Source organism: Mytilus galloprovincialis, chromosome 2 (assembly GCF_965363235.1).
Source record: "Mytilus galloprovincialis chromosome 2, xbMytGall1.hap1.1, whole genome shotgun sequence".
Lineage (NCBI taxonomy): Eukaryota > Metazoa > Mollusca > Bivalvia > Mytilida > Mytilidae > Mytilus > Mytilus galloprovincialis.
The window spans coordinates 96,362,159-96,425,517 of NC_134839.1; the positions used below are offsets into that span (position 1 = coordinate 96,362,159).

At 32.7% G+C, this 63,359-nt stretch overlaps 1 protein-coding gene across 2 annotated transcripts; it reads left to right on the plus strand.

Moving 5' to 3' along the window:
• The first annotated feature begins 27,851 nt into the window (after nt 1-27,851).
• On the plus strand, nt 27,852-53,044 carry LOC143065002 (MOB-like protein phocein). 2 transcript variants are annotated; one of them, XM_076238252.1, is made up of 8 exons: nt 27,852-27,958; nt 44,400-44,462; nt 46,792-46,892; nt 47,983-48,025; nt 48,670-48,756; nt 51,028-51,107; nt 51,633-51,744; nt 52,476-53,044. In XM_076238252.1, exons 1-8 carry the CDS (start codon nt 27,890-27,892, stop codon nt 52,599-52,601), a joined length of 681 nt encoding a protein of 226 aa, XP_076094367.1. In that variant the 5' UTR covers nt 27,852-27,889; the 3' UTR covers nt 52,602-53,044. The 2 variants fall into 2 exon arrangements, with proteins under 2 accessions (XP_076094367.1, XP_076094368.1); XM_076238253.1 differs by lacking the exon at nt 27,852-27,958 and adding an exon at nt 42,836-42,888.
• The last annotated feature ends 10,315 nt before the right edge of the window (nt 53,045-63,359 follow it).

Sequence of the window (63,359 nt, forward strand, 5' to 3'; positions counted from 1 at the left end):
CATTTTCCATTGAGCGAAATTAGCATCAAAATGAAATAAACAATTATCCCCTATAATTATATGTTGGAGTTAATCAAGTCATTGTTTTATCAGATGCCACACTCTATTAATTTCCAAACATATTCTTTATCCGTAATAACTTCTTTAGATCAAAGATTGTATTGATATAACAACCTGAACAAACTATTCATCATAAGCAATTCATTACAACAGTAAGAATTAGTAACATTAGTAAAACGGTACACAGAATATATGGTTAGAAGGTTATAAAGTTAACCTATTCATTTGGAACAGTAAATGTTTAGCGTAAATCTGACAATGAGACGATCCGGATCGATATGTATAAAATAGTTAAATATAATTCAGTATACCAAAAATAACTCAAAACCATTTGTCATTCAATTTACTTAGGTAGAAATGTAATTATTACCTCTTTAGAACACATTATTTCTTTACTTCATAATTTGGATCAAATTGTTTATACAGTTTAGTTCCACCTTGTTAAAATTTAAAACGAATTGTTAAATGTATTTACAAAAAGTGTTTGGGTAAAAAGACATTTATGTTTGAAGTTTTTAAATGAAACCCCTGATTGCATTGTATTATCCTTTCGATTTCATATTATCAACACAAAACTCCAATCATTTAGAAGAGCTTGAGAATTGTGATGGAAACAATATATATTATGTTAGTCCTTAGAGCAGAAATAAAACGCGACCTCTTAAGAAAACAATATTAAAGCCTGAGTCTTCCTGTTGTGACAAAATGAACATCTTAGTTTGAATTGTCCTTATCTGATTGATAATCATAGAAGTGTTTTTTATTGACAACTGAGACCGGAAATTCCATAGTGGACCTGTTTTCCTTTCTGAATAAACAACGTTGTTAGAGACATATCTTCAGACATTTTAATCCGTCACTTCAACATTTGTCAAACGTCACAAGTTTCTGGTCATAATGTACGCAAAAAATAAAAAAATTAAATTGCATAAAGGGCAAGACGAAAGATTAAAAGATGAACAGAAAAAGAACCAGAGTTTGTATGTACCAAAATTTGCTTACACAAAAGCAGGGATATGAAACCAGGGCTTGGTGGTTTTTAGAAAGATGCTGGAAAGAAGGTGATACAATTAGGAAAGAAACTAAAATGATTCTCTTATGAAAGATGCTGATATGAATTGATACCCAAGAACTCATCGTTTAAAAGACAATTTCAATCATCATCAATGGACAATTATCCGTTGAGATTGAAAAGGAAAGAAACTTGGTACACCTGCTCATGAAAAGAGTGACTCAGATGTGAAGGGAACTTAGTTCAACCTTACATAGTAAGTCAACTGTGCAGCCAGTCAGGTATGGACCAGAGAATTATGAATTACTGGATTTACAGACATGTCAAAGCGACGAATCATACGAATGTTGATAACTTAGTAGTTTCCCTTTTTATCAACTCATGAATTTAATGACGAATACTATTATCTTCTATACAAGGAATGACTGCAATGTGTTTTTTCTGTCTATGAAAAAATAACATGAAAAATGTAGTCCACACTGGTTTAAGCCTCAGTCCCACTAGACCACGATCACACCACGCTCACCACGATCTTGAATTAATTCAGATCGTGGTGAGGTCGCGGTATGAGCGGCATGATTTTTTTCGATGTTTTCACGATGATACTACGCTTCTACAACGACCGCTACGATTATACCACGTTCTCACAACGCTTTTCTACGATTATCATGATCTTACTATGCTCACCACGTTCTCCCTACGACCATACCATGAGTTATCCGATTGCAACACGATCTTACCACGCTTCTACTGCGATTAAAGCGCGTTCTTATCACGATTATACTACTTTCATACCGCGATCTTACTACGTTCTCAGCAATAACGTCAACATCCGTGTTCCATATTAATACTGGTCTATTCCTTCTATTTCTGATCAATACGTAGATTTCTCGGAAACAATACAGTCATGCCACCAAAATCTACCAGAACACGTGGGCGTGGTAATAGGGGTAGATGTAGAGACAGAGGGAGCCCTAATAGTGACAAATCCTAATCCAGCAGAGATGTCGGACAAACCAATCCAATCTGAATCACAATCTTATGTTGGTCCACCAAACCTAAAATAACGATGTTTTAGTGAACGATAGCAGAGATGACACATATGTGTCAAGCATGGTTGAGCCGTTAGAAAAAGGACAAGAGGTCCAAATTGCATACAGACAAACTAAACCTGGAGAGCTTTTATATATGTTATGTGAAAATGCCAATGAGCATGATGGTCGTAGTATGAAAGTAGTCAGGTCGTAAGAAGAGCGTGATCAGGACGGCATGGGCGTGCTAGAATCGTATTATGGTCTTGAACAGCGTGATGTAAACGTGGCATAGTCGTAGTGGAATCGTAGTTGGGTCGCATTGATAACATTAAGTCGTAGTAAGGTCGTAATAACGTCGCTAAGAGATCGTTGCGAAGTCTATCCGAATAGAATCACACTTTCGCTACGCTCTCGCTACGATGGTACAGCGCCCTTTGCGACCTTACCACGTCCTTTTTGCGTTCTCGAAACGCTTCTACTACGACCTGATTTCGCCACAATTATTTTGAACATGTTTAAACTTAGCCACGTCAAGATTTGCATTTTTTCCACAGATTGTAGTGCGATCGTGGCCTAGTGGGACTGTGGTATTTCTCGCGTAGCGGGTTTTTCAAAAGTGTGCATAACATCTTTTATGTTATTTCGAATAGACGGAAAAAATATTACAGTTAATCCTTTAATTCTTAATTCTATATTCAAGGAGTGAATTGATGACGCCACGGTCACATGACACAACTATTGCTATGAGCTGTTGAAAAAAAAAACTTTTAGCCAATTGGAATACGTGATACATCCAAAATTATATATATATATATTTATATAGAATTTTACCATACGTCTCATCGTATAACCCAAGAAATACAGAGGCGTTTACCATAATATATCAAAATGTACCAACTTTGATGAAAGATCAAAGAATGAAAAGAGCCCTTGCTACACAGAAAATTATTAAGAGTAAAAGACAGTCAAAATCCTTGAAGAAATTACACACCAGCGCGAAATTAAGCAAAGATGATATAATTCCTTCTGTAAAAATATGCGGACATTCAAATTGCGGTATTTGTCAAAATATTATGGAAGGACAGTCATATGCATTTAAATCAGGAGAGATTTTTACTATTAAAAACTCTTTTACGTGTGCATCGAGCAATTTAATTTATGTCATCAAATGTAATGGGTGTAAAAAGGATTATATTGGACAAACAGGAAACACTTTACGGAAAAGATTTACTGTTCACCGTCAACAAATCCGACATAAAGAAATTAGGATGATTAACGTAAGTGAACACCTGGATTTATGCGCTAGCACCAAATCACCCAAATACTACGTTTTCCCATTTTACCAATGTGACGACCAATTCACCGAAGAAATGAGAATTAATCAAGAAAATATGTTTATACAAAAGTACAAACCAAGCCTAAACAGATAAGACGTTACTTTTTTAAGGGTTACGTCCCTTTAATGCATTGTTACAGACTTATTATCGTGACGGTACGTTACCTTAGTTACATTCATCCATGATTATCACAAAGATGTGAAACCGGTTGGAGAAAAATGTAGAGAATAAAAGGACTTTAAGAGCATTTTGAAATTTAATTTTATTTATATATATTTATATATACAACTCGTCTAAACATCAACCCAACAATGTTAGATCTGTAAATTTGCTTTCTCAATTTTTTTGTTCTTCCCTCACCGGGATTCGAACCCATGCTACTGAGATATCGTGACACGTAATCGCCTGCACTGTAGCCGTTCAGAATACAGTACATGATTTATAAGGCATGGAGATGTTATTGTTACAGATCACAGTTACAACTCTACAACAGATTTATCTATCGGATCACCAGCAATGATGGTAACATGGCTGTGTACATTATGTATATACAACTCGTCTAAACATCAACCCAACAATGTTAGATCTGTAAATTTGCTTTCGCAAATTTTTTGTTCTTCCCTCGCCGGGATTCGAACCCATGCGACTGAGATATTGTGACACCTAATCGCCTGCACTGTAGCCGTCCCGCTAGACCACACGACCAACTGGGCTTCACAAAAAATAAAGCTTTCAGTGGCCGTGTGTTACCTTTCCTCGTCAGTTTAAATCTAGCGTCGTACTACAGTACATGATATATAAGACCTGGAGATGTTATTGTTACAGATCAGCTCAATTATCTATGGTAAAGGATTCTACAAATTAATGCAAGATACAGTCGCAGAAAATAATTATATTTATAAGTACGTCTGAGTCAGTGACAACTCTACAACAGATTTATCCATCGGATCACCAGCAATGATGGTGATACATGGCTGTGTATATTATGTATATACAACTCGTCTAAACATCAACCCAACAATGTTAGATCTGTAAATTTGCTTTCGCAAATTTTTTGTTCTTCCATCGCCGGGATTCGAACCCATGCGACTGAGATATTGTGACACCTAATCGCCTGCACTGTATCCGTCCCTCTAGACCACACGACCAACAGGGCTTCACAAAAATAAAGCTTTCAGTGGCCGTGTGTTACCTTTCCTCGTCAGTTTAAATCTAGCGGCGTACTACAGTACATGATATATAAGGCATGGAGATGTTATTGTTACAGATCAGCTCAATTATCTATAGTAAAGGATCCTACAAATTAATGCAAGATACAGTCGCAGAAAATAATTATATTTATAAGTACGTCTGAGTCAGTGACAACTCTACAACAGATTTATCCATCGGATCACCAGCAATGATGGTGATACATGGCTGTGTATATTATGTATATACAACTCGTCTAAACATCAACCCAATAATGTTAGATCTGTAAATTTGCTTTCGCAATTTTTTTGTTCTTCCCTCGTTCAAACCTATGATTGCGTTGGATAAAAACCGCAATTTTATACGTGTGCATTTAAAACAAATGTCATTGTAGAAGGGTCGAAAATACAGCACAAACAAAATTTTCCAAAAGACCAAAAAAGTGAAAAAGTATATTTAAACAAAACGCATTTGACTAACAGGTCAGCATTGGTGATTGCCAAATAAAATTGATCACGAGATGTAACAAAATGGATCTTAATATAAATTTAATACTAAACTGAAAACACTAAACTTGTGGCCAAGATGTTATGCCACAAACACAAGGTGTCAATATGTTTTTTGTACACTAGATCTAGATTTCGACAATATATGTCTCTTCAGTGATGTTAGGGATCGAAACGGTATTTGGAAGGCCATATAATTTACCCTCAATTTTAGATAGACTCTTGCATTTTAAGAGTCAGTATAGGATGAACGGATCATATAAACCGAGGGGAAAATATGATACCAGCCCAAACGAAAAAATATAAACAAGTCTAAATTGAAAACTACGTTCAAACCTATGAATGCGTTGGATAAAAACTGCAATTTTTATACGTGTGCATGTAAAACAAATTTCGTTATAGAAGGGTCTAAATACAGCACAAACAACATTTTCCAAAGAACCAAAAAAGTGAAAAAGTATATTTAAACAAAACGCATTTGACTAACAGGTCGAACAACTGATGTTCTTTAACCCTGCTGACTGCCATTGGCGATTTCCAAATAAAATTAATCACGAGATGTAATAAAATGGAATATATATGTAGAAGAACACACTGTGTCATTCAGAAATGTTATGATATAGATTTAACACACTATTATACGATTAATTACCCCCTTTCCCAAATATTACAAAGACTATAATATATAAAATGTATGCAATAATCAGAAAATTATTCAGATATTTTATAGTTTTGTAAGCAAACAAATTATCAATAATGATAGAATTGATATAAATCAAGCAAGGTTTTTCATTCTATCTTTTTAATGGAATTTTCATTTATATTTTTTCTGTTTGCCAAATAGCATGTATACATTGAGTTACTTATGGCTATTGTTGTTACCAAGTGTGCCTTAGTTCCTGAGTTATCATATCGTTCCCAAGATTTCAGAATGGTGACAAGTTGAAATGTTTAAATCATCAGGCAAGTTCCGTCATTACAGACCACTTTTATAGCCTCAATGAGATTACCTGGACGTTAAACCAATTTTACATTTACTTGAACTGGCATTACAAAAAAATGATATATTTTCCGTACGCACAGATACCGTATTGTTTATTTTAAGGAATGCCTTTCGTATACATTATCCTTCAGAACTATGCCATTCAAGCATACTGAACCGTGCCCACATATTATGTTTTTTTTCTTTCTCATTTTTTTTCTTTATCTATCACGGTCTCGTATATTTAGTTATGATCACGTGTGTCATAAAATCGCTGATGGAGAACATCCGAACATGTATCTCTATAGTTCGAACACTTACCGTTGCTTATCAAGTTTCTTAGCATATAAATAATTTAATTTTTATGTTCCTATTACGGTTGATGTTTGGGTGGTTTTATTGCTTTATGTGATAAAACATATTTATATTTCATTGCGTTAAATTTTATACTATCGCGACATAGGAAGTTTGCCCTCGACTAAATGTCTTTAGAATGGTGGACTTGTTCTGTATAATCGTTAAAATGTCCGTAACATTTAGCAGGATAATACTCAAAAAAAGAAGTAGCTTCTATATTAAGCTAAAAAAATATCTGATTTTTATATCTTACATTTTCATTGTTTTATTGGTTATTATACTAGTAAAAAGAATATTGAACACCATGCACTCAATCTAATCTATTTGTACACTTTATATTTTGTGATGACATGTTCACCTGTCTGTATGTAACATAATCACGTGAAAGACCATCTCATGTTGCTTATTTTCTCATTATTTCTGTCTTTGTGTCGTAGATATTTCCACTTCTACGTGTTTACCTGTTGTCACTTTGGTAACACGATGAACATTGTACTGATAAAATAACAATAATAAATTGGTATCCTTAAAGTTCAAGTGTAATTGATTCAACTGGCCATCTAATTTGTGTAGCAATCATTATCGGAGAAGAGCAATTACCGGTAAATGTATGCTTTTATGAAAGATACAATTCCTGTTATAATGTAAACAAATCATCGGTGAATCCTGATACTCCGAAGTAATGATTTAAATTATCTCCAGTAACAAATATAGAACAAGGCAGAGAATGATATCCGAGTTCATAAACATGTAATTCAAAACAAGAGAAATAATTGAGGAAATTGGAAAAGAACACTATTGAATTCAGCATACAGTTAACAAAGGTTATACTATCATTAATTATTTTGACCATTTAAATAACAATAATCTCACAATATATAAAAGTGAATGAACAATAAAGTCGGCATGCACAACTTACTTGACCTAACGAAATTTTAGGGACACATGATTGATAAAATATTAATGTGGTAAAATCACAAATTCATTTGACGTGTTTTTCAACCGTGTCAACGTTGTTTTCTGTAAAGTGATCAAGTTCATCTTATTTGAAAGTCGGATTTATTTTTTAAGGTTGTCTCCAGACATTATTCTGTAATACTTTGTTTTGTCGTAGACGTATTTAATTGACATTTTACTTCCATGGATTAACATTGTTGTCATATATTTTCATGCTGTCATAGCAAAAAATAAAATCACAAAAATACCGAACTCCGAGGAAAATTCAAAAAGGAAAGTCCCTAATCAAACGACAACACCAAAAGCTCATTCACATCAAACGAAAGAATAACAACCGTCATATTCTGGAATTGGTACATGTATTTTCTAATGTAGAAAATGGTGGATTGACAATGATGCGTGAATAAAACAAACAGGCATAATAAGTAAAATGTCAATATTAGGGGTACAGCAGTCAACATTGTTTTATAATCTTAATCACAATAAAAACAATCGAATATTTACTTAACAAAGAAGTATGGAAAGGCATATATCAAATTTAACAATCTTATTCATTGCTTTTTTAGCTCACCTGGCCCGAAGGGCCAAGTGAGCTATTCCCATCACTTTGCGTCCGGCGTCCGTCGTCGTCCGTCGTCGTCCGTCGTCCGTCGTCCGTCGTCGTCCGTCGTCGTTAACTTTTACAAAAATCTTCTCCTCTGAAACTACTGGGCCAAATCAAACCAAACTTGGCCACAATCATCATTGGGGTATCTAGTTTAAAAAATGTGTGGCGTGACCCGGTCAACCAACCAAGATGGCCGCCACGGCTAAAAATAGAACATAGGGGTAAAATGCAGTTTTTGGCTTATAACTCAAAAACCAAAGCATTTAGAGCAAATCTGACAGGAGTAAAAATGTTTATCAGGTCAAGATCTATCTGCCCTGAAATTTTCAGATGAATCGGTCAATCGGTTGTTGGGTTGCTGCCCCTGAATTGGTAATTTTGAGGAAATTTTGCTGTTTTTGGTTATTATCTTGAATATTATTATAGATAGAGATAAATTGTAAACAGCAATAATGTTCAGCAAAGTAAGATCTACAAATAAGTCAAAATGACCAAAATGGTCAGTTGACCCGTTTAGGAGTTATTGCCCTTTATAGTCAATTTTTAACCATTTTTCGTTAATTAAAGTAATCTTTTACAAAAATCTTCTCCTCTGAAACTACTTGGCCAAATTAATCCAAACTTGGCCACAATCATCTTTGGGGTATCTAGTTTAAAAAATGTGTGGCGTGACCTGGTCAACCAACCAAGATGGCCGCGACGGCTAAAAATAGAACAAAGGGGTAAAATGCAGTTTTTGGCTTATAACTCAAAAACCAAAGCATTTTGAGGAAATCTGACATGGATAAAAATGTTTATTAGGTCAAGATCTATCTGCCCTGAAATTTTCAGATGAATCGGTCAATCGGTTGTTGGGTTGCTGCCCCTGAATTGGTAATTTTGAGGAAATTTTGCTGTTTTTGGTTATTATCTTGAATATTATTATAGATAGAGATAAACTGTAAACAGCAATAATGTTCAGCAAAGTAAGATCTACAAATAAGTCAACATGACCAAAATGGTCAGTTGACCCGTTTAGGAGTTATTGCCCTTTATAGTCAATTTTTAACCATTTTTCGTAAATTAAAGTAATCTTTTACAAAAATCTTCTCCTCTGAAACTACTGGGCCAAATTAATCCAAACTTGGCCACAATCATCTTTGGGGTATCTAGTTTAAAAAATGTGTGGCGTGACCTGGTCAACCAACCAAGATGGCCGCCACCGCTAAAAATAGAACATAGGGGTAAAATGCAGTTTTTGGCTTATAACTCAAAAACCAAAGCATTTTGAGGAAATCTGACGGGATAAAAATGTTTATCAGGTCAAGATCTATCTGCCCTGAAATTTTCAGATGAATCGGTCAATCGGTTGTTGGGTTGCTGCCCCTGAATTGGTAATTTTGAGGAAATTTTGCTGTTTTTGGTTATTATCTTGAATATTATTATAGATAGAGATAAATTGTAAACAGCAATAATGTTCAGCAAAGTAAGATCTACAAATAAGTCAACATGACCAAAATGGTCAGTTGACCCCTTTAGGAGTTATTGCCCTTTATAGTCAATCTTTAACCATTTTTCATAAATCTAAGTAATCTTTTACAAAATCTCCACTGAAACTACTAGGCCACAATCATCTTTGGGGTATCTAGTTTGAAAAATGTGTCCGATGACCTGGCCATTCAACCAAGATGGCCGCCACGGCTAAAAATAGAACATAGGGGTAAAATGCAGTTTTTGGCTTATAACTATGAAACCAAAGCATCTAGAGCAAATCTGACAAGAAGTTAAATTGTTAATCAAGTCAATATCTATCTGCCCTGAATTTTTCAGATGAATTGGACAACTGGTTGTTGGGTTGCTGCCCTCCAATTGGTAATTTTTAAAGAAATTTTGCCGTTTTTGGTTATCTTGAATACTATTATAGATAGCGATAAACTGTAAACAGCAATAATGTTCAGCAAAGTAAGATCTACAAATAAGTCAACATGACCTAAATGGTCAATTGACCCCTTAAGGAGTTATTGCCCTTTATAGTCAATTTTTAACAATTTTCATTAATTTGGTAAATTTATGTAAATTTTTACCAAATATAGTTCTCTGTTACTAATGGGCAAAGTTCATGATAGATATAATTGTAAGAAGCAAAATCGTTCAGTAAAGTAAGAACTTCAAACACATCACCATCACCAAAATACAATTTTGTCATGAATCCATTTGTGTCCTTTGTTTAATATGCACATAGACCAAGGTGAGCGACACAGGCTCTTTAGAGCCTCTAGTTTATTTTAGTATTATATTTATGTATGTTAAATCCAACCGTGAAGGATTGAACGATTTTAACTACTATGACTGAATAGATTAACATTAACTCTAACGTAGAATCTCAAGTTTGAAATATTATTATGTGAACAAATTGTAGGGTTACATATTGAAAATCAGATTGAATCAATTTGCAGAAAAAAAACATTTTTTTTCAAATATGCATCTCATTGTCGAAATTTTATTAGATCTTTTGCAGGTATTTGTCAACTCGTTTTATATTACTGTCAATTATCATGGTTATGACTAGAATTCAAACATGTTTGGTTCAAAAATTGATAAATTAAAGGTAATTGTAATTTGTGTTTTAGTATTTCTATAATTATAAAAATAAGTTATTTATAAATCTGAAAGATGAAGAACAAAGCTGATTTCGTGTAAACTTGTATCATAAATCTATAAAGAAGGATATAATAAATGTAGAGTAAATGGAAGAGTGATGTAACACAAAATTAGTTAAACTAAGTCAACCAGTCCTCTTTATAGAAATGAAAATCATCAGATAATGAAAATATTTGCTTTCTTAACTCTGTGGTAAATGAACTGTACAAGTTCCGTTAAAATCTGATATCATGGATGCATCTTTTCCTCCTCTTTGAACACGTTAAACAACCTGTCATGTTGTTGAAACTGAGTTTTTTTTAACGTTTATTTACTTTGTGACTGACAAGATTCCAATTAAGTCCAAGTTATGTATTCTCTGAGATTCTATCTTGGGTAATTAGAATTTCAGCGGTTATTGCTTTTTCTTAAGATAATGACTTTGTTTTATACGATATTGATTAAATCATCACCGATTTGTTTTAATAGTGGACGACATTCTATAACGTTTTCCAAGTCCTGCATTAAACTGTTGTATTTTTGTTTTAGGTAGAATGAAAAGTAGAACCAAGAAGGGCTACCACAGATGTAATTATATTTGATATACTAAAATGTTTTAAAAATATAAATTTTTATTCCCAATTTTTTTTTAACAAAAAACAGGCAACAGATTGAAGGTCCATGTTCAATTGAAATAATTCAAATAAAAATTGTTCTTTTATTCGGTTTCTTGAAATCTTTGTTTTCCACTGCACTCATCAGCTTTATCCTAAATGGAATGAAAGTCAAGTTGGATATGAAGTATTTGTCTATTTAAGCATAGCTCACATCTGGCATTTAGAAACTCTATACATTGTACAGGCATGTTTATGGGAATTGTTACATAAAATAAATTAGATATAATTTAAGAAAACGTATTTTTGAATGAAACCATCTGGTTGGCAATAGTAAAGTATAAGTCAGAATTGAGAACATATGTTATGTAACAAAACATAGTCTTTGATGATTTTTTAGTCAATATGTAGGAAGACAAATCGATTCATCGTAGGAAAGGAAACACATCATTATCTTAAGACTTCTAAATTAATGTTGCAAAACACCTATCCTACCTCCATGACAAATATGTTGTTGCCTCGCAGATAAAGCCCCAAACAACATCGTTTTCGTGTGTAAAACTCATTACATTAACTGCTTGATAAACGAATTAGGTATTGACAATTCACATAGAAACTCAACATATACCCTCACGACACTTACCAAAGAGGAAATCCTGGATAATCATAGGTCTGTTCTGTGTTCCTTTGGAATGTCAACCAAAGATGAAGAACTGGATCTTCCATCACTGTATTGGATACCTAAACTACATAAGTGTCCTTACAAACAACGGTATATTGCTGGGTCTTCCAAGTGCTCCACGAAACCTCTTTCTAAATTATTAACATCTGTTTTATCAGCAATCAAAGACGGGCTTCAAAGTTATTATGAAACTGCCTATTCTAGAGATGGCGTGAATCAGATGTGGATACTTAAAAATTCCAAAGATCTTTTAGAGTACATACAATCTAACTCTCTCTCATCTTGTAACAGTATTAAAACATTTGACTTTTCTACTCTTTACACAAGTATTCCACATTCCGAACTAAGAGACAAATTGGTATTGCTTTGCTTCATAAAAAAGAATGGCCAACGTAGATACAAGTATCTTGTCTTAGGGAGGGATAAATCCTACTTTGTAAAGGATCACTCTGATTCAAACAAAAAATTCTCTGAAACTGATATTATCAAGATGCTTGATTTCTTGATTGACAACATATTTGTTACGTTCGGAGGACGTGTTTTTCAACAGACTGTGCCCCTCTACTTGCCGACTTGCTTCTTTATTATTATGAGGCTGACTTCATGCAGGAACTTCTTAAGAAGAAAGATAAGAAGTTAGCAATATCCTTTAACACTAATTTCCGCTATATAGATGATGTTCTTTCACTAAATAATTCAAAATTTGGTGACTATGTGCAACGCATCTATCCCATCGAGCTAGAGATAAAGGATACTACAGGTACAATTAAGTCGGCCTCATATCTTGACTTACATCTAGAAATTGACAATGAGGGTCGGTTGAAAACAAAACTTTACGACAAAAGAGATGAGTTCAGCTTTCCAATTGTGAACTTTCCATTTCTAAGTAGCAACGTTCCAGCATCACCTGCATACGGGGTATATATCTCCCAATTGAAACGATATTTCTGTGCTTGCATTTCTTATTAGGATTTTCTTGATAGAGGTTTGTTGCTCACAAGGCAGCTATTAAACCAAGAGTTCCAAATGATGAAGTTGAAATCATCTCTTCGTAAATTTTACGGACGCCATCACGAGTTGGTTGACCGTTATGGAATAACCGTTTCACAAATGATATCGGATATGTTCCTTACGTCGTAACTACAATCCCCTTCCCTTTCATGAATGTGACCTACCGAAGTAGACTATTTACCGGCATTGTTATCACATAAGCAACACGACGGGTGCCACATGTGGAGCAGGATCTGCTTACCCTTCCGGAGCACCTGAGATCACCCCTAGTTTTTGGTGGGGTTCGTGTTGTTTATTCAAAAGTTTTCTATGTTGTGTCATGTGTGCTGTTGTTTGTTTGTCTTTTTCATTTTTAGCCATGGCGTTGTCAGTTTGTTTTAGATTTATGAGTTTGACTGTCCCCTTGGTATCTTTCGTCCCTCTTTTAATATGTTTTGCAGTAAATTTCGAACATTCTCGTGGAAGAGCAGATTGCTGACGAAAGGTTATCCTTCATTAAACCACATTACAAACATTGAATACTACTTGAATACTATAATATTGTATATAAAAATAAATTTTAGATTTGTAGAAATCAAAGACGATCTCAACAATAAGATCAACAAGAGAAAAGGTGATCGAATTTGTAAAGACATTTAATGCAACTGCCATGCAAGCTAGCTATAAAACCAGGTTTGATTCACCATTTTCAATCTCAGGAAATGCTTGCAACAAGTCAGAAATATATGACAGTTGTTTTTCATTTGTTTGAGAGCTTTTGATGTCGCCCATTAAAAAGACTATCCGATTTGAATTTTCCTTGGAGTTAGGTTTTTTTGCTAATTTTTTTTCCTTCTTTTGGTTATTGTCATTAAATGGCTTGACTATATTTTACAAATATATTTCGAGTTGATCGGTTAACTTAAATTTACTAGAGTTGTAGTTTATAGTGCGCAGGTTAAATTCTCAATTAGAACCTCATTTTAAAGATAAAACTTTCTTTTTTTTTGGCTACTGTATTTTGTTGAATGGATGACAGTTGCCAAAGTAAAAAGTAAAATCACAAAAACACTGAAAATCCAAAAAGGTAAGTCCCTAGTCAAATAGCAAAATCTAAAGCTCAAACACATCAAACTAATGGACAATTGTCACATTCCTGACTTGGTACAGTCATTTTCTTATTTAGAAAATGGTGGATTGAACCTGGTTGTATGGCTAGCTACACCTTTCACTTGTATGATAGTCGCATAAAATTCCATTATACTGACAAAGATGTGTGAACAAAACAAACAGACAATAGGTAACAAGAATGTGTCCCCAGTACACGGATGCCCCACTCGCACTATCATTTCCTATGATCAGTGGACCGTGAAATTGGGGTAATAACTCTTATTTGGCATCAAAATTATAAAGATCATATCAAACATGTGTACTAAATTTGAAGTAGATTGGACTTCAACTTCATCAAAACTACCTTGACCAAAAACTTTAATCTGAAGCAGGACAGACGGACGGACGAACAGAGGGACGGAAGGACGCTCAGACCAGAAAACATTATGCCCCTCTACTATCGTAGGTAGGACATAAAATGTCAAAAATAGGGTACAGCAGTCAACATTGTGTTATCATTTTTTAAATAACTATATAAACAAAAAAATGTAACAAAGATGCATAAAAAGGCACTTTATTTATTTTAAATCAACCCATAAATGATTGTAAGATTTTAAGTACAAAGATCGAATCCTTACTCTGACAGACACATGGTTATACAGTGCAGACCACTATAACAAACTAGTATATGTTCAAATTCTGATGAGAAAAGAACAGAACATTTCAACTGCTAATTTGCAGATATAACATTGGTGGGCTAAATAAAGGCAACAGCAGTATACCACTGTTCAAAAGTCATAAATCGATTGAGAGAAAAACAAATTCGGGTTACAAACTAAAACCGGGGGGAACACATCAACTATCAAAGGAAAACAAAGAAACAACAGAAACACTGAGGTGTACCAAAAAACCAAACGTCAATGTAACATACATAGAAACGAACTATTAGATAATAACTGCCATATTCATGACTTGGTACAGGATATTTTAAGAAAAAAAATGATGAGCTGAACCTGGCCAAACCTCGCGTTTTATGTTCAATGTTAAATATATCGCTAAAATGACATCATTACATGACAGGAATACAGTACACACAAATGCAAAAACACTCGGTACAGAGAAATACTTTTAAAAATAAATAATATAATTATAATACTTTACGACATACTTAATCACAGAATAACAACAAATACCTAAAGTAAATTAGGAAAGTACACAAAAACAGCATAATAGAATTACGAACTGCACGTCACACGAATTTATCAACATCACAAAAAGTGACGTCACAGTTAAATGTCTAAAAAATGAATATGAATCGAGAAAAACTAAAGTACATGTAATAAATTGCGTCAGTCCTGTATAACCTCTGGTTATGGACGAATGTCTACCAAAAGTTGTAACATATTTTGACGTGCAAAATAAAATGATAATTAATGAACTAATTGCATGGGTAAGTTTTCATACCCTTTACGACTGACAAAGCTGACCCATGTTTTCTATTTTCATCACGCACTGTGTTCCAAACACCGACTAAGCCGACTTCTAAACATTTTACTCGATGATGATGGAAGTTTTTAACTACCTTGGCTGGCTATACTAGAAAAAATGAAAATTTTGTATTTATAGCGTAGTTGGTAGTGGAATGGTATATATCGTTCCGTATAGGAGTAAGAACAGAGACGAGTCTGTCCGGATATAGAATGTCAGGGTAGGATTCATTCATTCAGACTGTTACCTTGTGAACTATATAATATGCATTTATTTAAACATTAAGCAACCACTATGCTCTTCAACTTCGTACTTTATTTTGCCTTTTTAACTTTATTGGATTTTAGCGTCACTGATGAGTCTTTTGTAGACGAAACACGCGTCTGGCGTATATAAAAAAATTAGTCCTGGTATCTATGATGAGTTTATTTGCCATCATCATCATCATATCGACTTGTATTTAGACATTTATAATACAGTGAAACCTGTTTACACCGAACCTCTTCGGGACTTATGATTTTGTTCGGTTTTATCAGGTTCACAACGCACATAATTTGATATGACGGTGCTTATGAACTTGTTTGGTTTATACAGGTTTTCGGTTTATGCAGGATTCGGTTTATTCAGGTTTCACTGTATATATATAAATCGTCCAAATAACAGCCCAACAATGTTAGATCTGTAAATTTGCAGAAGTTGATACTTTTCTTCCCTGAATACCATCTGTTTGTTTAATAACAAAGGTACAAACGTAACATTTTGAAGTTATCGTCTTTGATATGTTTGTTTTCGCAGTCATTGTAGTTCTTCAATAAGTAATATTTGTCAAAACAAGAAATGTCTATTTATGATTACAATTTGTACAGAAAAAAGCACTGTTTAAATGATAATAAGTCGTGTAGGGCAAATAATTTACAACTTAAGGTCTCTTGAAAAGATGTTCAGTCTTTTGCATTGCAGTGTTGGAATGTGCTTTCGAGTAATAGGCCGATCAGCCTTGATCCATTCAGATATAGTGTCCAGTTAAGTTTCATCTCTGTTTCGTCAAGCCCATTTTCTGACAAAGACATGTAGTAAGAAGGCGTTTCTCGCTGCGGAATTTGATCGTTTGGTCATATAGCTAGCGACTCAGAACACTGAGCAAATCGGACGTCGTAAAATGTCTTATTCTATGATGTACACATAAAAACTTTATATATAGCAAATAATAACAACATGATTGTAAAAAGTAAATTCACAAAAATACTGAACTCCGAGGAAAATTCAAAACGGAAAGTCCCCAAAAGCAAACGCTCGAACACATTAAACGAATGGATAACAACTGTCATATTCCTGACTTGGAATGGGTATTTTCTTATGTAGAAAATGGTGGTAATTAGTTATCAAAGGTACCAGGATTATAATTTATTACGCCAGACGCGCGTTTCGTCTACATAAGACTCATCAGTGACGCTCAGGTCAAAATAGTTGTAAAGCCAAACAAGTACAAAGTTGAAGAACATTGAGGACCCAAAATTCAAAAAAGTTGTGCCAAATACGGCTAGGGTAATCTATTCCTGGGATAAGAAAATCCTTAGTTTTTCAAAAAATTCAAGGTTTTGTAACAGAAAATTTATAAAAAGGATCACATAATTGATATACATGTCAACACCGAAGTGCTGACTACTGGGCTGGTGATACCCTCGGGGACGAAACGTCCACTAGCATCCACCAAGTGGTGTAAATAGTTATCAAAGGTACCAGGATTATAATTTATTACGCCAGACGCGCGTTTCGTCTACATAAGACTCATCAGTGACGCTCAGATCAAAATAGTTGTAAAGCTCGTTTTATTGTCCATTCTTTTTACTATGAGTTTAAATATTCTTTTGGTATCTTTCGCCTTTCTTTCTTAACCTTTCGTTTAATCTGTACTTAATTTGTGGAATTCAAAAACATTATAGATTAACTAAACCAGTCCAGTGAAGACAAAGTCGCAAATTATAGACTAACAAAGAGATGATTGTGAAGATGTCAATTGGTCAATTAGAATATATAATTAATTTGTTATTAAAACTGCAGAAAAGTTGATATCTTCAACTTCGTATTGTTCTTAATTGAACTACAATGTAAAATTAGTTTTCAGTACGTTCACTTTTAAATCATAAACTGTACTATGTTACTTCAGAAAATGCGAGTTTTGACAATTAATGTTCACCAAATTCACATTTTCATCCTTTTTAGTGTTCTAGGTTGTGTTATAGTCTGTTTGTTTTTGCCATTGCATTGTCTGTTTGTTTTCCACTTAGGAGTTTGATAATGCCATTTGGTATATTCCTGTGCCCCTTCGTTAATGTTTCATGCACACTATTTAAAATTGTAAAATCTAACACAAACGTTGAAGGGAAAACGAAACTTAAAGAGGCAAAAACATTCGTATGTCTTTTTACGATCGTTTATGTTCTCTCGTTATTGTGAATTTGTATTCTGCCTGAACCTGTATTATCACATACGTTTTATTTGGTTGGATTCCACATGTAATGCAGTCACATCGCTTCCTCTATCTAACCTGCTAATGTTATAGCGTTGGGTGTTGCAAAATATACAATTATAAGATATAGGTAAACGGGAATATAAGAGAGCAATCAACTTATAGTTTATGTTCTGTAGACATACTTTATTGTAGTAGCTTGAAAACTGTAATCACACTGAGAAGAAAAACACATTCTTACGTATTTAAGAGAACAAGCTGTTAACGACGTTCAAGAATAAATACTATTAAGAATACACTCGGGTGCACTAAAGCTATTGCAAAGGGGGTGGGAGAAATAACGGTATACAAATTACACATGTTACTGCTCTGCTTAAAAAAAAATAAGAAAAAAGAACAAAACAATGGGTCTGCACTTTTATCAAGCAATAGAACCCTTTTCATATATTTTAATGTGTACTCGTCTTGCATTTCCGTCCAGGCAAAATAGTTTAAATAACTATCTATCCGTCAGGTGTCTGTTGATGATCTATATGAACAGTAACATGCATGCTCCATTGCAGATGGCTTAGTATGGCTTTTGATGATAAATACGTTTTTAAAAAGCATGTAAATAAGTTCAACGTGTACTGACTATTCAGTAAAATGGGTGGACGTTAATGCAATATTTATCGTTTCACGTTGAGAACCAACAATCTATCATATTTTATACGGCAAGTTAAAACACGAATTTGATCTGAACTTGCGTTTTTATAATAAATTGTATAATAAATTTTATTGATTTTAAGATGTGGAAGACTTAGTCATTGTCTTCAATGATAAATTTAGAGTACGCTTGTTTCGATTCGCAGTATTTGGATCTTTGTGTAAATGTGACAGAGTAACGAACAATATAAATAAACTCATTATAGATACCAGGGTTGAAACTTTATGTTTACGCCAGACGCGCGTTTCATCTACAAAAGACTCATCAGTGTCGCTCGAATAAAAAAATGTTAAAAAGGCCAAATAAAGTACGAAGTTGAAGAGCACTGAGGACCAAAAATTCCCAAAAGTTTTGTCAAATACAGCTAAGGCAATATATGTCAGAACATACTTAACAGTAGGAAAGTCATGTGGTTTTTTGATAAGTTAGTTACAATTATCATAGAAAATGACAGTAAGGTGCGTTAAAAAGGGCAAAAATCAGTCTCATTTTCAGTATATAAGTTGTTAAAAAACAAACAAATAAATAAAAGCACTTCATTCATAAAAGTTATCAATTAAAAAAGGCTTATATTTGTTTACGTAAGACGCGCGTTTTATTTACATATGACTCCTTATTAATATAACTAGAATTAAACAGTTGATAGGCTAAACCAAAGTCCTTTATCTTCGTATGTAAAAGTAAAGATAATTAACCAACCAGTTCATTTGTATGATTTTAGTTTAAAGCATCTATGTGTACATGATTTATTTGTTTTACAAAGGCCGACCACAATTCTATATTGATATTCTTGTAATTGTTATAAAACACATCAAATAACATAATCACATAATAATAAGAAACTTATCTTGATTTGTATCCATTTTTCAGCAATTTACCGGTGACGTTACTTTTTGAGTCGTTAGTGCATTCGTGTGACAGACACGCAATTTGTTATGCTATCAAGCTGTTTTTATGTACTGTCTTTAATTAATTTTAGGTATTTGCTGTTATTCTGTGGTTAACATGTCTAAATGTAGTCTATTATGTTATTTATTTATGTATTTCTATGTCTTGGGTGTTCACTTATTTGTACTGTATTTCCGTCATATAATGTTGTCATTTTAGCAGTATATCTATCATTGTCATAAAGCGTGGAGGTTTGACTAGCCACAAAACCAGGTTTTACCCACTATTTGTTCTTAGAATGTCATGTACCAAGTCAGGAATATTGCAGTTTCTATCTAATACATGTAGTTCGTTTATATGTATGTTGCATTGTCGTTTGTTATATGTTGCACTTCAGTGTTCTGGTGTTTTGTTCTTTTCCTCCGATAGTTGATGTGTTTTCCTCGGTTTTAGTTTGTAACCCGGATTTGTTTTCTCATAATCGATTTATGACTTTTAAAAAGCGATATACTACTGTTGCCTTAGTTACTTTTAGTGATGATTTTGAACAATAGGATATTTCATGTCAACATAAAGGTACTGACTACTAGAGTGCTGAAATCCTAGGGGACGTAACGTTAACCAGCAGTTTAATCGACCCAGTGGTTGTAAAAACACATAAAAGATACTGCACTTCGACCTCATTACTACAACATCTTTAACATACTCTTTTGTATCGGGGAGTGTTCCTATATCTACTTCTCTCTATAAGTAAATGGTGAGTAGAAATGCGAAATCGTGTTAGAGTTCGTCTTTCTTCTGGTTTTATAAGATAAAAGGAGATGTGGTGTGAGTGACAATGAGACAACTCTCCGTCCAAGTCACAATTTGTAAAAAAAAAAAGACAAACATTATGGTCAATTAAAGTACTGCTTTCAACACGAAGCCTTGTCTCACTACGAACAGCAAGCTATAGAGGGCTGCAAAATGACTGGTGTAAAACAATTCAACAATTTAAACAGGAAAACCTATACATAGTCAAAGAGTATAGTATTTTGACAGTTTAGCGCCTCGTGTATTTTAGGCATCAAATACCAAAATGTTTCTAGCATTTTCCTGTTTCTTTTGATATTCTTAATAACAAATAGTTTAAGACTTAAAATCGTGCTGGACTGATAACCAAACAAGAATACAGTATATCCAATCTGGATTTATTTTCTTAGTTTTAGGTTCTATGGAAAGAAAGACAATTCTCAAATAACCGATATGTATTTAATATCACCATTGCGAAATGAGAAAAAACGTACATTATTCTGTAAGTAAATAAATCAAGGACCGTCATACCTAACATAATTCAATATCTTAGACGTCAAATCCTCGTGTTTCATTGCTGTTGATAAATTAATTAACCTTTATGACGTAAAATATAAGATACCAAAGGGTCCTACAAAGCAAGCAGAAATCATAAATGAGTTCAAAAAAGTTTCAAATTTATCTTATGACATAATGATGATGGAAGTGTTTAACGACCTTGACTGGCTTTACAGCCCATCGCACGGTCGGTTATGATATAAGAATAATGAGATACGGTGTGATTGCCAATTAGACAACTATCCATCATAGTTCAAATGAAGTTAATGTAAGCAATTACAGGCCACCGTACGTACGGCCTTTAACAAAGAGAAAAACGCAAACGGTGAACCGGTAAAGTTGACTAATTGGTAAATGTGAAAACAATTCAGAGGAGAAAATGAAATTTAAAAAAATAAACAAAAAACAAATATTACAAACATGAACCAACAACCACTAGCCTATAATAGGCTCTTCCACTTGACACAGCTACATGAAGACTGTGGAGCGGTTAAACTTGCTGGCACCAACACCACATCTTCCTATATATACTGTGGGTGCTCAACTATCCCCCTTACATGGAACAATGGTGGAACTGCACAAAATAATAATTATTTAACTGAACAAATCTTTTATTCAAAGGTCGGTACGAGTCACAAAAAGAAAACAACAACTAGCGAAAAACAATAGACATAAACTAGTATCTCAATTGTTTGTAAAACAATTGAAAGGTCTTTCCTGTAAAAGTGATGTTTTCGTAATGTTCTTTGTACGACCTTTCGTTTGATATACGACAAGCATACCTTTTGAAACTTTTCGCTTTTTACACTTGACCTCATCCTCCTTCATTTTTTAGATCGGAAGTATGATATATGTAACACAGGGTAGATGAGCTTTCATTTGATATACGACAACGCCATGTTCTAAAAAGTTTGATTTTTGCACTTAATAACCCCATCCAACCAATTTTTGGAGGTTGGGAATTTGATATTTCCAATGTACACATCATGACCTTTCATTTGATATACAACAACTCTATCGTAAAAGAAAATTTATTTTTTGCACTCAATGACCCCATCCAACCAAATTTTGCGGGACGTCAATTTGAAATTTGAAATGTACGCTTTATGTTCTTTCATTTGATATGCAACAACCTTACTATCTGAGAATTTTGAATTTTTGCACTAAATGACCCCACCCGTCCTCCTGGGATGAAAAAGGGGTTTAAAATTTTCATTTTTAAGTAGAGTTTATTAAGACCTTCAATTTGATATATCAGATGACCCCATTTGATAAAGTGCAAAAAATGATGCAATATCAACTATATAAATAGAAGTTATGAAACTTACAAAGTCAATGCAAAACTTGAAAATTTCAAATTGAATTTTTGGCGTTTTTTTCCATGGAATGTTTTTAGTATTTGGTCAAACATATAACTATGTTAACCTCTTCAAATTTCTGAAACATTTTAAGTGGTAAGATGTTGTTGATTCAGAAATACATGCCGCCGCTTGCAAAATTTCAAACTGTATTATCTCTAAAACGACAAAAGCTATCTCAAATCTGTTAAGTGGTAAATGATCTTGATCTAAAGGACAACATTATAGAAAAAGAATTGGGACAATTTCAAAGTTCACCAAGGTCAAAATTAATAATCAAATATATGATGCAATACCAAACTTGAGAACCGGAAGTCGTGGAGACATGGGACTACCACCATTCAACTCAGGACCACTTGACCTTTCAAATATCACAAGGTCAAGGTCATAGTATAATGTTAAGGTCAAGGTGAAATTTCATCATGACCTGACATTGACCTCAAATTGAAGGTCTTGAATTACTGATCATCTTTGCAGTTTATAGTAGGTTGATATCTGTAACCTTTAAAAAGATATACACACAATACTATACTTTTAAGAATCATCCCGTCGTAACTTTTGAACAAACAGTCGGACACTTTTGAGCTCTGTGTATAAAATGTAGAGCTCATCGAGAGGAACATTTTATACGCTGTAAGTATGCAGCAAAGTCTTATCGTTTTCCTAATATGTAAGCTTGAAATTGCAGCGTAATTGTTTTTTGCACTCGGTGACCTTTGACCTTGACTGCATATTGAAGGTCACATGAAATAAAGATTATTGGTGAAGGTCCCAAGTCTCTACGACTTCTGGTTCTCGAAATACAATTTTTCTAAAACTATGTACAAGTTTTCAAGGGGAATAACTCCTTATAAGGGTAAATAACAAAATGATTGTATATGTTTATTAACATTGCCATCTGTTCCTGTACATGTTGCCGTTTTCAAATCGATTCTATCTCTTATACTTTTTGAGAAAAATGCAAAGGAAAGAAATTGTTTCAAGGGGATATAACTCTCATAGGGGACGATGAAATCCTAATCAGCCTCACATGATAATACATCATGTTGAGTACTACATTATGTTCAATTAAGGTCATGATATCTTTAAAACCAACGAGGGGGTGCCATGTTGAAAAAAATCAATAAAAGGGAGATAACTCCTAAAGGGGATGATGAAATCCTTAAGAGGGTCATTTGGTTATAGATCTTGGTGAGGTCTAGCGATGGTCCATATTTGGTCTTAATAACTTCAACAGAAACAAGAGACGGGCATGTCAAAAAAATGTTGGAAGAAAAAAAAAAAAAAAAAAAAAAAAAAAGAAAAAGAAAAAAAAACATTAGAAAAACAATAAGGTCTTTCCCATGTAGGGGAAAGACCTTAAATACTGAGAGAAGATTACTCAAATTTATTAAAAGCCTGATCAAAACCAAAACTAACTTTTTAAAACAAATTGAAAAAATGAAGAAAAAAAATAATTTTGTAACAACTTTCACTAATGGCAGCAGAAGCTATGCTGAAATAATAGAAAGTATAACATTCCAAGATTTTAGTCTTGCCGAACAGTACTTATATGCAGCCAAGAGGATATTTATAACATTTGCTAAAAAATAATTTTTGGTATTCCTTTTTAATTGTCATACAACCATGAGGTGGTTGAAGCTAGTATATTTGTTGATGCGAATCAAATTCCGAACATTAAGGCGACAGTATTTGCATCTCGTAAATCTAGTAGAAAGATTAACTGGCCACCCGCTGATTGATACTTCGACATTAACTAGCCACCCGCTGATTGATACTTCGACACAAACGTGTAGATAAGATTGAAACAACAGCAGGGGTCCAGTTTAGTAGAAAGAGACAAATCAATACTCCAAAAATTGTCACGATCAGGAATAGAACACAATCGGTAAACGTTACAGATCAAACGACTATACTGGAATTTACTCATTAAAGAAAAACTACCCGGTTATGTTTAGAGGAAAAGAAGACGAGAATGTGATTACAAATGACACATAGTCGTGGTCGTTTGTCCCACATGACAGCATTCGATTAACCATCGAAAGAATGATACCGGTATATAAATTCAATGTGTAAGATCAAGAAAAATCTTACCTTGTTAAGAACCATAACGATTCTCGCACAAAATTCACCGAGTTTAGTAGGGTTGTTTGACAGCTATGCTATTACCTGAATGCAAATACAAAATCAAAGATGTTTTCAAAGAATTCTGATATAACTATCTTGCTATCACTTTTTCATTTTTTAGGGATGAGAAGATGATGCCAACAGGTCTGTAGCAGTTTTCAGGAAACTTAAAGGATCACTTTTCTTAACTTTGAAACTGGTGAAATCTGTGCCTGAAAAGGGAAAGACAAGTTATCATGTTTCAATAAATAAATGAAATATATAAGTAGGGGGTCTCATTTTGGGGGTTCTGATCCCGGATCCCGCTTACTGTTTTGTCAGATTCCCGTATCCCGCTTACACAATGTACGTAAGCAATTCTCATTTTTTGTCATTTCCCGTGTCCCGCTAGACTTCATTTCCCGTTTTCATGGCACAATAATTGACTTTCACGTGTCACGCTTACATAAAATCGACAATTTCCCGTCACGCTTAGATCCCAATGTGACCCACTAAGTAAAGTTTCTCCACACCAGTTGGTTAAAAATTAAAAAAAAAACCATTTTTCTCAAAAGATTTTCTTCTACTTTTTTTGTATTTTATTTTCTTACACAAGAAGTTTTGTCTTGGAATTTGTAACCTTTTGCTGACAAACCTTTTAAAGACCTATGGTTTGCCAAAAGTCTTAAAATAGGTTTTCTTGAAACCCGGCATCAATCAGTGCATCTTTCTTGACTGAAAATTCTTGCCAGTTTTCTGATTTGCGTTTCAGTTTATTCAATCTATGAAACAACCTTCTTCTAACTCTAGATTGATCCCAAGCAACTGAGAGTTTTTGTTTAAAAAAGATGAATAGATCTAATACATTTTTTTCAGTAAGCGCCATGATCTTGTAAAATGTCACAGGCACTTGTTTCTGTCAATATGGGTTTACAAATGTGCCAGGATTTGAGAATTTCTGATTATGATGAATTGTGATAGTTTGTAAGAGTGAAACCAATGTAACCATTATGTCAATGGGGGTTACAAAACAAGGTAACTGAATTATGGTGCACATTTTGTGCCTTATATAGGCAGTTCAGTACAACAAGAGAAGAAATAATTATGCCAACGTTAAATAAGTTAATAAAGTAATACAAAACCTCGGGAAATACGAAAATCTGGCTTAGTCTTCAATGAACACGTTGACTCGACCACTGTGCTTTATTAGACAATTTAAAGGCATGAAGATATGTAGAAAGTAAATCAGAATGCATGGACATTCCGCACGGTATTGCGTCGCGAGACGTAACATGTATAATTGACAAATTTGACGCCATATACTAACTTTGACATTTTGTTATCAAGAGCGGAGTACCTACTCATCGACTTTTATCAAATAAATACCATAAGCTGAAGAAATGTTTCAAAATTTTATTATGTATAAGGCAATTAATTACGTAAGGATGGTTTTTATTTTCTGATCTGTGATCAGATGAAAACAAATGCAAATTTTTCCAATTCTATTTTGGATAGAATACATAGCAACCTTTAAAAAAAATCTTGCTTCCGGAGGGACACATGAGAAGATAATTTTAGCCTGAACATTTTTTTTGACAAATTGAACATAAAAATTTATGGTATTTATTTCATTAAAATCGGTCATATAATATTTCAGCAATACTTCTTTTTATAATGATTTTAGTTGAGATGATTTTTTTTTAGATTGATCTCAATTTTGTCCAATATCTGTGCGAGTTTTCAGACTATTTCTCGATCTTTTTAGCACTGATGGTTTAATTTTACAAATACGTATTTATAGTTGTTTAAAATTTATAAGACCTTTGTAACTCGGATTCTAATCGGTTTCTAATCTATAAAGGTGTTTTAGATTTGCGTGAAAACTTTTGTCCATAACAAATTATCCCTCGGCCCATCCCCCCTTTTCCCCTGTATCTATAAAGGGTGTATTCCTTATGTGTGTATGTTTTTCTAATCTGAGTGTTATTTTGATTCAGCAGACCATTTTGGAATCAACATTTCCCGTCATCATTTTAACTGTCTAAACAGTTCGTAAATAGTGTGTATTTGTATAAAAGACGCCACTGTGCAGAAACGTCAAAATGACACACTTGGACATAATGGCTAGACATAGGGAATGCTTCCTGAAAAAAAATGTAAGGTCATAATGTTAGTGAAAACACCCGACTCATTTAACCATTTGTATGAACTTATAGTTTATATCTTATAAATATGTTAGTTTTGTATTATAAATGCACACTTAGTATTTATACAACATGGTTCACCTAAGGAATGGACAAAAATAACGTTTGGACATAGTGGCTAGACATTCGATTTTTTAAAAATCTGCTACAAGAAAAAGTTTTTTTACATTTGAAACTTTGAAAATGTTTATCTTTTTCTGAACTTTCTATTGAGTATAATTTTAATATGATTTGATTATTTTATAGGGATAATAATAAAACTGAAATTTTGAAAAACTTTCCTCAAAACTCATTAAGACAGGTTCTTCTGCTGAATATTTCGTTGAAGGCTTGGTTCAAAGTTCAGCAAATACCAAAAAACGGGTATGATGTTATAATATAAATCTAGTAGGAAGCTGATATACTAAATTTCGCAGATTCAGTTATGTGCAAGATTACAACGGAACATAGAGAAATGCATTTAATTTAATCTGAAATGTTACGCCGGACATGCAATTTTTAACGCAAAAGTAAGATTTGTGAGTTCAATAAAATAAATGTATGGTGCTAAAATTTATAGAATTAACTTAGAATAAGAAAAAAATGTCCGGGCCTTTCTGTAGATATATGGATGTTGGTGATTTTATTTTTTTATAGGCAAATGGTTGCTGTTCTAAAATCATATAATAAGTAAACGTAATTTCAATCCGAACGCATTACCGTGCGTAACGTCACGGTATTCCTTTAGATTACATTTGGATTGTTAGCTGGTTCATTTGGAAGTTCTTTAATTGGTATTTTTCTAATGCTGTGTTAATTGCTAATCTTTTGACCAATTTATGACAATTTTATTACAGAAAAATTGTTCGTCCGATCTATTAAAACAAACCGAATGACGTAGAAACAACAAACAGTTACGGATATCCTTTTCTAAAAGTTTAATACAGTTGCGGATACCAGTCTTTACAGTTACCCATATCATCGCGTTTTTTTGGACTACCGATTTCTCCTGTTAGCGGTGAAACTATGAGAAAACCCCATAGTATTTCAGTTTCAAATTAAGGAAATTAGTCCTATAAGACACGAAATTCCGAAGAATAGTACATCATTATTACATAATCGACAAAAGTAATATTGACCAGAAAGTCGTCCACCATCTTTGGATATACGTAACTGCAGTTACCACATTTACCCAAGTGACGTTGCTCCTCCACGGACTGGGAACTCGATAAACCGAATGACACTAGTTATGTCCCTTGCTAATCTATTTTGAGAGGGCGCTGCAATGAAGATGAAAATGGCCGATGGAAGTACAGCAGTCCTCCGACGAAATCGGCCTGGAACAAAAGCTGAGGCAATTATTTAGTCAATTATTTAGCTGTACTATAACTTTGAGTGTATATATTTTAGGTCATGTGTAACACTTATTTATATGATCAGGCACTGATATACTATCAAACATTTGGCCCCGCTTGCTGAATAATGTTTTTTTTTTCACCCCTCCCCACAAAAAAAAAAAAAGAGTTGAAAAAAATGTACCAGTAGTACAGTAGAACTTTACATAGGCGTGCACCATGATTGGTAATCAGTCGATGCCTACATTGGTGATGTAAATTTTTTTCTACTTCGATCTCACTATAGACTCAGTAGGACATTTCGTACCTTGACCACCACTCCAATTTCGTACCCAACTTCTTCTTCTTTATGTAAATCCCTCCAGTGTTGGAGCACACACAGCTAGCTGTGTTTCCTTAACGGATTAGTTTTTAAAAATGTTAACATATCCACAAGTTATTCCAAATTGTAATGAAATCCTCCACCAGAACATTGCACATGCACAAAATTTATTTACAGAAATGTACATATTATATACACGGATTACCCATTCATTATCCAGGTTCTGTTCCTCCGTTATCCAGGATGTAGATACGGTGAAAAAAGTAATGTCTAGTTAAATAAGATCAATTAACTATTTTGGCTGTTGAATTCACTGGATAGAGTTAATGAATTAAAAGGTCTTCATTCATATGGGAGCCAAGAAGTGCAAGCCAAAATACTATGCATTTAGAGGATGCTACAGATGGTTATTTTCTATCTAATGTTGATATATTTGTTAATAAGCAATGATATATTTTTGCGTTATAAGAGTTAGTTCTACATTGTACAGGGTTCGAAATAAGCGCTATCCCGCTTGCCTGAGGCAAGTAAAATCTGCAGCGGGCAAGTGAATCCCATCACATAGTTGTCCGCCGGGCAAGTTGAAATTTTGTGTTTGTGTTTCATTCTATCATGTCAATTAATATAATAATATATGCAATAGGTCTTAACCATTAATTGTTAATGAATTTGTGCCAATAAAATATTTGTATTTGTATAACTATGTCAGACGTAATTTTCTACGATGTACAGTGTGTATTATTGTATTACTATTTTCGTCATCTTTATTTATTTCATATGCGCATGCCAGGAAAATCGTAAACATCGTAGTTTATCCCGAATAATTCTATTGGTCAATTCCTATGCGTAAGCCAATGAGCGCCCGCGTTTTAAAATGTTCAGTCGCACCTGCTCGGGGATTTCCGCTACTAATCGTGAAAGGAAGTCGATACAACGATCCAATCAGAACGCGTTTTGCAAACGACTTTTGAGTTGATTTTAAAAATGAAAGTAGAAAGTAGAACGAAAATGGAACATTTTTATGCAGTTAAGCTGCATTATGCGAGCACCCTAGATTTGTGTTCTACACAATAAATCCTGAAATACTTGCCATTGTTATTATCTAGCTTGCTACTATGTTATATATAACTAATTGAACACTTTTTTAATACTTTTTATTCTGGATTACAAAAAAAATGACCAGAAAAACCTTAAATGATCGTCGATTTATCCAAAAGTTTTAAAGATACACATAGGAAGTAGTGCTTATTAAGAATCCTTGTGTAGTTCATCATGACTTGTGCTTTTAGCTAAGATGTCAAAGAACAATTGTATGAAATATTTAATCGCCGAAAATCTCTTAAGACAAGTAGTTTAGATTTCCCAAATGACAAAAGTCGTAGGAATATTGTTTGTCATCAATACGTAGTACAACTACGTCAGTAGTCTATTATATAATAAGTTCAACTGTTCATGCTGTTGGCGGCAATTTCAAATTAGAAAAAGAAATTTTCGTAGCTTTTCAATTTGGAGGCAGGTGTGCAAATTAGCGGTGGTCCGAGGTCCGCGACCTTTCACTTTTGCAAGCGGAATTTTGACTAGGATAGTTCGTTTCTAGCTACACCCGTAGCCTTACATTTGAAAGAAAATAAGAAATTACTTTGCAAACCTTTTCACCATGTTCACCAAAGTCTCCAATTAAACGAGCTAAAAACTTATTTTTATCATTATTATTCATGACGGCGATGTTCATTTTGTTCAACCGCTAGCTTTATACAGAAAATCGCCGACAAATCTATAATACTAAAATTACGAGGTCCAATTTGTCAGCCATCATCACGTAAAAACGATGAATCAAATAATTCAACTTTATATATAACTAATATAATACAATGGTGTTGATTAAAAATTACACCACTCTAGGCCCGTTTGTTTTCCACGTAATTAATATTGCCAATAATTAAGAAGTTCCGGATCCAGTCCGACACCGATACCAATAGTATATTCACCTGTTACCTATTACCTTATCTGTACGTTCCGCATCTGACAGGCGCACCACCAAACAGTGTATTTAGAATTTTGCTGTATACTGTTGAGTAAAAAATACTCCATTCCAGGCCCTTTTGTTTTCCAAATTATTAATATTACCAATAATTGATAGGTTCCAGGTCGACGGGTTCAAACAGAAAGATTTTGAAAGCAGAGAAAACGGTGCACCTTATACATGTTATAATCGGCATGACTTTATCAGATGACAATATCAATACTAAAATAAGGCATACGCATAGTTATATATCAGTAACGGACCCGCGATATTACGGGTGTGTTCTAGTATTGTATAAATTCGAGTAAAATCGTATCTGATTGACAAAAACAACATTGTAAACACATAACAATGGCGGCCGTGAAGACAAAATTTTACAAATCGGATCCGATTCCGGAAGCGGATAAGGATAATTCCGGGTTTGGCGATCATTTACAAAATAAATCCAAGCAGGTGAAAAAATACATCTATGCATGGTATATGAATATAAACACTGGTATTGTAAACCAAAAGATATATGTAAAAGAAAGAAAAAACAGAAAAATATTTTATTCAGAAACTCAAAATTATTTTTGACAAATTTTAATTTAAAAATCCAATAATTCCGGGTTTGGCGATCATTTACAAAATAAATCCAAGCAGGTGAAAAAATACATCTATGCATGGTATATGAATATAAACACTAGTATTGTAAACCAAAAGATATATGTAAAAGAAAGAAAAAACAGAAAAATATTTTATTCAGAAACTCAAAATTACTTTTTGACAAATTTTAATTTAAAAATCCAAAATATGAAGCATTATAATGTTAAAAAATATTTTCTACTAACACGAAAAAACTAAGACATGTTCAACGCAATGTTCAGTTACAAATATCCTTTTCATATTCTATGGATCTACCTCAGGGTGCACTGGGATACTTCAGGGAGTTAAAATATCCATATCTACTGATATAAACGTAGAAAACTTATATTATAATGCTAAAAAAATATTGGGTACGACTTAGTAGAAGTACGAGTTGGCTGAGTACGAGTTGCCGAAAGTACGAGTTGACATGTATCCTACAATGTGACAGCTGGGAACAGTTATATCTAACAATATACATGTTCATGGTCACAGTCTAAATTTTCTTTATAAATGATAAATGATGATAATGCATGTGAAATGCTTTTAAAAGTGTAAACATATTACTGCAATTTCGAGGGGTTATTTGTTTTTTCTCAATTTTGAAGGGTCAATTAAAGTAGCTGAAAGTTTCATTTTTTTTTTTCACAAATAATGCAACTATATTATATATACCTTAATGTAAGTAAATCATATAATATATAGGTGGCATTCTTTGGGCCACTCTACCCCCTCCTGTTTGATAACTAGGAAACGGTCGAGCTCCCCACCCCTAAACCATATGAGGGACAGATCCAGGATTTTAGGTTAGGAGGGGGGCAAACTTAAATTTTCGCCGAGCAGAGCAAGGCTAAAAAAATTGATGTAAAATTATCGGAATATTTTTTATTAAGCTGAGAACAACCCATGCTTTGCAAATTTAAGGGGGGTACAAGCCCGCAACCCTCCCTCGTCTGAATCCGCCCCTGCATATATTCAAGTATAGGACAATATAATAAATAAAAAATGAAATATAGGGGGAGTCCCTGGAGTTACCCCACCCCCTCCTGTTTGAGAACTTGGAAACGGTCGAGATCCACACCCCTTAACCATATATATTCATGTTTGTGACAATATGAAAAATCAAATGAAAAATAGGAAGAGTTGCTAGGGGTCACCCCACCCCTCCTGTTTTAGAATTTAAAAATGGTCGAGATCCCCATCCCTAAACCATATAATATATTCATGTATGGGACAATATAACAAATCAGATGAAAGATAGGGGGAGTCCCTGAGGTCACTGTTCACCCTCCTGTTTGAGAACTTGGAAATGGTCAAGATCCTTACCCCCAAACCATATATACTCATGTATGGGACAATATAACAAATTAAATGAAATATAGGGGAAGTCCCTGTGGTCATCCCAACCCTCCTGTTTGAGAACTTGGAAACGGTCGAGATCCCCACACCAAAACAATATATATTCAATTTCATGTATGGATCAATATAACTAATTAAATGAAATATAGGGGGAGTCCCTTGGGTCACCCTACCCCTCCTGTTTGAGAACTTGGAAACCAATGAGATCCCCACCCCTAAACCATATATATTCATGTATAGGACAATATAACAAATAAAATGAAATGTAGGGGAAGTCCCTAGGGTCACCCTATCCCCAGTGGCGGATCCAGAAATTTTCATAAGTGGGGCCCACTGACTGACCTAAGAGGGGCCCGCTCCAGTCACGCTTCAGTGATTCCCTATATAAGCAACCAATTTTTTTCCCAAAAAGGGGGGGCCGGGCCCCCTGCCCCCCTAAATCCTCTGCCTACCCCTACCTGTTTGAGAAACTTGAAAACCGTTGAGATCCCCACCCCTAAATTATATATATTCATATGTATGGGACAAAATAACAAATCATTTACATTTACTATGGGCAAGTCAGTCAGACCTCACCTTTGATCCCTGTTGTAGTGAACATTTGTCTGATTCGTGTCTCATAACTTTTGTACTATAGAACACAAACTCAGTTTTCTTTCCAGGGAAACCAGTCCATTTATACTATTACATGTTCATACTAAGTCAAATTGAACTTCTAGCAGTCAAATAAAACCAAGGTTAACTACCAAGTAGAACAACTGCAATCATTGGGAACTTGTACCACTGCAGACTCACCATAAAAAATATACATTGATATATGCATTGCTTTTGAAACCTTGATAACATGTGAATTATTTGCCTTAATAAATAAATCATTAGATAAACATGAATGTACTATATATGAATGTTTAATGTTGAGGCAACATTGCCACAGTTTTCATAATTATGGTTGCCTTGGTTTTTGGTTAACTGCCTTCAGCGCTTACAGCGCTTTGATTTAGTAAATTTTGTCCCCCCTTAAAACTTAAAGAATCCAAAGTCAACAGGGTTGAGCAACAAAAAAAATATGAAGAGGGAAATAGAAAACGCAAATTTTTAACAAAATGGCTGGATGAATTTATTATTTAAATGGCTGAAATTTTTTGTCACTTTTTTTTGTAAAAGTAAAAGTTTTTGTTTAAAAAAGGGTGTATGGAAACTTGAAATCATCTGCCAGGAGAGGTCTAGAATGCAGGATTTGGCACCATTCACTCCAGAGCTTCTGGGGGCCTTAAGCGGCCCCCCAGACCACTCGCCGTAAGCGCGACAAGCTACGCTCGTCGGTGCGGACGGCTTTGCCGTCCGCATTACTCGGGCAAGTTAACAGAAACAAGGGCAAGTTAATCTAGATATTGACTTGCCCTTTGGGCAAGTCAATGGTCTTTTCTTATTTCTACCCCTGTTGTACTCAAATTTTAAAGTCTTGCACGGTACACACGTTCAGGCTTGTATATATGGTGTATATTATAGTTAAGCAAGCAGATATTAACGTTCTAAATATTTATGCATAAACATCACACTAAAGTATTTTAATTACGGCAACTATTTTACTATTTATGATATATATCAGATATAGACACATGGTGGTAAATATTGTCATTAGTGTCTTTATGGGGAGCTGTGATACCCAGGGAAGTGTTATATCTCGGCTGATAGTCTCTTTTTGTGAATTTCATAGCAGTATATTCTGGACATATTTTCAATCTTTCCAAGTATTTCTGGGTTGTTCGGTATAATGTTCAGATTTGCGAAGCTTTGACAGTCTACTATAAGTGTACATATTGCCTCACGGTTACTGAAGTGAGTTGCCCATGTTGATGCAGATATAATACTCACTATAAAGTTCTTAATTGGAGTATATAATGCTATCCTGATGTTCATATACAATGGACAAGTTGTTAACACATGACATAGGTCTTCGTTCCATCATGATTCATTGATAATTTATGTCATAAACTTCAACTGTTATGACTGTTAGCTTAATATATAAAAAAAAAGTGTCTCCTGTAGGAAATTTCAAGTCTTAAGATTACTTTTTGGTCATATTAAACAAGTAACTAAAATACTGAACTTTGAGGAAAATGCAAAATTGAAAGCTCAAACTTGGCACATCAAACAAATGGATAACAACAATGGGTGAACAAAACAAACAGACATAATAGGTAAAATTTAAAATGTATAAAATTGGGGAACACTACAGCAGTCAACATTGTGTTTTAATCTTAATCACTATAAAAACAACCCCCCAAGGGTGACTGGGGAATAGAAATATGGTCACTTGGTCTTCTTCCGACCGGCAGTAAAACGCTTGCCGAAGTGGGGCGTCCGTTTGGCTGTGCGGGATGTATCAAGTTCGCAGTCACGTCCGATCAGATTGGGGACGTTAAATCCGATGCCTCGTGTAGAGAGAGTGCAATGCTCTTTGCACGTTAAGAACCCTTGCAACAACTCTTTGAGGGGTCCGTAGGTGACCTGTTGCAAGGCAAAACTTCTGACCCTATCCAGTATACCCTCATTTTCCAGTGGCAGTCCAAATTTCCCTGACCATCATCCCAGATGGCCTCTATTGTATCAACCTACCTATTGTATTTATTGTGAACTTGTTCTCGTCCTGAATATGCATGAAATATTTGCTACTGGATGTTAAGCAACCAACAATCAATCAATCTATAAAAACAAACAAATATACATGTAACAAATTGAAGGTTTTGTAAAAGTAATGATTAAAATTTGTAATCTTCTTCTTCAGAAGTCCACCCTGTTTGCAGGGTCAATGCATTGAAAAATATTCTAGATTAGATAATTTTAAAAAATGTGCATACTTTATAGATTCTACCACTGCATTGAGTGTGATACGATATTTATCCACTCAAGACAGTTAAATTTTGCAAATTTAAAATTTAACTGTCCAGAGTGGATAAATAGCGTATTACACGAAATTTGGTGGTGGAGTCTGTTTCTCTAATGATTTTCAAACAATATGCAGGCAAACTTATTCCTTCATTTTGAATGATCTGCAAAAAAGATGTGTTCTTTTTATGTGATGTCATCAGGCATGGTCGCCTTTTTTTATGCCGTCACAATAGGAAATTCAGAGGAAAACAAAAAAATTCAACATCATAATCGGATTTTAGCCAATGATGAACTGAAATCAAAGGAACCACATGTTGATTACATTTTTTTAAACAATGGATACAGAAAGGGATAAATTCATGAAGAATTAGAGAAAAAATATTAAAATGCTATTTAAGTTGAAATATGTAACTTTGTTTTAGTAAAACAAAAATAATAAGGATAAAAGGTAAAAACTTGTATTTAAACTGTACAGATCATACTGCCATGAGCATAAAACAAAAGATTTTAAAATTCACAAATGGATAAACTTAAAATTAATAAGTTTAAAAATGTCCACTTGTTAAAAGATAAAAATATGTGATAAGATTTATTTATGTCAGTGATGATAAAAAGTTAGCAATTAAGCAAGGTTCCTCATTAGATGTTTCATTAAAATCTAAAAACTCATTTACCCATGTTGTTAATTTCTTTTAACATGTATTATCAGTCAGGGGACTTACTGAAATAAGTGATTTTTAGTGGAAGAAGACGTCAAGTCTTCTGAAGACTTAAGGGGCTGACCATTGGCATTGAGTCTCCGTATGCCGCATTCATTTCGTGTATTACAATTTCAAAACAACTTAGATTCCTGACACCGATTTTTACACATGAAAATTAGGCATCTGAATCATTTAATTTGTAAATTATGACCCTTTTATTTATGTAAATTATTAGATTTCATCTCATCCACATGAACGTTATTTGTTTACTTGTAACAGGATGTTTTAACTGTAGATATTTGTATTACGCATGCGTGAATTTGGTATCGGGACAACTCGCCCTGTTTACAAGTTCGCCCTTGAAGTTACGAATTTGCAATCCTGCAGACAAGAAGATTTTGTTTTTATATAAATAAAAAGGATATATAAAGTGTTGTCTTTATTCATGGTTTTCCTTTGTCATGTGAATTAGATGCCCTTCGTAACATACATGTGAACCTCCCGTTTAGGAGAAAAAACTCCCGTGTATGAAATTTTTCAGACGCCATATTTGATCATTTCTTACTACTGTACGGGTGTAATTGACACCTGTGTTAAATTTTACCTGAACATCAAAGAAGATGTATAATTATATGGCTTCACTTGACAGCTTGGGTGTCAAACATACTGGTAATCAACGATGTTTACCTCCGGCTAACTGCCGTTGTGTTATCAAAACGATGTGTATTGGGAATATTGAAATACTTTTTTGTTACTTCCCTTTGTTTTATCCTGTTTTCAGTTATTTTGCTTTTAAAAATGTAAATTGTAAAAAGACTATAAATGATTAATATTTTAATCAAATAATCATAAAAGGATGTTGATTAAATGAATTTAAATGATTTTGGACAAATAAAAATTAAAATTTATAAATTATTTTAGCAATCTAGACCTCCTTTCAAGGATTAAATTGAAGTTTATATCATAATTTTGTTTACAACAGAATGTTTTTGTAATTAATTTACGATGTTGCAAATATACATGTGGAGCTTATTTCTTTCTTATTTGTCTATACATTTACAAATGATAAGGAGATGAAGACATGAACAAAAATATATACAGATAAGATATATAAATATAATGATTCATTTGCTAGCAGTGAACAATCATTTGTCAAAAACAAAACAAAACAAAACAAGAAACAGATTCTTCTTATTATTTTATTTTATTCAAATAGAGAGGCAATAATGGAACTATAAACATTACAATTTGATGGAAATTTGAAGAAAAAACACAATTTCTACATCATTTGGTTACATTTATGACAAAATTTATGTCGATAAAAAAACATGATGTTTTGACCATTCAGTACTTAACCCTTTCCTCCATAATGACGCTTTTTGACGCCACCCCCTTTACTCCATAATGACGCCTTTTGACGCCTGTGTAGTACCTCAGTTGAAACACTTTGACTACAAAGTGTCTGCAGTAGACTCAATAAAATTTGTATCCAATATGAAAAGGAATATCATAGGAATATTCTACTTAAATTTATTTAATGAAATATTTGTTTTTTGCAATGCATTTTAATACTTTAAAGCCTATTTTCAGCATTTTATTGAAAAATTCTATTTTGTGTTCATTTTTTACAGTGGGTTGTGATGATCTTCCAGTTAGGTTACCCTCATTTGGAGTGTTGTTCCCAACCTGTTAAAGGTCCATCTTTGTGCATAATTCAAAATTGGAAATTTCAACAAGCATCTAATATTCTTAATCTGGAAAATAAACCCTGGTCTGCTAGCTTCATGTATATTTTTTCTACCGATTTAATATATAACTAGAATCATGCAAACAGACTTAAGGAAAAGGCATGTAAGTTCATCATACAAATATGACACTTTTTCTAGACAATCCAGATCTTGCAAAATACGTCGCTAAAAATTGTAACCTTTAAAATTGTTGTGCAGTAAAAACCATATATGGGAACTTTTTAAAAAGTTGGCAGGTATGTAACAAGTCTTACTATTTTTATGCTCCATTTATGGGCAATATGTTTTCTAGTCTGTCCGTCCGTCCTGCTTCTGGTTATAAAGTTTATGGTCGAGGTAGTTTTTGATGAAGTTGAAATCCAATCAACTTGAAACTTAGTACACATGTGTTCCTCTTGATATGATCTTCTTAATTACTGCCAAATTAAAGATTTTACCTAATTTTCATAGTCAACTGAACATAGAAAATGATTGTACGGATGGGAAATCCATGTACTTATGACCTTTTCTTGTTTGAAGAAAAAAAATACATTTTAACGATAATGGAACAAAGCAGCCTGGGTAAGTGGGGCTGCTTTTATGGTAATTCAAGTTACCTTTTATTCACCTTCTTCCACTTCAGAGCTATCAGCTCTTTGATTAAATCACTTATTTGAGTAGCAAATTCAAGGTTTTGTCACAAATTGGGATTTTGTATTTTTTTCAAAATTTTAAACATATAGGTCTAAATAATATCTTTTAATTAGTAAAATTTAAAAAAAAAATAACTTTTTGCTTCTTTTAAGTAGCAAGGTTTATGCCTTTGATGCTATCATTTAGCTGAAAATTCTACTTTAGTTGAAAAAATGCTATAATAGTGGCTTTACATAATGAACTGATACTTTCTTAAAAGATTTTTCCCAGCAGTGGGAGTATTTTTCCTGTGAAGTTCAAGGTTTCATCTTTCAGATTATGCAATAAAATTCTACTGTTCGCGATAAAAATTTCACTGTTCGGGGTGTTGAAATTAGTGGGGGTTATTAAAAGAATGATACTTAAAGAAGTGATTTTTGGGAAGGAAATTGAGGTCTGATACTTAAACAAGTGATTTTTATGTCATTATCCTAGATTCAGTATACCAAGGCCGTAGCTAGGCATCTTATTTTAGTGAGGCAAAATAATTGAGCAGAGCGAAGCGATGCGAAATTATTTTTTGGAGGGTATGAAATGAATGGTGCAAAATCCTGCATTCTAGGCATTTTTAGAGAGTTTGATAATGTTTTGAATTTGGACACTTTTTATATAATTTTTTTTATATTTTAAGACTTTTACTAACATCAAATTTTTAACAACTTTATTTAAATTTATATGTAAGATTATCATCCAAATATCACTGATTTGAGTCTGCTGCCAGAACATACATATAGAACAAACATCGATTCAGTAGAGTTTGCCAAATTTTTCTATGGCCGGTTCAGTCAATCTCTCGCCATGCATGCTCTTTTCCAAGTTTTCAGTCGTTTTAGGACAGTCTGTGTTTCTAAAGGAAGCACATTATCATCAACACAGTAATTAATGTCTTCTTCCAATTCCTTCTCCATCAGCAATTTGGTAGCAGCATCGGTAGTAACAGTTCTGTTTGCAAAAGGGAATTAAGCTTTCCTGTAAGCACCATCATACAGTTGCAGTTACAAAATATTAAACTCGCTTTTATGCTGACAAAGAGTAGACAAACTAGGGATAGAATGAGATAAGATAAATGTATATGATTCTATCTATAGAGTACATGTATATATGATACTAGAACACACCCGTGATATCGCGGGTCCGTGACTGAATTAAAGTATAGAACTATGCATATTATCTGATAAAGTCATGTCGATTATAAGATGCACAGTTTTCTCTGCTTTAAAAAGCTTTCTGATTTAACCCGTCGACCTTGAACTTATCAATTATTGGTAATATTAATTATTTGGAAAACAAAAGTGCCTGGAATGGAGTATTTTTTAATCAACAGCTTTGTTCTATATTAGTTATTTGATCTTTGATTCGCTGTTTTACGTCATGCCGGCTAACAAATTGAAAACTGTACCTATACGCCTTAATTTAAGTCCAAATTTTTAGTATTTGTATTGTCATCTTAGAAAGTCATACTGATTAAAATACTACAATAGGGAACAATGTGACAATGGTTGAATTTAGTAGTGTCAACCCTGTGGTTATGACCCGTGTATATAGCAAAATCCTAAATACACCGGATGGTGGTGCGCCTGTTAGATGCGGAACGTACAGATAAGGTAATAGGTAACAGGTGAATATACTTTTGGTATCGGTATCGGATTCGACCCGGAACTTGTTAATTATTGGCAATATTAATTATGTGGACTGCAAAAGGGTCTGGAGTGGTGTAATTTTTAATCAACACCAATGTCCTATATTAGCTATATATAAAGTTGAATTCTTTGATTTGCCGTTTTTACCTGATGACGGCTGACAAATTGGACCTCGTCATTTTAGTATTATAGATGGGTACAGGAGAATTGGAATGGAGTTTTTGACGTTTACATGAAGGTCCATAATTTCAAATTATTTCTGAAAATAGTTGGTGGTATTTTAGTTCCAGAATCTTTAAATTTAGGGGTTAGGAGTATGGGGTGTCCCATTCCGAACCCCGAATATAAAGAACCGAAATTCCTTAGTCCCGAATAAGTAAAGACAAAATCCTGTGTTAAAGGTTCTACCATTCCTCAAATGCTCAATAATATCAAATTGGAATATGGGATATTCTTTCAAATTTTAAGGTTAAAGAAACATGGATAGAAACTAATCCATGCATGTTTCATATTATTTATATTTTATTTATCTGTAAAGAGAAAGATTAAAGTTCGTGATATGAAAACGCAGACAGGACTGCCCCCTTGTGATGACTTGATTTGTCAAAAGTTGGTTAAACGGAGAAATGAATACGCAGACAGCACTGCCCCCTTCCGAAGACCAGTACTTGATTGTTCAGTCTACTTATCGTTTTTGGATTGTTCTAATGAAGTTATATGCAATACTCAGACTCTGTTCACAAAAAAACAAGTTTACTAGAATTATTCCTTCTTTACCTTCAGTGTCGCTTTTCCTTTTCTGCAAGAGCCTGTGTTTAACTAGAGATCCATGATGACTATCGTCACTAGGTTAATGTTATCGAGAAACATCACCCGTTGAGATGCTGAGTTATATCCAGGAAGAATAGTTTAAAAGGAATGATGACAAGTTATATAGAAATTAAGGTTGAGATAGAACAACAAATGACTATTATATTGATATATATGTATAAAAATAATAATCAGTGTCAAAATTTTAGTGAGGCAATTGCCTCACTTGCCTCAAGGGTACATTGTAGCTACGGCCTTGTACATACAAGGTCATCACCTGAAATGACCTGGTCATCGTAGACAACACAGATGTTGGTTCTGATCAGTTAAGAAACATAATTAGTCCCTGGATCATTAGTATTCTATATTTAAAGCTACAATAAAATTAAATCACGTCTTCTAGTGATTAATTTGTACTACTTAAATAGGTGATTATTAAAGAAAGACAACTCTAACTTCCAACCTTTATGGAAATAATGTTACTTGAAATAGTGATATAGAAAATCACTTATTTAAGTAAGTCCCCTGACTGATTCTTGTTTATGTAAAAATAGGACATTGAGGGTCACAGTCTAGATATTATTTATCATACAGCAACAGGTTTAATTCTCTATTACAATTAAGTATTTAAGGGTAGAATGACAAACAAAGTATCATTAATGATGTTACAGACCTCTACAGATCTATGTTAAGTAAGAGGAAAACGTACATCTGACACACTTTTTAGTGAGCTTTTCTCGTCACTTGGCGTCCGTCATCGTCGTTAACTGTAAACCTTTACAAAAATTTTCTCCTCTGAAACTACTGGGCCAAATTTAACCAAACTTGGCCACAAGCATCATTGGGGTATCTTGTTTAAAAAATGTGTCCAATGACCCAGCCAACCAACCAAGATGGCCATCATGGCTAAAAATAGAACATAGGGGTTAAATGTAGATTTTGGCTTATAACTCTGAAACCAAAGCATTTATAGCAAATCTGACGTTGAATAAAGTTGTTTATCAAGTGAAGATCTATCAGCTCTGAAACTTTCAGATGAATCGGACAACGGGTTGTTGGGTTGCTGCCCCTGAATTGGTAATTTTAAGAAAATGTATTTGTTTTTTGTTATTATACATTTACTATTATCATGATTATACTATTGAATACTTTTATAGATAGAGATAAACTGTAAACAGCAATAATGTTCAGCAAAGTAAGATCTACAAATAAGTCAAACATGACCAAAATGGTCAGTTGACCCCTTACATCGCCATCATCAAAACACAAATTTGTCATGAATCCATCTGTGTCCTTTGTTTAATACATGTATGCACATAGACCAAGGTGAAGTACATAGGTTCTTAAGAGCCTCTAGTTTGTAAGTTAGTCTGGTTTTTAAAGCAACTGCTTTTATGCTATCGCGTATGGCCATCTTTGTGACCCAGATCAGAGACTCCGCCCATATCAAGCCATAGTATTTTGTTAAACAGGCTCCTGGTCTGTCATTCTTTAACACCTATGTATGTTTTCTAATGCAATACATAGCTTGAAACTTTAAAAAAACGTTAGTGGATTTAAGAAGTTTCAGAATATGTTCTTGTAGATGTATTTTTGTATTTAAAGGGTCAACCGTTTGTCTATCAAATAACATAGAAGTCCGAGTGAAAAAAAGTACATTTTTATAACTGCGATTCCGTTTTCCGCCGTTCGTACGATGTTTCAACAAAATATGGATTCATTTCAGTTGTTGATTTAGTATTGAAAATTTAACTGAATTATCTCCTATTAAATACGGTTTTATATGTTTAATTTGTGTTTCTTTAAGAGGTCAGGTGCTCTTGTTCATTCATAAAATTATCGTTCATTCATACATTTATCGTAAAATCAAAATCACTACACAGGTTAATGCGTAGTGTCAAATGATTACCTGTAATCTAAAAATAGACAAACTTTGTTTGCGCAAATAATTTAGCGGAACGAAACCCTTGTTGAAAACACATAACAATAAGTTCGTTTTCCTTTTCTGTCAAACTCCGTAATATTTATCGATCACTTTACTAATGAAATGGACCCGTCCAAACGTAGTAGATGCCAAGTCGGTCCAGATGAAGAGATATTTCAATTTGGAATTTTCTAGTTACATAGATTGAAAAAAAGTACGTCTTTTTAAATATCATGATCAAAACTGGGAATGCATAACAAATGTCAGATGAAACCATTATCCTCGTCTTTTCAGTGAACAAGTCTACTACGTTTGTTGACACTCAACGGTCCACCGTGTTAGCAATTTTATTTCACATGTTTTCGAAATATTGAAGATCATTTTTCGCAATGTTTCCTGAAAATTGATAAATGTCAAAGCAACGTAGAGCTGTTTGTTCTTGTTCGTATAATAAAATTGAGAATGGAAATGGGGAATGTGTCAAAGAGACAACAACCCGACCATAGAAAAACATACAACAGCAGAAGGTCACCAACACTGGTCTTCAATGCAGCGAAAAATTCCCGCACCCAGAGGCGTCCTTCAACTGGCCCTAAACAATACATCAGTGATAACGATTTAATGTCATGTTTGTCTGTGATGACCCCCCCCCTTTTCGGGATTGCATGAGAATTATAGTTATCTCGTACCCACATGCACTTGTTTCTATCCATAGGAAGGTCGGCTATCCATATAAAACTATTTTGGATAGAAACAAGTGCCTGTGCTCGTACCGCATCAGAAGGACATACATGTATATCAACTGAGCAATAATGTTTGGAACTTAGTTTTAAAAATGATGACAAAGTACCATTATGAAAATATTTTTATTAAGCTGAAATATATATTTATTCTTTACATGTTTATGTCTTGTAAGATATTTTATTTCTTTCCCGTTTTTTAACATTTGCGTCTGGAAAGTTGAAATGTTTTAACTTAATCATTTGTGTTAATGGTTAAATATAAATTAATAATGAAAATTGTTAAAATTAAATCAATAAAGGAAATTATTGCCCAGTTACAAACACTACCAGGGGATAATCCATGATGATTTCTTTTTGAGTTATGTTTCAGCACATGTATATTTGACCCCAACTTTAGCCTGGTATTAACGTGTTGTCTCCTTGTGAAATATAAAACATATTAAAAATGACTTTCTGCTAAAGTCTTTTATTTATATAAAGTTAAAACCTTCTTACTTCTAACTAGACAACACTCATGTCAGGTTTAATTATTATATATATGTGGATGAAAAATAAAAGTCCCCAAACATTAACATGACAGCAATTGCTTTTACAGCCTTTAAGGCTTTGATCTTATTTGCCATTGTACCTGAAGTGACATTGTAAATAGAAACATGACAAACTGAAGAGATAGAAATACATGTACATTGTAACTGCTTTTATCACGTTTTAATATTAAAAAGAATAAAGTTTTGTTGGGAAGGGGGATGCATTTGAACATCATGAACATGTGTGAAAACTGACCATATTGACCAGCTGAAGCATTTACATGTTAATACATTATAACAAAGGTACAAATCTAAATACCGAATGTTGACATGGACCATTTGAAGCAAATTTTTGTTGGACATGACTTCACAATCTAGAAAATTATATTTTTTTAACAGGAAATGAAAAGTTTTGATAGATTTTAAAATTATATCTGTATATGTTTGTTTTACAGATGTGGTCAAAATGGAGTGACATAGCTTATGAAGAAATGGATAATACATTAGCTGTACAACAGGTATACAATTAAGGAATGACTGTCATATTTTTTCAGTCTATGAAGAAATAACATCAAAAATGTGGTGCACACTAACATGACCAAATAACCTGTGTAGCGAGTTATTTTAAAGTGTGCACCACATTTTTATGCCCCACCTACGATAGTAGAGGGGCATTATGTTTTCTGGTCTGTGCGTCCGTTCGTCCGTCTGTCTGTCTGTTCGTCCGTCTGTCCCGCTTCAGGTTAAAGTCTTTAGTCAAGGTAGTTTTTGATGAAGTTGAAGTCCAATCAACTTGAAACTTAGTACACATGTTCCTTATGATATGATCTTTCTAATTTTGAAGCCAAATTAAACTTTAGACCCCAATTTCATGGTCCACTGAACATAGAAAATGACAGTGCATGTTTCAGGTTAAAGTTTTTGGTCAAGGTAGTTTTTGATGAAGTTAAAGTCCAATCTACTTGAAACTTAGTACACATGTTCTCTATGATATTATCTTTCTAATTTTAATGCCTAATTATATTTTTTATCCAATTTCATGGTCCATTGAACATGGAAAATAATAGTGCGAGTGGGGCATCCGTGTACTTTGGACACATTCTTGTTTTTATGCCCCACCTACGATAGTAGAGGGGCATTATGTTTTCTGGTCTGTGCGTCCATTCGTCCTTCTGTCTGTCTGTTCGTCTGTCTGTCCCGCTTCAGGTTAAAGTTTTTGGTCAAGGTAGTTTTTGATGAAGTTGAAGTCCAATCAACTTGAAACTTAGTACACATGTTCCTTATGATATGATCTTTCTAATTTTGAAGCCAAATTAAACTTTAGACCCCAATTTCATGGTCCATTGAACATAGAAAATGACAGTGCATGTTTCAGGTTAAAGTTTTTGGTCAAGGTAGTTTTTGATGAAGTTGAAGTCCAATCAACTTGAAACTTAGTACACATGTTCTCTATGATATTATCTTTCTAATTTTAATGCCTAATTATATTTTTTATCCAATTTCATGGTCCATTGAACATGGAAAATAATAGTGCGAGTGGGGCATCCGTGTACTTTGGACACATTCTTGTTTATGTTATTTCGAATAGACAGATAAAATATTACAGTGATTTCTTATAATTTAATTCTAATTGCCATTTTAAACGGGTGAAAACCATGAAAAAACGTTGATCACGTCACGGTCACATGACTAAATTATGTCTATGGGCTGATAAACTAAAACAAGGTCAGCTAATCAGAAGACGTGTTACAATGTACATTCAACATTAAATTATTATTTAATATTTAAGGTGGAACTATTTAAAAACTTTCGAGTGATAGATATCCTCTTAAGAGATATTTAATGTTAAACAAAAACATAGGTCACAATCATCATGATCATGGCAATTGAATTGAGATATGGAGTGTTTTCCCCTTAAAGCATTGATACATGTACTGTTGATCAGTTGTACATGTACATTGTATGCCACAATTTTCTACATCTGTAATAAAGAAAAAACAAAACTCAAATAAATTAAAGGTTATGAAAAAAATCCATTGGAAATTCAAGCTCATTAGGAGAAATGATATAGGAAATGTGTCACAAGAGATGCAAACCATGTTTACCATATATATCTCTTATCTTTTGCCAAGCTTATCAAAGTGCTATCCTAAATTTATAAACCTGATTCAAAGTATTTGGCACGTAAAAATGTAATACATGTACTTGAAAACAAAAGTTCAACAATCAAATACAAATTTCAATATATATACAAAAGTTCAGGAGTACTTATAAAGTATATAATAATTAATAGCAAATTTCTGTTTCTCTCATTCTGAGTATTTCTAATTTTTGATGAAACTATGGAATATTGATAACATTTAATGTACTTTTCAGCAATTGTGCTTATATTGTACATGTAGACATATATACAGTATAATTATGTAATGATTATAAGAAGATTTTGTATTTACTATTATTGCCAAAGAGAAAACTATAAGTCACAATACATATTTTGTACATTCTTCAACAATGACAAATACCCATACTTTACACATTGTATGTTTGGATTTTGATTGTATAGAACATGTAGAAATAGAAATACATTTATTGTTTTATTGATCCAATTATGTTATGACAAATAAATAATAATAAAAGATAAAATAATTAAATGTATAATGTACCAGCATTTTTGGTACATGTACTGTCTAGGTAAAACTTCAAGACATCCATTTTCTACACCAACATGACCATCACACTGTTTGACAAACCATTTACCATGTTTACATGCGACCTACAAAGAAAACAGAAGTCATGTGATTTCTTTGTAAATCAACAGCCATTAATCTGTATTCTTTCTTTCTACAGTATATACAGCAAGCTATAAACAAAGATGTAAATGATGTTGAAGGTATTTTAAATCAACCTGATGGTGTTGATGAAGGAGTTTGGAAATATGAACATTTACGGTAAGATGTCTAAATGATAAACAGTAAGGGTACCAATACATAAGATAATGGTGTACAAGATGGAGCATGAACTATACAGTGGCAAAACAAATACACAAAATTCTGGCTTTCATAACAGTCTTTAAGCTAGAGATTTTAATTGTTAGGCCAAGTAAAATAAAATCTGGTTCTGAGACAATGATTACTATATATAAAATGGGTGAAGGAGGAATGGTTCTAGTATTAAATTGTTGGTGTTTATTATTTTATTAACCAATGAATAAATTATTTATATATGTATTAATGTTAAAGAATAAGATATGTGATTAAATCTTCACAAAATCAAAGTAAATACAACATGGTTGCAATATGGAGAAAACGAAATTAACTATTCCTCAATAATGTCAATACGATACATTTCACTGAAAACAAATTCCTTAACTCAAAGGAAAATGTTTGTTAATGCTTTAAAATGGTTATAGGAAGATGTGGTGTGAGTGCCAATGAGATAACTCTCCATCCAAAGAACGATTTATAAAAGTAAACCATTATAGGTCAATGTACGGCTTTCAACACGGAGCATTGGCTCACACAGAACAAACAACCAATAACTGAAAAATATAAGGGCATACACTACAAGCATGGGGACACATTCTACTGCATCCACACAGCACAAGTAACAAACCCTGCAGTAAATAGGAAGATGTGGTGTGAGTGCCAATGAGACGACTCTCCATCTAAGACTTGAAATCAGGAACTATTTAACAATATTACAATGAATCATTGCTAAAACTATGACTTAACAGGAAATAATTATGTCTTAAGCTGTTTGTTAAAAAGTAAGGTATTTTAACATGTTCTTTTCATGATGTCACAACTAATGCATGCATCAACAAAAAATATCTTTTAACATATTGTATGTTGACTTGTAACAACTAACATATCAGGTATGACTTGAGTATTGAGTTTGTTGAGTGTCGCATTCTATGTTTCCTACATTTTGTAGGTCTGGTTAAAATAAAGGCGATTTAGTCATCTTTTTATTGAATCTCAAATTTTGGTTCATTTTGGATGTCTGCAGAAGTAACATGAACATTTTTTATTTTTTCAGGCAGTTTTGTATGGAATTGAATGGATTATCAGTCAAGTTACAGGTAAAAAGCTTCATTAGAAATAGCAAAATGCAGGAGAAAGAATGATTAACAGTCGTTCTGGTTTTGTTTTTCTCTTAGGTGACAAAGTTATAAAGGGAAACTTACGCATGCTAAATACAACATGATACAGTTGTGCTTATAATTTTTTCAATGGAAACTCCCGAAAATAAGTCAATAGTATAAAAACACATTTTTATTGGGAGTTGAGATTATCTGATCCTTTTAATATATGAACACTTATAATGACAAAGGTTTATACTCTAATTGAATTGAATGTTGTAATGACACGCACAAAAAAGAGCTATACAGAGAAATTTACAAATTTTGTATTTTGAAGACTTGTGAAAAGTAAAGAAGCTAACAACTTCTTAATGAATAAATGGCAAAAAATCCAAAATAAAAAAAAAATAAAACATCAACAAAAAAACTCACAAAATAAAAAAGTATTATGTTTTTATCTATGAAATGTTTTTTCACAGCACAATGTATGGAATCATAAAAAAGGAAAGATATATTAAACCCTGTATGCATGTACTCATGAGACATTCAGACTGTTTGACACTGTAAGAAATGATCATTATTTTTGTGACTGTTGTCTTTGCTGCTTTGCTATAATAATATAATTAACATGGTAATATTTACAGGCTGAATGTAATCCAGAAACATGTACACAAATGACAGCAACAGAACAATGGATCTTTTTATGTGCTGCACATAAAACTCCTAAAGAGGTAAATGTACAATTATATAAATTCACATAAAACACCTAAAGAGGTAAATGTACAATTATATAAATTCACATAAAACACCTAAAGAGGTAAATGTACAATTATATAAATTCACATAAAACACCTAAAGAGGTAAATGTAAAATTATATAAATTCACATACCAAGACAACACCCAGCTCAGTATTATAAGCAGGAAAGTAGTTTATTGAAGAGCTCTCAGTATCATGCATTAGTATTGAATAAAATTACATGTCTGCAGTATTAGTTTCATTTCAAAACTTTCTTTAATTTTAGTATTACATGCCAAAATAATTAGTAGACTTTGCTGATTAATTGATAAATTTTACAAGTTTTTCATAATCTAGAGTATGCATTAATAAAACTTGGACTACATACATCATGACTAGGATATTTTCTGATTTATTTGATAAATCTACAACTATCCAAATGTATTGGAACAATTTTCTTATTTGGTTATGCTAACTTGCTAAGGTTGTAATGTCCAAGTATGAGGCATTCATTACATTTGTGATGACCTTGAAATACTGCTGTGATCAACTTTTTTTGTGCATAGAATTTCATGACCAGTGACACTTGAATATCCCTTCTTTAGATATGGATGGTTAAAATATAGAAGAATATTTTGAATATGCAATTTGATAAACAGTAATAACAGTTAGTAGTAAACTGTGATATCTTCTATATATTATAACCATCTTAATTAATAAAGTGCACAATTGAGCAAGTATCTTTGTGAAGGATAATAGAGTATTAGCCATAGGATACAGTAAATTATCTCCCTTATTACCAATCAAAATCTCATTTTGACATGAAGTATAATGATAGGAACTGTTGACTGACTTGTTGTTACAATGTTTAAGGATATTAGGTGAGGTTTAGAGATTTGAGTCAGGTGTTCAGACTCCTTTGGTTTTTCCCTACGATACAGAGTAAAATATGTTGCCCCTTTATAACACCTATTTTCCTTTTCATACAAGACTTCAATAGCTCATAAAAGGTCATTTACCAAAATTTAGGCAGATTCTATATCTCTTTTCTTTTGATTTTAGATGCAAATAATACCTAAACAAATATAATGTTAAAGTCCAGGTCAGCCTTTTCAAGCCATTTCTTAAAAATCAAATAGCTTGAAAAGGGGCTCCATAACTTATCAATATTTAGCTTATTTTGTTCCTTAACCATGTGAAAGTGAATTCTGACTTAAAGTATCAATTTTTTAATTTTTTTTTTCTGTCACCTAATTACATCCTTGTCAGTCAAGGGTGTAACTTAAACAAGTTATCAGAGAAAAATAACATGCATGTGTTATTACAGACACTTTCATGAGTTGTCTACTCTTTTTTCCTTAATCTGTAGTAACATATGTTTGTTATCAGTTAAATATATCATAACTTTAATCTTTTGTGGGCACTTGGTAATTCTTGAAACTTTGGCAGTAGCTTAATATATTACCTTGATAACTAATTTACTAATTCCATTAATACAATTTTGATCAACTATAGTAAATCAATTAGACAAGGCTTTTAATGGAAAATTAATCTGTAATAACAAGGCTTAGTTATTACAGGCATGTAACGTATTATATGAGACACTTGGGAATTACTTGGAATCTTGCACAGTGCCTCATTACAAGTTCTAATCATCATTTCTTACAATGAATTGAAATGCATTGTGATATATCTCTGAGTAAAGGCTTTAAAGAGATGTAGAGAAGCTGTAATAACACCCTTTGGTTATTGCAGGAATATATTTTCTGTAATAACATAGGTGTACTATGCATGATTGGTAAACTATGTTCTGCTGTAATTTTGCAAAGTTTAGTATACATAAAGACAATTATAATATCAATAGAACTTGTGAAATATTTAACAAAATAAAGTTTGTATATTGTCCCTTTGAAACATGTAACATACATGTATATGTTATTACAGTATATTGATATTTTATCCCACAATTACGATGTTTGTTATTTTTCTCTAAAAACTTATTTTAGTTAGACCCTTAACTGATCTCATTGATATATTGTGATTATCATGGTAATATGTTGTGCTCAGCGCTGACTTTCATTACTGAATACTCTAAAATTTTTATTATTAAGAATATTTTTAGTTTCTTTTTAAGTTCATGATTAAATGCTAAATGCACTGAATATTATGACCTCTTTATATATGTACATCTTCCTATATCTATTTTGATTACATTGATTTTAATACAGCAAACATCTCTGTTTACCTATTATTGTATAATTTCAGTGTCCAGCAATAGACTACACAAGACACACACTAGATGGCGCTGCATGTTTATTAAATAGTAATAAATATTTCCCAAGCAGGTAAGTTAACAAGGTGTTAAACTTTTACAGACCAGTCATATTCTTTGAAAATAATACAAAACCAACCTGTAATCAAATGGTGGTGTTGTGATACTGATGTTTTTGATTGAGAGCTTTTTAGACCAATTTAGATTTTTTTTCATCAACATTATCATGATTGAAAGTAAAATTACAAAAAAAATTCAAATCCCTTATCAAATGGCGAAATCAAAAGTACACATCAAACAAATAAAAAGACACCTCAAACAAATGAAAAACAACTGTCATATATCTGACTTGTTACAGGCATTTCCTGATGTAGAAAATGGTGGATAAAAGATGGTTTTATAGCTAGCCAAACCTCTCACTTTCTAGTCAAATGACACTGATTTAGTAATGCATGAATTTACAGAAAAATAGTATACTGAAACATATATTGATATACTTTGAAAATCTTGCTTAATCCTTGATTGTTTTTGCTCTGTCAGCATTTAACAACTGCTTTGAATGACAACAACAAAATAACAAACTTTTCTGTCTTTTTAGGGTCAGTATAAAGGAATCATCAGTAGCTAAACTAGGATCAGTATGCAGAAGAGTTTATAGGATATTTTCACATGCTTACTTCCATCACAGAACATTATTTGATGAATATGAAGTAAGTTTATAAGTTTTATTGATATTTTTACTGTTTTAACAGTAGAATACTAATGTTTTTGGAAATAAATCATTACTGATACAGGAATTTTTATTTGAATGTCAGAAAAGCTTGGAAAAAAAGAAGACACTAAATTTCGACAGGAAATGTCTCTTACCCACATTGCCATCAGGTCTGTTTTTTGACCCCTGGTTCTATTAGTTAAATTATGTCAACTTGCTTTGATTTATTGATTCCTGTTCCTTGGGAAAAATTAAACAAAGGTTGTCTGTGAAACTTTAATTGCTAACAAAATATCATTTTCTTCATCTTTTGACCATAGGTTTTCTTAAAATAAATTTTCCAACCTTATGCTGCATAAAATAGGATAAAATAAGCAAGAAGATTCCAAAGATACGCTGAAAAATCATAAGCTTCATAATGACAAACAAAAAAGAAAATACAAATAAAACTTGAGAAAGGTAACAAAAGATTAATCAAAACACAACACAGGAAAAAAGTTAACCTTTATTTTTTTTTCAAATTCAAATCTATGTTGCCAGTATGCTATATATTGATAGCGTGTGACACGACATAACATAATTAAAATAAGGGATATCAACAAGATTTTGCCTATAAAATCAGATTGTTCTTATACATGAACCAACACTTCTACTGTTGCTTTTCGTACAACTGATGTTCTTCATTTTAAAGTAGTTTTATCTTAACTATGCTGTGTTTTTGTATTTTAGAATGAGACCAACCTATGTAAAAGATTTACAATATTTGTGACGAAGTACAATCTAATGTCCAAAGAGAACTTAATTGTACCTATTTTAGATGACCAAGAATTGATAGAAGGAGAAAGTGAGGCATAAACAATTATTCACCACATTTATAGTCTTTTTAAAGTGGATAGTAACTTGAACAGCAGAGGATGTTGACAGTGCTAGGATTCAGTAATAACTAAATGGTTACTCTTTTGTCAATGTCTACTTTGAAGATGTTTATGTTGAAGACAGAGAACTGTGTATTACTTAATTGCCAAGATATTCATTAGAAAAGTCTTATGAAGTTGATGACATTTAAATATTTTCTTCTCATTTAAGTAGCATGAATGCATGATAAGAAAATGTATATCTTGATAACTTTTTTTTTGTTACAATTTCTTAAAAATGGTGTTGAAAACTATGTACTTTATCAGTTATTGCAAAGTTTCAGGTTCAAGGATTTTATTTAAAGGATTACAGAAATATTCAAGGATATTGTTACAAGCATGTACTATCACTCTTTTTTAAGCATTCATTAAAGAATAGTTGAACTCTTTACATGATGTGAAAATAAAGAAATGTGGTATGATTGCAGTTGAGAAAACTATCCATAGACCACTGGAGAAAGATGCTAACAATTTTTAAAATATAAAACTGTTTTTGATGTTTACTGTTTGTTAACTAGAATATAGATTATTATATAATGAGGAAGTACTGGAATGCCAATTTTATGGTGTCTTCTTTATGATCAAAATTCATTATTTTGAATGGTTTCTTGTATAGATAAAGGAACCATCATTTATTGTTTTTATGAAAATTTCATGTTGCTTGATTTCAAAGACAATGAAAATATTAGAAATGTTCTTAGTTGAAGTATAAAACACTTTTTATAGTGAAGGGCAACAGATGCTTATTCCATAAATACAATTGCTGTATAATCATGTTCTGGAATTTGTATAGATTATTTTGCAATGATAATGTTAGTACTTATTCAAAAAAAAAATTATATTAGAGTAGTGTGCACATATTTTTATGTGTAAAAACTTCAAAGGATGGCTGAAATGGAAGAAATATGCCAGTAAATTATATTTTTATAACAATCATGATTATTTTTGAAACTTAGACAAAATTACCGCACTTACTGCAAAGGACCAAAAATATCAGTATACTTCAAAAACATTAAGACCGGAACATAAACTGCAGAAAACATGGAAGTTGTGGTGAAAATGAGCACCCCACTCAAGTATTGAATAAAAAAATTGCTATATTATTTTTAATTAAGCAACAATTAGTATATCAATCTTGTATTATGTTCAAGAAAAAAGATTTTATGATAAGGAATATAAAACTTTTGAGCTTGTTTTCCACGACTGTGAGCACTCTTTCATATAGTATTATTAAGTATTGTTTTTACCTGTATGTCTAATATAGATCTGATATTAAAGAAATAAGGTTTTTTTTTCCCAGAACTAATTTATATTGTATGTTCTTTCTTGTATCTTGTTATTCCTCTAATCATGATAAAAAAGAGGAAGTCAGACCCCTTCATATGTCATAATCTCATCACAAGAATCTTGTTCTTGGTAAAATGATTGAATTTTATTTAGGGATTTTGACGAGCTGGCAGTTAGTCTCTAAAAAATTAATTCACAACTTTGTAGACTTCAGGTGATTTAAAGCTTTAAATATAGAAACTTTTGTATTGTTGAACCCAAGATGTCTTTGGTATTTTTATTCTTTTTTTGTACTTTAAACATCATGTATGGTGTTGTTTAAAGATATTTTCCCTTAGTTTGATCAGCTGTATGTTAAATCTGTATCACTGATCACACCACTTTTATATCAGATTTGGCAGGTATTTTATTGTATTTAAATCAAGCGATCTACAAAATTCTGTGCTTGAGAAATGTTGTCAGTTTAACAAGATGTACAAAACTACATTTAGTGGCAAAATGTTGGGATCAGATTGGTCCATCGTCTACATTAAAAAAGTATATTGGTCATAGTGGTGTTCTATAATATGTCTATTATATTTCAATATTTACTGCAGAAATGGTCTTGATGACTTTATGCCCAACAATTATTTAGTTTACTGTAGTTTTGAAACATAATGAAGGATCTGAATAAAAATCAAAAGGGTTGAGAAAAGCAATATAATCGTGAAATAAGATAAATTATCTTTCTATTCACAAAATATTTCACCATAATCCTAAGTGAACAGAATCATCAAATTTATATGTATTTAGAAATCCATATACACTTATAATTTAAAGAAACATACAAGTATCAACCAAAATATATTGTCATCTGATATGGTATTTATATCCATAACATATATTAATCATGTATTTATTTCTATGTTAATAGTTCCAACATACTTTCAGATGTACGGAACATTGTGTATGTTTTTATATGAAATAAAAAAATGTATAAATTATTTTTTATTATGCCCCACCTACGATCATCCATTTTCAGGTTAAAGTTTTTGGACAAGGTAGTTTTTGATGAAGTTTAAGTCCAATTAATTTGAAACTTAGTACACATGTTCCCTATGATATGATCTTTCTAATTTTAATGCCAAATTAGAGTTTTTCTCCCAATTTCACGGTCTACTGAACATAGAAAATGATAGTGCAAATGGGGCATCCGTATACTTGGGACACATTCTTGTTTAATTTTATATTTTAGCTCTTTTGAACTTTTAGTGTGAGAAATCGTAATAGTAAAAAGTAAAATCACAAAAATTTTCATGAAAATTCAAAACAGAAAGTTTCTAAGCAAATGGCAATTTTAAAGGCTCAAACACATCAAACTAATGGAAAACTACTGTCATATTGCTGACTAGGTAAAGGCATATTCTTATATACAAAATGGTGGATTAAACCTGGTTTTATAGCTAGCTAAACATCTCACTTGTATGACATTGACAACCATGTGTGAAACAAACATCTGGGTGCGGGAATTTTCCGCTGCATTGAAGACATGTTGGTGACCTTCTGCTGTTGTCTGTTCTTCTGTGGTCGGGTTGTTGTCTCTTTGACACATTCCCAATTTCCATTCTCAATTTTATATACATAATAAAGAAGCACAAAAAGCATATTGACAAAGCACATTAGCAGAAATAAGAGACAGGAAAACATCAATTTAGAATTGCACAATAACATATTGATGGGATGTATAAGTACAGTGCCATGTCATATGTATGAAAGAAACACAAAAAGGTATATAGACAAAGCACATTAGAAAACTGAAAGACAAGAGTGCAAAATTTGAATTTGTAATTTGAAGTCTGTGTATAATTCATCAAGTTTTTTGTGGTATTGATAGTAGTCTCGTGGTAATTTTAGAAATGTGAACCCAATTTCCTAACAGAAAGAACAAATTTTCCACTGTGAAGAATGTATCTATCCTTCTTTCAACATTATCTTATTACTTAAACAATATACAGAGTCCAACTTATTTGACATATGTGAAAGCAAAATATATTTTTTAAAAGATTTTGCAATGTTAATTGAAATAGACTCTTACCATCAGTCATTTTTTAACAGTAAAATAAAATCTTATAGAGTAGGTAAAACAACAATGAAGAATGTATAGATATGCTTATTTTTTGTTCATACAGCAGTATGAATGACTAAAAGAGGGGCGAAAGATACCAGAGGGACAGTCAAACTCATAAATCGAAAATAAACTACTATGCCATGGCTAAAAACGAAAAAGACAAACAGATAAATAATAGTACAAATGACTAAGCAACAAGAACCCAACCAAAAACTGGGGGTGATCTCAGGGAGGGTAGGCAGATCCTGCTCCACATGTGACACCCGTTGTGTTGCTTTTGTTTTTACAAACCCGGTAAATAGTCTATTTCGAGAGGTCACATACATGAAAGGGACGGGGACTGAGTTACGACGTAATGAACAAATCCGATATCCTAACGGTCAACCAACTAGTGATATCTTCCGTAAAAATTACGAAGGAATGATTTCAACTTCCCCATTTGGAACTCTTGGTTTAATAAACCAAAACAACAAAAAAACGTCTCATCTGGATAGAGTCATATAAATTTTGAAAGTGTCAACCCTCTCCTTAACCTTTGGCATTGGTTTAACAGTACAATAAAAGAACAAAGTATAAAAACGAGTTAACTAGAGCCTCTAGTGTTGCTCACCTTGGTATATGTGCTTATTCCCAAAAGGACACTCTCCAACATTGTAGACATGAATAGAATTCATGGCAAAAATCTGTTTTGTTGATATTGTTTTGCTAATTTTAAGCATGTTTATGTTCTCTCCATCTTCTATAGTTTTACCCAAAACACAGGAGAGGATACGAAAAAAGACAGTTTAATAAACTATTTCGACATTTTATTTGTTGGTAGATCTTGACCTGCTGATCATTTTTGTGATTTGAAGTGTATCTTTGTCTATTACTAGTATAATTTTCTATCATACATGGCAAAACACAAAAAAGAGGTTTAAATGGTTTTTAAAGGACACTCGTCTTCTGACTATTTCCTTCGTATTGTCTTCATTGTAAATTTTGTTTTGCTGGTAATTTTTGCCTTGCCAAGTTTCTACCTATCTTTTATCATGTTCATATTTATATACGAGAAAAACGCAAAACAATTGTCAAAATCATCGTCTATATATCTTTATTTCTCAACAAACCAAATTACAATGGTATAGAGATGCACACAATAATCACATAATGTATATGTACAGACATACAAAATTTATACGAAAGCAAGAGGGAGGTACATATCATATATTACGATATACATATTAAACTAAATGATATCAAGTACATGAATTACCCAGGAGAGCCTAAATGAATATTTATAAGTCTTATAAATTTGCACAAGTTGTTAAGATCAGAAAGATTTTTACTATTCATCAGTTCATTAAATTTCAATGAATTTGGTTGATTTCTATATCTTTTTCTCAAAAACTGTTTACGATCATCATTGAATACAGAACACATACAAATATAATGAAATTCATCTCCTATGTTGCCAGAATAACAAAGTAAGCATTTTTTATTTTCTTTTGCAACATTTTGCCATCTAAATTGATCAAGAAGATTTTGTTTAACAATAGTATATAGCCGTGTATCGTTTACAAAATATTGGGTATCTCACACAAATGATAAACCAGATTCATCAAAAATTTATTTAACATGTTTCAACCAAGTAATATCATTTGTTTATACAATGCGTACTTGTATAGTATTGCAGGAAGTTTTTCTTGCTTTCCAGACAATAATTTAGTCCAGTAGTTAATTATACGGAGCTTTATAACAATATCTGCCCAATTCTCCATATATCATGAAATTAGGTGTAGAATTTTTAACCGTAGCAAAAGTTTGCAGAATTTCATATGAACCCTTTCTATAACCGAATTATTACCAAAACCCCAGACTTCACTCCCATAAATTAAAATAGGTTTAACAATCTTATCAAATAATTCAATTTGACATTCAATAGAAAGTTTGTGCAATCTTCCGTTTTTGATAACGTCGTACATAGTACACATTGCTTTATTTGCTTGTTCTTTTTTAGCCTAAAAAAACTTCCTGCTCCACTGAATAAGACACCTAGATAAGTAAACTCATTAACAATTTCTAGTAAAATATCGCTTTAATTAAACTTAATATCATTAGGTAGTCCAACTTTAGAGAAAATTACACTTTTACTTTTTTTGTACATTCACTTTCCGTTTCCACAATTCACGGTATTCAGATAAAGTATCCAGTTGCTTTTGTAAGTCAACTTGCGACTCTGATAACAAAACTGTATCATCTGCCTATAATATAATAAAAAGTTTAAGAAAACACGGTATTCAGATAAAGTATCCAGTTGCTTTTGTAAGTCAACTTGCGACTCTGATAACAAAACTGTATCGTCTGCCTATAATATAATAAAAAGTTTAAGATAACAATCGGCTTCGGCTGTTGTCTGCTCTATGGTCGGGTTGTTGTCGCTTTGACACATTCCCCATTTCCTTTCTCAATTTCATTTTTTATTGTTCAGTTTCTAATTCATCTGATAGAGTTTTCAAACCATATATGTTCTTTTCTATTAGAAAAATCTTCTAAACCAAAGGGCAATAACTCTAATAAGGAGTCAATAATTTGTGACCATTTTGACTATGTTGACCAATTTAGCAGGCCAAAATGCAGAAAATGTTAATTTGTTATTTAAGGGTAATTACTAGTACTATAATAAGCCACCTGGTTAGTTTAGACATGTATAGACAATTGGTATAGCTCAACAATCTGAAAAAATTTGCCTTTGTCAGATTTTATTTCTTTATAATGGTTTTCAGAATAATGATAGACAAAGCTTGCATTTACCCCTATGTTTTATGTTTAGCCATGCATGCCGTCTTGGTTGTCAGACGAGGTTATCGGACACAATTCTTTTTAAACTAGATTCCCAAAAAGAACCCAAAGCGCAAGACTTGTGCGATGATTCAAAATGGCTGCCAATGAATTTCCCTTTTATTTTTAATGACATACATTCATGTGTTACCTATATATGATGTTGCCACCAAGAAACGCATATTCCAATTGGACATAATTCTGATTCAATTGATTGATAGGGATGTCTCCTTTTAATCAAAAACAAAAGATGCCGCTGCGGTAAATTTCTTTCTATTAAGGTTTTGGCCTCCGGTTCGACGGCATAATAAACGTATTACTAGGAAAAGTAATAGTATACAAACAAACAATCACACACACAATTATACATACTTTATTTGCGCCCAAAATTAGCAGAATAATTACTATCAAACATAATATAAAAAAGATAAAACAAAATATGATGTTAAACAAGTTTCAATTTAACTGATTAACATCAGATGAAGTAGATAAAAATAAGTAATTTGTAATAATAATATATAATATCATAAATATGACGATTATATGTTCATGATGCTCCTTATATTGAGTGTTTCCATAGTCAAAGTATAATAGAAATGAGTTTATGTTTTAAAATGAATAGTGAACACACAAACAAGTCAGATACATGCCTTTCTGCCCATCACATAAACTTGTCATCGGGGTTATCGCAATGATGTAAAAACTTCACCGATGAATACAAATCAAAATATATTTCATTTCCGAGTAAGTATGAACTTTGCAAGAGAAGGCCCAATGTTCCGAACTCTACTTCCATCCGATTAAGCATAATTATATTGATAAAACAAACTGAATAATCACAATAATATCAAACCATTGCTTGAGAAAAAAAATCAACTCCTACACGACCACTTGTTCAGATGTACATATTTAATCATATTTTACAAAGATTCTACCGAACGAGAGATTAGAATAGAATACTAAAATTATCCAATTATGGACCTTCGTGGGTTTTAAATTTCATACAATGATTACAATGATTTTTGTTATGACAATGAAATAATAATAAAATACAACACAATAGAACACTGCATAGTTATTGCATACACATGGAAGAGACAATCAATATGTAAGGATCATTCCCCTTAGAACAGTATCTAATAATCTTTGAAGATATTGGTTTCACAAAAAAACCGACTCATGGTGTTCAGAGCTGGATGAAAAAGATACACAGACTGATTAAATATTAGGGTAGTTTTCTCCTATCTACACGCAGCTACCAATTACTAAATTTATATTAAAGATAACTTTTATATCGTATGCTGTCAAGAGGTAGATGATAAATCTTCCCAAAATGGCAACATGGCGTATCTTCTTGTTGTGGCAAGTGACTCACGAATCGAAATACCAATGATAACTTAAATTTGTCGTTCATGTCATCTACCTGACTTTTTTCTGTGAATATAGTAACAGCAACCTCCTGATAACAACCAACAAGGGAAGCAGCAGAAAATCATCCATTTTGACAGGAAACACTTTACCGGTTTGGACCAGTTCAAAATGAATACACTTAAATTCTTGATAGTATCTTCTCCGTAATTTCGGTCGTCATTTCTGGTATGCCACCATTGTCTGATAAAAGGAGTGGCTTCTTCACACACATCAGCATACCAAGACTCTAACCCTTGGCTAAAATCAAGCTGCAGACAAAATTTTTTGCCTTTTTCAAAATCTTCTCTTGCTTGTTGTAGTCTTGACATTAACTGGTCACGAATTTCTTCACTTGATGTATTTACTAGAATGGCAAATTCATCTTTCCACCATTCCCTATTGAAATGTTTATCACTAACCTTAATTACTCTTTCATGCTTGATTTTGGTTCGAAATAGCAATAGTTTGTTTTGAATATCATGTGCAGTGTGATTGAAATCATCTAAACTATTTACATCAAACATTGCTAATGCATCATTCGCCAAACCACCAGTTATATCTATAATTTGTTCGCTGCTTTGTCCGCCGGTATAATACCCATTTTTGAACACTTCATGTAATAATCCGGGCTGTTCTTGGAAATGGTTCCATAGCATCATAGTCATTGCTGGGACATGATTGTTTCCCCTTATGTCCGCACCAATCGTCTGTTCCGTTGTATCCATATTTACAGCAGACTGTAAAAAAAAAAAAAAAAAAAAAAAAAAAAAAATTAAACAAAACACTGAATTTGTATTTCACATTCGGAGATTTCTTTAACTTTGTTTTTTTGAACGTGGTTATCTTCGGGGTTAGTCCCATACTCATTTGAAGTTTAAATTGTAATCGTGCTGTGGTGTTTTTTTATTTCTTAGTTCGTTTGAATTCTTTTTCTCTTCTGTGTAATTGTCTTCTGTCACTAGTGGATTTACATCTTTATTCCTACTTTTCTAACCTTTTATTATATGCTAATACGTTAACCTTTTCATGCTTATTTTATTTAAACATTTTGTGTTATTATTTTTACCTTTTTATGCTTATTTTATTTTAACCTTTTATTCTAATTTTTTACATCTTTTTATGCTTAATTTATTTATGTTTATCGACAAAATTCATTTTATATATGGGAATGTGTCAAAGCAACAACAACCTGACCATAGAGCAGACAACAGCAGAAGGCCACCAATGGGTCTTCAATGTAGCGAGGAACTCCCGCACCCGGAGGCGTCCTTCAGTATATGTATACTAGTACAGTGATAATGGACGTCATACTAAACTCCGAATTATACACAAGAAACTAAAATTAAAAATCATACAAGACTAACAAAGGCCAGAGGCTACTGACTTGGGACAGGCGCAAAATTGCGGCGGGTTTAAACATGTTTATGAGATCTCAACCCTCCCCTATACCTCTAGCCAATGTAGAAAGGTAAACGCAAAACAATACGCACATTAAAATTCAGTTCAAGAGAAGTCCGAGTCCGATGTCAAAAGATGTAACAAAAGAAAATACAATGTAGATAAAATGACAATAATACATAAATAACAACAGACTACTAGCAGTTAACTGACATGCCAGCTCTAGACCTCAATTAAACTGATTGAAAGATTATGTCTTCATCATATGAATATCAGGCGCAATCTCTCCCGTTAGGTGTTTAGTATCATACTATCATAAAATATATGAGAAGAAAATAACTCGTGTCATGCCAACAACTGTTTTTTTTAAATAATGGTGTTTAGTTCCGATGCAAAGACCCTATAAGTGAATCAATATTAAAGCCAAAATATGCAATCTTTAATGACCTGACAACAGTATCGTAACTATATCCCTTCTTAATAAGTCTGTTTAAAGGTTTTGTAAGCTTTTGAGCTGAATACTGACATTTGTGTGCTTTGTAAAGATGTAAAGAATATTACCATAAAAGATTGGATGTGAAATACCTGAACGTATACGATGTCTGCATGTGGAGTTATATTTACGAATTATTTCCTTATACCGATGATAAAATTTATTAAACATTTTGACTAGTTTGTGATATCGAAAACCCTGGTGTAATAATTTTTCAGTAATACATAAATTTCTCTCGCTAAAATCTAAAACATTGTTACATACACGAGCGAATCGTACAAGTTGAGATAAATAAACACCATAAGATGGTGACAAGGGAACGTCACCATTTAAAAAAAGGATAATTAACCATAGGAAATGAAAAATCATCTCTTTTATCATAAATTTGTGTATTAAGCTTCCCGTTAATGATATAGATATCAAGATCGAGGAAAGGGCAGTGGTCATTGATAGTATTAGCTTTATTTTGAGTAAGTTCAACAGGATAGATTTCTTTAGTATACATACTAAAGTCGTCATTAATAAGAGCCAATATATCATCCAAATATCTTAAAGTATTGTTAAATTTGTATCAAATGTTATTTCGATGGGTCTTTGCTAATTAAACTTTAAAAGTAATAATATCGCGTAAACATGATACATACATGCGAAATACAAATTTTGCATAATTAGGTCTTTCCACTTTTCTGTGGAAAGACCTATTGTTTTTCTTCTGATTATATTTTTTTTTCTTCCGCCTAATTTTGTTCTTTTTTTTTTATTTGTTTCGCAATATGTCGCTTAGATATTTGGTATATGATATCGAACAGTTTATGCGTTTTTCAAATTTACCCTGCGTAACCGAATACTTTTCTTTGTAGGAGTTATCTCCCCAAACACTGTTTTCCTTGTGTCCACGACTCCTTCGCAACCGTAAAAGATTACGACAAATTTATTTTACAAAATTGCTCGTTATATCCTTCGCATGATTTGTCCTATTTGATCGAAGCGATATGAACGCTCCATATGAGAGTTATTTCCCCTTATGCATTTGATATAAGTGATATGCATTTCTATCTTGTAAACCATAAGTGATAGAGACCTAGGATCTTTTGATTTGAGGTCCTTGGTCCAAAAAAAAATGAAAATTAGGTCAAGGTCAAAGGTCAAGGTCATATTCTAATTTTTGAATTTGGCTTGTTTCC

Excerpts from the sequence above, each read along its gene's own strand:
- LOC143065002 (XM_076238252.1), top strand. The coding sequence starts at position 27,890 with ATGAAGATGAAAATGGCCGATGGAAGTACAGCAGTCCTCCGACGAAAT. Across the intron at positions 48,757-51,027 it reads CACATAAAACTCCTAAAGAG|TGTCCAGCAATAGACTACAC; the intron begins GTAAATGTACAA and ends GTATAATTTCAG. Across the intron at positions 51,745-52,475 it reads CATTATTTGATGAATATGAA|AATGAGACCAACCTATGTAA; the intron begins GTAAGTTTATAA and ends TTTGTATTTTAG.